Raw genomic sequence first — 66,728 nt, forward strand, 5'->3', positions numbered from 1 at the left:
GGTGTGGTGTGTGTATGTGTGTGTGATGTATTGCAGTGTGGTGTGGTGTGTGTATGTGTGTGTGATGTATTGCAGTGTGGGGTGTGTGTGTGTGGTATGTGTGTGTGATGTATGTGCAGTGTGGGGTGTGTGTGTGTGTAAGATGTATGTGATACATGTGGTGTGGTGTGTGTAGCACACAGTAGGTGGTCTGTAACTATTTCTTGAATGAACCAGTGCAGTTCTAAAGTCCTGGATAAGAGGAAAGAATGAGAACTGTATGCTGGGACTTTGAGGGAAAGAGAGGAACAAGAATAGGTTTCATGTACACATGCCAAAGACTCACTTCTGACTCTGTGGTCTCAGCCCCTCACAGCCTCCTATATGAGGAAAGAGTTTTGAGACCCAGCTCCAAAGCACCCCGAGATGGAAGGGCTTCTCTGTTCTCCCCTCTAACCAGAACAGAAGGCAGGGAGGTGTGGAGGGTGGTGTGGGATGCAAGGCGACCAGCCGGCTCAGCCAAGCTCTGATGCTCCTGCTTCCCTACCTCCCCGGTCTCAGCTGAGCATCTTCCTCAGCCTCTTTCCCATCAGTCCTTGCCTGTCCACTTGTCCACCTGGACTCTGGAGGAGGCCAGTACCCCTTGGCTATTCTTGCTGAAGAGTGGACAATTCCCTTTTTGCTTGGTCCAACTGAAACAAGGATGGAATTTTTCCAAAGGCTCTCTATTAGGAAAGTAACGGAAAAACAAAGCCAGAAATAAAAACTGCATAAACAAAGAAACAGATGGAACAGTGGGGGGTGAGGACGCTGGCCATGGGAGCGAGTGTGAGCTGAGTCCCGATGATAAGACATTCCCCAATACACAGACACACACACGTACACACATGTACACACACTCACAACATCTGTCCTTGGCTCTTGGATGGAATTTTCGACACTAAACTGTATATACAGAGCTTGTTTCAATCTGCCTCCTTATTTTAACTGAGCTTCCCAAGGTCACTGCCAATTCTAATTATTCCTCCTCCTCCTCCTCCTCCTCCTCCTCCTCCTCCTCCTCCTCCTCCTCCTCTTCTTCTTCCTCTTCTTCCTCCTCCTCCTCCTCTTGTTTTTTTTTCTTTTCAAGACAGGGTTTCTCTGTGAAGCCTTGCCTGTCCTGGAACTCAATCTATAGATCAGGCTGGCCTTGAACTCACAGAGATCTGCCTGTCTCTGCCTCCCAAGTGCTGGGACTAAGATGTGCACCACCCACCACCCCACCATTATCAATTCTTTTTCTGCTTGGCAAGGCCCAGAAGTTCAGAGTTCAGCAGACATTTGCAGAGTGATTGAGCAAGGGAGTAAGCTGTGCGTGTGTGTGTGTGTGTGTGTGTGTGTGTGTGTGTGTGTGTGTCAGGGCAGGGAGTGACTAGAGGAAATCAGTCTTTTCTCTCTGGTTACCCCATGGCCTCCATGGTGGACACTTCTGTTTCCTCTGATTCTATCTCACCCTGACCACTTCCACCCACAAATTAAAGTTTCTTATTGCAGAACTCAAACGTCTGTCCCTCAAAAATCAAGCCACACTGCTTCCAGGGCGTAAGGGCAGGCTCTGTGCTCCAAAGACGGAAGGTGCCAGAGATCACACCCAGTGAAAGAGAAATTGCACCCCAAAGGCTAGGACCTTGGAGATCAAGGGCAAAATGTAATATCTATGTTCCTTGAGCACTTTTGTCCTGCATGCTGAGTTAGTGACTACATTAAACAGGCTCAGGAAACGTTTTGTCCAATTAGTGGTCAGCCTGAGATTTACTTTCTAGGCATTCTGACTCCATTTGTGGACAAGAAACTGATGTCTGGGGCATGACATGGGTATGGAGGTGTAACCAGCTGCCATCCAATGTGACAGTGCTTATTAGGATAAGGAGAACCAGCCACTCTGAATTGGCACTGAGTGTTGGCACAGAGGATCTTACCTCTTGGTGTTCTTGGGATGAAGGGACCAAACAAAACAAATATAATATTTGTGGTCTGAGTAGATTGGGCTGCTCTGTCAGGGCTAGACAGTAAGGCTTTGGGCAGACCTGGCTCTCACAGTCAGGAGACATTCACCCTCTCACTGACTGTCCCTAACTTCAGTTCCATTATTTCTACAAAGGGAACCATGGCAGCACTGACCTCACTGTTTCCTGGTCATTGTCAGGAAAATAAATTATGGTGAGCATTGTGGCACATGAGCAGTGGGGTAAGCCCAACAGACAGGAGAAGAGAGTCCTCCACACAGGGCCCCAGGCCCATTCCCTCACACTCCCTCCTCAGTTACCCACTGTCTTCTTTTCCTTCTATTTCCTGAAGCAAGAGAGGACACTTTGCTTGAAAGAAGGTGGCCTGCTTCAGCCCTCAGCTTCATCACCTTATACCCTCGTCAGTGTAGGATAAGGAGATGTTGTTTTCAGGTTTGACCTGCAGTTAAGATGGCTTCCTTAGAGGCCACACTAGTCACCACAGAAGTGTCTGAGGTAGAAAAAAAAAGTCTCATTTCCCTTTGTCATCTGAAACTTGGATTTTAGAGTTCTTTGTTGGGCTCTTGTAAGGTTCCTTTCTCAACTCTAGGTCCTTGTCTTGATCCAGCTGTTCCAATCTTTCTGGCTTCTTTACCTCACCATCTTCTAAATTTTTGTTTTGTTTTGTTTTTCTGTTTTGTTTTTTGAGACAGGGTTTCTCTGTGTAGCCCTGGCTGTCCTGGAACTCACTCTGTAGACCAGGCTGGCCTCGAACTCAAAAATCCACCTGCCTCTGCCTCCGAGTGCTGGGATTAAAGGCGTGCACCACCACTGCTTGTCCCTCACCATCTTCTAGACCAGTTGTTCTCAAGCTTCCTAATGCTGCAACCCTTTAATACAGTTCCTCATGTTGTGGTGACCCCCAACCATAAAATTATCTTCCTTGCTACTTCACAACTGTAAAGTTCTTAGTGTTGTGAACGATAATGCAAATCTCTGATAGGCAGGATATGTGATGTGAGACTTCCATGAAACGGTCGCCCAGGGGTTACAACCCACAGGATGAGAACCACCGGTCTAGGCCCATCTTTGGCCTAAGTATTGAACAAAGTTCTTGACCATTTGTCCTCCAGATCCCCGACCTTGGTGACCTCTGCCTCAGTGGTCACCTCTATGCAGGTGACTTCCATAGCCCATGCTCACGGCAGAGTTCCAGTCCTGTCTCATCTACTCAAGGAGCTCCTCCTGCAGCCTGACCATACCACCTCAGCCTCACCACACAACATGGTGATGTTATAGCTTTTTTTTTTCCCAAGCAAATTCCTTCCTTCCCCATCTAACTTTCATTACTTCACAACACCTCCACTCCTGAAGTCCTTCCTCCCTTACCCTGGCGAGAAACCAGCTACCGAATCCTAAATGCTCCTACTCCTCCATCCCCACCTCCTTACCTGCCACACCCTCTCCCTGATAGCTCCTATCTCTTCCTTCCAGCTGCCACCTCACACCCATGCACGTACACACCCTGTTCAATCAAAGGAGTCTACCCAGGGTACAATTTGAATGAGATTATTTCTCTCCTCAAAAACTTTAAATTTCTCCATATTGTTTATAGCAATATTTCTCAAACTTTCTTGGTGGTAAAAATACAGACTCCCACTCCCCACCCCCGTCCTCATGAATCAGAATCTTTGAGCAGGGCCCGATGTTCTGTATTTTTAACACACATCCAGGTGACTTTTAGTATCAAAAGTTTTTCTTTCTTTCTTTCTTCTTTTTTTTTTTTAACGGAACGCTAGCATTTAGGATAACAGTCTGGCATTCGAGGATCTCTGTACCCAATTCCAGGATCGACCTCACATTCTCCTCTGTATTTTGGATGCTGCTAAGCCAGACCTCTCCTATGTTTCAAGACCCAACTAAAAGGCCACCTCCTCCATGACGATCTTCCTGATTCTTCCAGCTAAGAATCATCTCTCTCATGTTGGAACTGATGTCACCCTTTAGTCTAACTGTGTGTGATCAGCAGTCATCAGAGCCTAGCTCACAGAGCGCTGTTGGCCCCTTTCCCTCCCCCTTTATCCTCTATGCTCTTTCATGTTACCATTGCAGCCACTAGAACCAAATAGACTAGGTCCGAATCCCAGATTCCCCCACTTGTGCCTCAGTTTCCCTATCTGTAAAACAGTTGGTATGAGGACTAAATTAACATGCATTGTCTTTAGTTTTGGAGTCTGGGGAATCCAATGTCAAGGTACCAACAGATGCCACATCTAGTGAGAACCTGTTCCTGGTTTGCACATAGCTACGGTGACGCCACCCCTCCATATGGCAATGAGCAGAGGGAGAGGAAACAGGCGATCCACATCTCTTCTCATAAGAACACTAAACTGGCTACTCTCTTTCTGCCATCTTCCCTCGCCGTCACCATGGTGCGAATGAATGTTCTGGCGGATGCTCTCAAGAGCATCAACAACGCCGAAAAGCGAGGCAAACGCCAGGTCCTCATCAGGCCGTGTTCTAAAGTCATCGTTCGGTTCTTAACTGTGATGATGAAGCATGGTTACATTGGTGAATTCGAGATTATTGATGATCACAGAGCTGGGACGATCGTGGTGAACCTCACAGGCAGGTTGAACAAGTGTGGCGTTATAAGCCCTAGATTTGATGTTCAACTCAAAGACCTAGAAAAATGGCAGAACAATCTGCTCCCATCACGCCAGTTTGGTTTCATTGTGCTGACAACTTCTGCTGGCATCATGGACCATGAAGAGGCAAGACGAAAACATACTGGAGGGAAAATCCTGGGATTCTTTTTTTAAATGTAAAGCATAAATAAAAAGCCTTCGTGGACTGTGAAAAAAAAAAAAAAAGAACACTAAACTGCCTCTGAATAACACATGCCTGTAATCCTAGTATTCCAGCAGTCAAGGGGATAGTCCTGCAAGTTAGACAAACCTACACAGGGAGACTCCAGTTTCACAGAAAACAGTAGTAAGCTCATTATGTTGTGCCCCCATTGTGTGATTGTCTCCTGGAGATTCCCTACCTCCTAATGCTCTCACACTGGAAGCTGAGATGTTAGCCTATGACAAAGTGAGGTTCAGTGTATTAATTCCTTTTTCTTTTGCTCCGACAAAATGCTGGGCAGAAGCAACTTACTTTGGCTCACTGTAGGAAGGGATGGTCCATCATGGTGGGGAAAGCCTAGCAGGAGTGAGAGACAGCTGCTCACATTGAGTTCCCAGTCAGAAAGCAGAGGGGTGTGAATTCTGGTGCTCCGCTCACATTCCCCACCCCTGACCCCATGCCGGTGTAATGGTGCTGCCCGAATTTACAGTGAGTCTTCCCGCTCCATGAACTCACTCACAGGCATGCCCAGAAGCTTGTCTCCTAGGCGACTCTAGGTCCTACCAAATCGACAGTCACACACTTGGCATGCAGTACACAGCTAGAACTCATTCATCATTAGCTGTGATACACAAGAGACCTTGACAATATTCTGGCTCAACTCTGCCTGTCCATTGGATAGCTTTGGGAAATCCAGAAACCTGGGCCTGATCTCAAACCAATGATCCTTGGGGTAAGGTCCAGGCCTGGCACATAAACATGAAGCTAGGATGAGAATCGTTCACTTAACCAGTCAGTGGAAATAGAGAACTTATTCAATTATTCTTGGTAAGTCCGGTAAGTTTCTGTATTGAAACCCTTCCTTCTCTCAAAACCCATCCAGCACAACGTCTAGCATGAAGCCAGTCTCTGCTCTAGTGCTTGTGAGATGGGGACATCTCCCGAGTGGACCTGTGTGATCCATGTGCAGAGTGTGTGATGCCACGGGGCTGGAGAAGTTGTAGGAAGATTAAGGAAATGGAGAAATCGCAAAGGCTCAGCACCCACTCTGGGGAAGTAGAGTCAAAGGCTGGGGTGGTGGGATTTGGAGACCAAAAGGAGCACAAGTGTGGGAACCGTGGCTTTGGGTTATGGTGGTCTTTCCAGTACTTGCCCAGAATGAGGCATGCAGTAAGATCTCAACAAGCACAGGCTGAATGTCTCAGTGACTCCGTAGCATCAGAAGGAGTGCACACTGTTGATTATGCCACATTCCTATAGGGAAGAGATCCTGGACTTTAAGAGAAATTGAGGCAAAGAAGAAGCCAACCTCCCTAGAATTCTGAAAGTGCATTACATTGGAGGGAGGCCACGGCTCGGTGTGCCAATGTTTACAGGGTGCCCTGTCCTAGTTGGGCACGCAGAATGCCAAAGAGACACGCAGACAAACAGAACTCTATGCTGGGTGAAGAAGAAGGGCATGGTAAGAGAAGAAGGAGGCAGGCAGGAAGGAGGAGGCTAGGGGCCAGGCCAGGCTGTCTCTTGATAGGGAGAAGGGGAGGGTGGGGAGCTCTGGGCCAGTGGCTGGGTCAGATCTTCAGCCAAAGTAAACCTACCTCAGGGGGCTGGAGGACCATTCCTTCCCCACACAGATGGAATCAAAGGCAAACAGGAACCCTGCAGGGCCCAGCTGTGACCCCTGCCCCCAAACTCAGCAAGGTCCATTAACCCTCTCCTCCTCATATTTCCACGGTCCAAAAGATCTCTGGAACATGCTTTCACCTAACATGCTTTCACAATCCAAACGATCTCTGGAAACAGCCTCACCTGTTGTATGCTCTCTGAATACCAGCAACAGATGCCAGCTTCCCCAGTACAAAGGATACCAGACGCTGCCCACCTCCCAGTAGCTCTGTGTAAAATATAGAGGTCATCTTTGCTAACTAGAAAACAAACAGGCCTTTCCTTGTTTCTATGCCAAAAGCTAAAGGGTCCAGACTCATTTCCTATAATCACCCAAATTGAAGTAGACACACCTGTACCTTACTAACAGACTGGGCAGGAGAAATTGCCCCTCGTCTCCTCTCAGCCCAGAGCAACAGCAGACTACTGCTCCCCTGAGCTGGGCATGAGTAAGAGGAAGTAGCCCAGAGTTTGGGGAGCACCAGAAGTGAAAGGAGACCTCACAGGCTTTCTGGCACCCCTTGTCACTAGGGAGACAAATTAGGTGACAGCCTGTCCAAGGTCATACAAGTGGCTGGAGGGCCCACTGGGACCGGACTTTTAGGCAAGTGTCCACTGCACTAGTCCATGACCCTGACTCCGAGAAAGACAGGTGCACCACCGAGCCTGAGACAGCAGACATGGAAATCTTTTCTTTTTAAATATCCTTAACACCTCCACGCATGTGTTCCGGTAGAAACCCAATGCAGACCTTTCTGGATCCAGGGAAGCAAGGAAAGCAAAAAGATTATGGGTCAGAGGCAGGAAGACCAGGAGGCTGCTTCTCAGTGCCTTTATCTTTCTCTTTTCAGAATTCTATACAATGTTTTTTGAATAATCAAAAAAGGACAAGAAACCCAGCTGGTGGAAAGATTAAAGATGGCAGGTGGCAGGAGAGTCCGAGGAAAAGATCTTTTAGAAACTACACCAAGTACACCGAACAGAGAGACCGCGAAGAAGATAGAGGAAGAGATGAGAAGAAAATACACATAGGCCCTGTATTCAGTGGGGAAAACTGAGGTAGTAGCGGGCCTAGGACAGCTACATCTGTGACTTGGACCCCAGTATTCCCACCACCAGGCCCCTACAGTCTGAGGGAATGGAGTGGAGAGCTAGGAAGAAAGGGAACACCAATTAAGGCCACCCTGGGCCTTCTAGACTCCCAACTAATTGTTCACCCCATGATGGTCTTTCTTTGAAAGAAAACAGATGTCACCCACACCCCAGAAGGCTCCAGAAGTCTGTCAGCCTAGACAAGATCACATTAGAAAGGAAGATGAGAGGTGCGGGGACTGGGAGAGACAGGACAGCCCAGGGGGCTGGCAGCAGGAGATGCAGGCAGAAGGGACAGGACAGGAGCAGAGGAGTGGGGTGAGGGGGTGGGGGCGGAGGGAGGGACAGGGGAGTGATGGGGCCTCTCCCATCTCTTCCTTCCCACCCTCTGTTCCTCCCACTCTCTCTTTCATGATCTTGAAACAACCTTCAAGTCTGGGCTGGAGGCCCCAGGAGGCCAGTCACTTAGGAAACAAAACTGTTTCGTTTATGAGTCCATCTGCAGCTGAGCGCCCACCCTCCCCCTTACACACTCTCCCATGGACTCTCACGTACACCCACAGTAATGCACAGCTTTCCCTGTAGCACACGTGAATGCTCGCACACGGACACGTGCACACCACATACTCCTATGCAGACAACTAATTTGTAAAAGATGGAGCACACATCCAAGCAAGCACTGGCCTGTCCCCATCAATCTAAAGGGGAGGGGGGACAGGCTCTCTCATCTTGTCTGCGTTGGCTTCACAAACTTGCTATGTAGCTTAGGGTGGACTTAACATTCTGATCCTCCTGTCTCTACCTCCCAGGGACTGGGATTATAAGCATGTTCTACAACTCTCACATTAGGGGTATTTGGGATAGAACCCAGGAACTGAGCCACTTGCCCAGACAGAAGCTCCTTTGGAATTAGTACTTGGTACATTCCTACCCATGGGATCCCAGACACGAGTGTCCCCTTTGGTCATAACTAGCACTCCACCTCCACACTAATACATGTTCCTATCACTCTCAGCTTCCTACGCTGTATACACAGCCTTACTTCCCAGATCTCTGCCAGCCGAAAATGGCTCAGGCCTTTTCCATCTTGTCCCTTGTGACCTCTTTCTACTCTTGAGTTTTCTCTAAAGACCACTGCAGCCTTCCCACCTCCTGCTCTCAGGTCTTTCTGTTTTCCTCCTTTGTTCCTTTCTTAACTCAAATGACCCCCAGTTAGCCAACCTGGGTACCAGAGATTACAGGGCCAGAAGTCTACCTCCACTGTGATCTGGGGCCTGAGATAGATGCCCATACTTCCATGAAGGGAGTAGTCAGGGAGGTGTGGGTGGGTGAAAAGCTGTAGGTTTTCTGCCGACTGTCGCCTGTTGCCACTCAAGTATACCAGCAGAGCACAGTGTCCTTGGGGCTGTGGTCACCCAAATGCAGGACATGGCAGGGAGCCCTAGCAGGCTTTGCAAGCAGAGGAAGGGCACAATCCTTTCCGTTACTGAGCCTGGCTACAGACAGCAGAACCAGGGCGTGGGAAGGTCTGGACGATACTGGAAGGTGCCAGCAGGGGTGGGAGGAGGGGGGATGGACACAGGAGCTCAGAGCCTTGTGGTTTTCTTCAGTCAAACCTTATATCTTGAAGAGGCTAAGGAGATGACTCAGGAACTCTAGCCCAGGCCGATAGATGCCATTTATACCCCAAGGGACCATCTATTAACCCCTAAACCCCACAGATCCAGTAGCCTTTGGGTAAATTTTCTAGAGCCTTCTTCCCTGGCTTTACGTCTTCAGCTGCTCTCTGTGTCCTTGACATGATTTTCCAGTCTCATCTACTCCAGACCCAAGTCAGAGCCTGGAATGGACCATGGACCATGAGAAACTCCAAGCGTGCTTATTTAGCCCATCCTTCCTGCCTGGGCCCAGGAGGAAGCAGTAGGGCAGGTAGGAGCTGACCCTCTGCTGCCTGTAATGGAAAAGTCTCAGCTGCAGAGCCGGAGGTGGCCAGCTATTTAGGGAATTCAGATGTGAGCCCTGTGCTCTGAGAGTAGATTTCCTGGACAAGAGGTCCATAATCCCTCTACAGGGAGCTCCCTCCAGGGCCAGAGGGGGCTCAACCCAGCCAGCCCAGCCAACGGGTACCTTAGGCCTCCTGCCAAAGCCCCATTCCCTCCCTCCTTCCCAGTCAGGGTTCTCAGACCTGCCCCTGCTCAGCGGGTGTCCACTCACTCCATCTCTGTGCCTAGAGAAATGGGGACACTGCAGGAGAAACTTGTCCTCTAACTGTCCCTGATAGGTGGGGGCAGAAAATTTTCTTCTCTCTATCCCCAACGTCTATTCTTCAGCTCTTCATCAAATGAACTATGCCAGCGCCCTGAGAGCAGCTGCTGTCATGAGTTATCTGCTCTGTTCAGGTTTCTATTGAGAATAACATTGAAAATACCTTCCCAGCTGGAAGTGAAACCCCCTTTCTCTCCCCAGGTCCAGCTTCATTATACAGTTCTCTCAAAGGGGAGTCTGCCTGTCCCATTCCTCCCAGAAGGAACCGAGAAAGTCTTTGTTCTTTCTAGTCCAAGGCCTTGGTATCTGAAGTGATAATGACTTCCGTACTCTCCTTAGAAATGCCACACCTTCCAGATTTGACTTCTCAGACCGTTCACCAACCTCAGACTCAGACTCATCCAGAGCAGTATGGGGAGGCACACACAGAATGGCAGAGATGCTACCAAATGCCTGCTGTCCCCAGACCAGGCCTCCTTCCTGTGTCTTTCATATCTTCTGTCCTTCACCTCCCCAACTGCTTCTACGTGCCGAGATTCTTGCTTGCCTTGAACATGGGGCTGCAGGTGTGTCCACCCTTTAAAAATTGTGTCACAATGTTGTCATTGATAACATTCACGTCATCTACAAACCCACACTGGACAACTATGCAATCACAGTATCAAAAGAAAAAAACCCAAAAAACAAAAAAACCAACCAACCGAACAAACAAACAAACAAACAAACAAAAAACACCCTCACACTGGGCGGTGGTGGTGCACTCCTTTAATCCCAGCAGAGGCAGGCAAATCTCTGAATTTTGAGGATAGCCTGATCTGTAGAGTGAGCTCCAGGACAGCCAAGGGTACACAGAGAAAACCTGTATCAAAAAACGAACAAAATTGCTATAAAGTTACAAAGTATCTCAATATTTGAAGTAAGTTTAGGATGTGTTGTGCCAAATTCATACGTGGTGGTGGAGTGGGGTGTGCAGGCCGAGGGCAACAAGTTGGACATTCCTGGCTCAGCATCTCCAGGCTTTGGTCCCTGCAAGGAGCTTCAAATGCAAGAGTCATCTGTATTCTAGTTCTAATTCTTTCTTGGTCACATCGTCCTTGCAGCCTCTACAGCTGACAGAGCGGGCTGTTGCTTTCTCTGGGAACTTGGATGTGAGCTTGGGGAGATTCTGTCTTATCCACTAAGATGAATCCGTATAGCCTTGCTTCCTCACCTGAAAATATAGGCAGTTAGTCCTAGGACCCTGAGCAGGAGGCTATTGAGGGGCCACTTCTCCTTTTGCCTCCTCCCCCTCCCCATTCTGTTCCCCTTGCTTCTCTCTTGTTTGTAGCTGCCATGGGATGGGGAAATACTGAGAGGAGCTGAGGGGGGTGGGGGGGGGACACACCAGGGACAAAACAGGACCATCAGCTGGGCCAGTTGCTAAAGGGGCGGGAGGGGAGGGAGGAGTCCTCAGGGATCCAGTTTCAACAAACGTTTCTTTCCCCAGAAGGGGAAGGCGGGAGTGAGGGGGAGAGGGACCTATTTAAAGCTACCCTGTTGCTCAGACTGTCTCTGTCTGTCTGCCAGGGTCTCCAGCTGCCCCAGACAGGCGGTGTGGTCTTGGGATCCTCCTGGTGACCTTTCCAGCCTAGGTCCCCTCAGCCACTCTGCCCCAAGATGGGTCGTGGGGTGAGTATACCTCCAAGATCAGGGGCCACTCTCTGGAGGGTGGAGTAGAAATGGGATGTGGAGAGAGGGTGAGAGACTGACTGACTGCGTGGGATGGTTTGAACTTGGAACTGGTCTCCCAACTGCACATGCATGTGGATTCATTCCACAGTGCTTATGAGCCTAAGGACTGCCAGGTTCTGCGGTCACCCTGCTCTCTGCCTCTCCCACAACTAGCCCAGAAACCACCCAAGTGCCTTTCTAAATCTCCCCACTCTCCCCAGATCCCTCCTTTCTCTCCACAGTCCCTAGCTTCCCAGCTGAAGAGATCTTTGGCACTGTTAGTTTTCTGCGTCCTTGTTACCCACTCAAAATATCTATTCCTCTGAGGTCCTTAGCCCAAGAGCACAAGGGCCAGCCTGGGGCTGCAAAGAAGCTATGGAGCACCCCAGTCCCAGAGTCACCTAGCAGTTTGTTACACCAGTTCTCAGAGCTCTGCATGCCAGAGTCAGCTGGGACAGAGAGAGAGCAAAGATGTATCCCCAGCTCTCACCCCAGCACCCCTCTGGATGTCCCCAGCAACACTGCTGTGGGCTCCAGGCCATAGGCTTTGGGGACATTTCCAACGGCTGCTGAGAACTGGCCCTGCCCATGGCATTCTGAAGCAATGGATTTACCAATGAAAAGATTAACAGCCATGTCTGGGCGAGCAAGGACAAGGCTTCCAATTCTTGGAAATGAAATTCCCATATGAAGAAAAGGGACCCAATCCCTTTCCATACTGTGCTTGGCAGGTTTCCTTTTGTGGAATACTGGTGAAAGAGGGCATGGAGGGAAAGGGCTTGACAGCCATTGCAAAATGTGAGGAAGACTGTGCCACAGGGTGCTGTGGGCCAGCTTCTGGGTCCAAGGAGGAGTCAGACAAGGACATGTTATTGCACTAAGTTGAACAGCTGGAAAAACTCTGATCCTGGACACCAGGGGTCCAGAGCTAGGGTGGGAACTGGACAGAAGAGAATTGTGCCTATGTGCAAACATACATCTGTGTGTGTGTGTGTGTGTGTGTGTGTGTGTGCGTGCGCGCACGAGTGTACATGTGTCCACAGCCTTACAATAGCATGTTCCCAGGATAGTGCTGCAGGCATTCAGGGGTGAGCCTGCACTGTGTTTCAGCAGGTGAATTTTCAAATGAAGAGCCTTTGAGCCTACAGGGCCATGGGGTGGGAGATAAGACAAGGGCTGTGAGCCCACCCTTAGGAACTATCGATGAGCAATGGATTTCCCTGAGGAAGAGTTGTAGTCAAAAGAAGGCACACTATCCTGGGACCCTCAGCAGTATCTTTCCTGCCCCCATAGAAAGGGTAGATCCAGCTGAGGGGCAGAACCTCTGAAAGGCCAGGACCAACCAGGTCAGGCAAGCCCTACCTCCATCTAAGTAGAAAGAGCAGACACCCCTCCACCCTACTCTACCTTAGAGTAAGGTAGACTCAGCTCACAGAGTTCTTTCTACTCGGAAAATAATTTGACCTTGACTTCCCCATTCAGAACTTTTCCCCTAGCACCTTTGCTGGATCCATAACCTGTGGCACCACCCCTAACCTAGTGGCTATGTGTGACTTTGTTGGTCTGGTCTGTTTGGTGAAAAGCTGGGTTAAGTCTGGGAGCCCTGCAGAAAACAATCTCACTCCCCTCACTCAACTCCATGGTCTGCTTCACCTCCATTCCAGCCCACGGCTATGTGGCTGTGAAGGGCAGCGTGGGAGCTGGGGGAAGGAATCACACTGGTGGGAGGGAGCCAAGCCTCCTCCAGAGGCTGAGGTGGGGGTGGGGGGAGCACTGGCTGCTTTCCAACTACCCCCACTTTGTCCCAGTCTCTGGCTTTCTGAAAAAGAACTCTCTGTTCTCCTACAACATTGAAGAACCAAAGAGAGGGACTTGTGCTAGGGGAGGGGAGACCGGAGGGGGAGAGAGGGGTCCCCACTTCCTCTTTCTTTCTTTCCTGGGCAGCTACTGGCCCCAAATCTCTGCAGGCTCCTGGCCATGGAGCCTGAGATCCTTGCCAGGACAGGAGGAGGGGGAAGGCAGAGAATCCCAAGCTTTGCACTTAGGGGAGAACAGGGTGGGAGCTGGGAAAAGAGAGCGCCACATGGAGTTATTTAGCTCAGCCACAATTCAATAGATCAGCATGTAAAAGCCAGCACATTTCTCAGAGACATGTATTTGCTTGTTTGAGACAGGATCTCACTATGTAGTCCAGGCTGGACTCAAACTTCCAATTTTCCTGCCTCCACCTCCTGAATTATGGGAATACAGATGTGCACATCACCAGTCCCAGCTCTATAAGTGAGCATTTGGTTCTAATTTTCATGTCTGTTATTTGATGTCAGATGTGCAGAGGTCTTCCTGGACTCTGCAGCTCAGCCTCTAGCCTGAGCCTCCCACCCCTCAAGCCCCCAAGGACCACACTGAAGTCTGTCCAGATGCTTTCTCGAATTCAGTCCCTTTGTGGCTTTCTATTCTCTGCTCAGCCTCACCAAGAGTGCTAGAGGACGGAACATTTCAATACACCCAACTTAATGAAGCCGCCTGCATCACCCGGGGAGAGGAGAGGTAGAAATACTCAACTCCTTTGGATGAGCATTTTAGTTTCCCCAAGATGCTTGGCCTTCAGAAGCTCAAGACCAGATTGCATTCATGGGTATTTCAGATAGAGATGAAAGCATAACAGGTCGGTTTCCTTTTCTAAATGGAGCATGTCTGAGCAACACGGTCTCCGAGAGCACATCTCTGTCTAGGTCACTGCATCCTGAAACAAGTGTCCACCTTGTGGTGTATGCCCAAGCCCAGCACTGCTCCTGATTTCACTGGTGCTAAGCTTACTGTTCCTTATGATCTCAACAGCTGCCATACCCCGCAGATTGCTGACTCCGATAGGTGAAAATACGTTATTCTGAGTACTGAGGACTCAGAGGACCACAGCCACATGCTGGTGAAATGGCAGATCCATACCGATCTGCATTTGCCTGAATCCATAGAACATACGCTCACTACAAGAGTGTCAACCCTGGCCATTGGGATGAAACAATGTACTGCTCTAACGATGTGGGGTGCTGATGTGGAGGGAGGCTGTCCATGGGTAGAAGATTCGTGAGAACTTCCTCTACTTTCCACTCACCTTTGCGGTCAGCCAAAAAGCTGCTAAAAAAAAAATAAAAAACCCTGGCTAAAAGCAAAAACACCCCCAATTACATAGTCTTGAAAAACAAAATAAACAAGCAGCCTCCCCTTCCACTGATTCTCCTTTATATCAGGTATTCTTTCATTCTTTATGGAAAATACAGATCATAATCACAGCATCAAAAACTCCTATCTGGGCAGTGGTGGCGCATGGCTTTAATCCCAGCACTTGGGAGGCAGAGGCAGGCAGATTTCTGAGTTCGAGCCCAGCCTGGTCTACAGAGTGAATTCCAGGACAGCCAGAGATATATAGAGAAACCCTGTCTCGAAACAACAACAAAAACAAAAACAACAACAAAAAAAACTAACTTCTAAAAGCTCAGTGTAGCCTTTAGAGTTCATGGAAGAGGCATAGAGACCAGGTATAAACTTAGCTACTTGTTATATCCTGAGGGTGGTAGAGAGACATGGAGGGATATGACAATATTTTGCACACTATCAAGAACCCCAGGCCTTTCCTACTCCCCACTTAGCCCCTTGCTCCAAGGCCGCCTCCATTTGAATGAAGAATCCTCACCATCTCCCCAAAGAAGCTCCTATGCAACCCTGAAAACCTGCAGTGGCCCTGAAGAGAAGGGCAAACGGGGTCCTTAAAAGATCAGTATTAAAAACATCGCGCTGACCTGGACAGATGGCCCAGGACTGACCCTGACTTACATGACTTCAGATCTATATTTACTATCATATATACTTCTTGACAAAGGGAACTCAGTTATGCTTTGGAGTTTCCTATGTCCAGTCCCAGGCAAGCCTGCCCTGCAGGCTGGGCTCCCATTTTATAGACATAATTGAACCCATCGCTCCTAGATTCTCTCAGCCCATCATCTGTACCCGTTCCATTCACACCACCGAGCCTGCTCTTGCCTCCTGGGACTTTTACTCTATCCAGTGCTTCTCTCTAAATTAGGCAGACATTCCTACAGGATAGCCTGCCCATTGACACAATTCCTGCCCGCTCCCAGAGTCCCCTCAGATAACATAGAATAATCTTTTTCAAAATGTGCCCTGCTTCTAACGGCAGGACATCCTCGATGGCTCCATCCAGTCTCCGTGATGATCTGTGCCCTCCCTTCCTTTTTCAGGCAGGGCGCGAGTACTCGCCTGCCGCCACCACTGCGGAGAATGGGGGTGGCAAGAAGAAACAGAAAGAGAAGGAGCTGGATGAGCTGAAGAAGGAGGTTGCCATGGTAAGGACCACAGCGCTTTCAGCAGGGCTACGGAGCAGCAGCTCTGCTTGGGTAGTCACACACCAGCACCCATGAGCACCCAAAGGAGCGTTGTACCCAGGCCCGTGTCCCCACTTAACCCTGTCCCCCGAAGTGTGCCTCCTTTCCCAAAGCGTCTCCATGTCCCCTTCTCCAGGATGACCACAAGCTGTCCTTGGATGAACTGGGCCGAAAATACCAAGTGGACCTGTCTAAGGTGAGTGCCGGTGTGAGGGAGGCAGGAAGGAGAGCCCCAAAACTAGAACACAATGCCCTTTGCAAGTGAGGGGAGCAGCCCAGAGACTTACCTACCATTATGGGATTAGTTGGTGGCAAGGCCAGAAGTCAACTTTTGGACCCCTCCTTCCCCCTCTTTTCCTGTGTATCTGGAATCTAGAACTCCTTAGAACCCAAGGCCCAGACCCTGGCAAGGCTCTGTGGTCCTCCTCAAGCGTCTGCTCTCAGAGATGACAGGCATGGACCAGCAAGGTGACTCATCCCTGTTGTTATAGCACTTGCTGGCTCCTGCAGCATCAGTAGCTCTGTAATAAGATGCAGTGCAGACACTTCTTTAATCCTCACCAGAGCTGTGTCAGGCATTGCCAGCCTGTTTATTAAAGCAAGGAGAATCAGAAAGGGAGAATGACTTGCCGGATCTGTACCCAGGCCTGTGCTCCCCACTTAGCCCTGTGCCCCCAAGTGTGCTCAGCTTTCTTTCCCAAAACGTCTCATTTCCCCTTCCCCAGGATGGCCCCAGATGAGCTGGGTTATATAAATAAATACAGGCCACATCAAATTGCCGAACTCATCATTAAAAATTATTTTAAATTGTTCCTCAAAGCTAGGTGCTCTGGCACACCTCTATTACTCCAGCTACTTAGGAGACTAAGGCAGGGAAGATTGTAAGTTCAAGGCTGGGGCAGACAACTTAGAGTCCCTGTCTCAAGATCAAATCGAAGAGGCCTATGGATGTTGTTCAGTGGTAGAGTGCCATGTAGCTCCTGTGATGCCCTAAATTCAATCCTTACTTTAAAAAGAAAATCTTCCAAGTGCTATGGTGGTCTACTGTAGTCTCCGGTACTTAGGAGGCTAAAACAGAAAGAATATTTGAGCCCAGGGGCTCAAGACCATGGTAGACAAACTATTGAAATCTTGACTCAAACAAATAAAAACATTGTTGAAGCTAGCTACAAGTCCAAGGCCAGCTTGGGCTATAAAGTAACTTCCAAGCTAGAACAATACCCAGTCTCAAACAAACAAAAAAAAATTCTATGCTCAATATCCCTGAATTACTCCTTTCTGTCTCTCTGCTTAAACTGCTATGTTCCCACTCTTTAACCTCGCTTTATTTTCTATGACACTTTCTCCCCTCTCTGGCATCATTGTAAATTTACTAGTGTGGTTTCCTCTTTAGACTGTGGGTGGCTACTTTGTTGATCTTGTCTGTCTCTAGATCCTTCCCAGTGCAGGGCATGCAGTCAGAGCTCAAGGTTCACACATAAAGTAGGTGAACTCAGGACATGAAGATCAGTAACACGTGGTTTCTGCTCCAAGTCAGTAGCAAAAATTTCAAAAATAAAAACAGTACAAACAGAATTCCAGTGCGATATAGTAAGCACCACTCTAGAATCAAGCATGGGGAACTACCTGGATTCAGAAAGAGGCCTTTGATCTAGGCTGGCAAGATCAAAGAGTAGCAAGCCTGGCTAGGCTTTCTTTGGAAAGTGATGGGTGATTGCCAAAACTGCATGACAGTCAGGTCAAAACTGTGAGCTTTCCCTGGAGCCCTGGAGAAAGGAAGGAGCTGCAGGAAGAAAGAAGGGTGGTCAGACAAGGAATCTTTCCGGTGTGCTTATGCATGCTGTCCCAACAAAAACATCTTTCAGCCCAAGAATAACCAAGGTGGAGCCACAGTGAGAGTCCATTTTAGCCTTCAAGGCCCAAGGCTCATTATAGATACCAGTTTCTCTGTGTGGTCCCTTGTGATGCTCCCACCCCTTCCAACCAAAGGAGATTTTTCTCCTTCCAGCTGAACATGATTCTCCAAGATGCCAAGAGATGTGGTGAGGTTCAGATTTGTTCCCTATGCCCACCCCCATACCTTTCCTCACTCCCCAGGGCCTCACCAACCAGCGAGCTCAAGATATTCTGGCTAGAGATGGACCCAATGCCCTCACTCCACCCCCCACAACTCCTGAGTGGGTCAAGTTCTGTCGTCAGCTTTTTGGGGGCTTCTCTATCCTGCTGTGGATTGGGGCACTCCTCTGCTTCTTAGCCTACGGCATCCTGGCCGCCATGGAGGAGGAACCATCCAACGATAATGTAAGCGTGCTCCTGACCCCTGGACCAGCTCACGGCCCTGCCCTCCAACTCACAACCCCAAAAACGGTGATGGGAGGGCTCAGGAAACAAGATCACAGACCTAGTTAGTTCTTCAGGCTGAAGAAAAGTGAGGCTTCTGTACATACCTGTGAAGCGCCCTCCAACACATGTGTGTCAGCAATGAGTGAGACAGTCCGTCTGTACTCCTTCCACTAATAAGCTGGTCTGTATCCCTGGGTCATCACTCCTAGAAAAGCAGGAGCCATGGGAACTCCCTTCTTTGCCTTTTCATGCTAGGAGTGTGGATTAGGAGACTGGGGGAGGTTGTTGAGAAAGCCTTCTCACTACAGTTCTCGAACTTGAACTCAGACGGAGGATGAGGATCCCACACAGAGTGACTGGGTGCTCATCACAAGTGTCACCCACTCCTCAAGGTGACAAATGGCAAGTCCCTCAAACTCTTTCTTCTTACCAGTTATATCTAGGTATCGTGCTAGCAGCTGTGGTCATCGTCACTGGCTGCTTCTCCTACTACCAGGAAGCTAAGAGCTCCAAGATCATGGACTCCTTCAAGAACATGGTGCCTCAGGTAGACAGAAAGGGACCGGCTCCACCCATGTTGGGGCATGAGAACTCTGAGATGGCCCACCTCTTTTTGTCTTGTGGTCTGAGTTGGAAGAAAATACCCTTGTCGGCTCTCCACGCCAGAACACAGTTTTGCCTCTAATGGTGTGGGTTTTTTTCTCAGAGAGCAAAGGTAGAAATGAACAATTCATGATGGGCTCTTGGCCTTTCCACAGCAAGCTCTGGTCATCCGAGAGGGAGAGAAGATGCAGATCAATGCAGAGGAGGTAGTGGTGGGAGACCTGGTGGAAGTGAAGGGTGGAGACCGCGTCCCTGCTGACCTCCGCATCATCTCTTCCCACGGTTGCAAGGTGAGGAGGTCACTGGGAGTGAGTGGTTGAGTCTGTACAGTTAAGAGAGGCCCCGCTTGAAAGTTTAAAAGTTAAAAAAACCCACACCCAATTGTGAACATCAAGGTCTCCCCTGTACCTCCTAGCTATACCTCCTTCCACCATATGATGGCTACATGCTTCCTCTGTGTATCTATGTGTTAGGAATGCTCTATGCCCTGGGATTTCTTTGACCTAGCCACTTCATAGTCATTGTGTATTGCATACCATTTCCGTGATAGAAGCCTTTACATACACTATCTAATTTCACTCTGAAAGATTCCAGGCCAGCCTGGGCTACAGAGATCCCTGGCCTAATAAATAAAAGTTTAAGAAAAGAAATTTGAAGAAGCTGGGTGTGGTGGGTCACACCTATATAAATCTTAACCCTCCACAGGTGGGGGGGAAGGGTAGAAGCAGGAAGATGGAGAGTCCAAGGTCCACCCAGCCTGGCTACACAGAGAGGGTGTCTGGAAAGAGATGACGTAATTAGGAAGGCCCCTATCTGTCGCAGCCTGATAACCCTGGGAGGTAGCATTTCATAGACAGCCTTGGCCTTGCTGGAGTCTCTGGAGTTGTGCAATGCAATGACCCTGCTCACATTTCCACTTTACAGGCAAACAACAAAGGCCTTGCGGGTTAAGTAAATAACCCAAAGACATAAAAACGTCAGGTAGCCTCAGTCATCCAAACCAAACCTAGGGCGATAGCTGAGTAACGCCATAAGTATGTGATGAGGGCAAGCGTAATTTTGTCCCTCTTGTCATGAAGACTGACGGTGTTTGAATCTGCCTCAGGAGACAGCTGTGTGCACACAGAGCTGCTGCTACCAATTTAATGATCACACCCCTTTCTCCTCAGGTGGATAACTCATCCCTAACAGGGGAGTCAGAGCCCCAGACCCGTTCCCCTGAGTTCACCCATGAGAACCCCTTGGAGACCCGCAATATCTGTTTCTTCTCTACCAACTGCGTGGAAGGTGAGAAGCTAGCCTCCTAAGAAAGCTCCTTATCCCAGCACAGTGCAGGGAAGGGGCTGACTCTTGAAACTATATTTATTCGGCTAAAGCTGGACATATAAAGGGCATTTGAGGGGACAGGGCCCTGAACGTTGCAGTAGTCCTCATCTCTGGAGAGCAGGGCGTTGGCCAAGGGCAGACTGAGTCTGCTGGAAGTCACCTCTCTACAGGAAGCTCTCAGTTCTGTTGATCCCCAGACTGAAAGCCTTCCACAAAACACTCAGATGGTGAGGCAAGATGCCCCCTCCCCCAACTGTTAGGAATACGGGAGTCAAGTGAGGTCTTCTAGTCGGTGGTTCTAGACCAGCCAGTGAGCTGAGTCAGGACTGACTCTGGGAAGGAATCCAGGGGCAAGAGATGGTAGGAGAGAGAGGTGCCTGGACCACAGACCTCTCAAAGGTGATAACGAACACCCTCTTGCATCCCAGCTCCATGTCTTTTCTTCCCTGGGTCTCCTTCTCCTCAATACATTGGTTCTTTGGGCTTGTTTCCTTCCTTCAGAGAATTGGAATTACAATAAAAAATCACTACACATTAAATTTCCTAAATGTTTAATGTACTGGGAATCTGATTTGTCATAGCTTTCCCATAACTGAATGCATTTGAAAGGTCAGATAAGGTATCCTTACTGCTTATGCAGCGACTAGCTCTGAAGAGAGGAAAAGACTGCAAGTCCTATTTGTTGCAAGCCTGCTCTGTGACAGGCGATTGTCACAGCCCATTTGACTACTGACTCCTAGGTAGGGGTCCAAATGGCATGTGAACCAGATTTGACTGACTTGAACATGCATGCTCTTCCCAGGATTTCACGATTCCTTCCCAAAGACCCCTGTAATGTCACATATTTTAGATAATCACAAGATTATTTTATAGTTTATAAATATATAGAATAAATATACAGATATAATATGTAAAATAAAAATTATTTTATTCTACAGTGAGAAGATTTTGTTTTAATTTTTAAAAAATCTCTCCTAATGTGTGTGTGTGTGTGTGTGTGTGTGTGTAAGTGAGCACACTCATGCCACAGTGCACATGTGGAGGACCTGCAGAACTTGGTTCTCTCTGTCCACCATGTGGGTTCTAGGGATCCAACTCAGGTTATCAAGTTTGGCAAGTAGGAGCCCTTACACACTGAGCCATCTTGCTGGCCCAAGAAAATCTTAAGACTAAACCAACCAAGAAACAAAAACCATTAAGTGTTTTACTTCTGTTTCTAATGTGCTTTTGAGATATCTAGTGCAAGGTTGATTTGCTGAAGTGTGGTGGTGAGCCATGTTTACTTCATTTATTGAATCTCTTCAATTTGAACTTCAGTAGTACTTGCAAGATGTCTTCTCAGACCCAAATATAAAAGAAAATACTTTGCCATTTTATTGAATCTAAGATCGGTGGTCTATGCAGGGAGGGAAGCCCTGTTTACTAAAGGTGGCCACCAAGGTCCAAGTCTTCGGCTTATTTCCTTTGTGATGTTTCATATCCTTAGAAAACAATGAGACGTCAGTCATTGCCAGCCCAGGACACTCACTCTCTGTTCTTTCTTTCATGGCAGGCACTGCCAGGGGCATTGTGATTGCCACAGGTGACCGGACAGTGATGGGTCGCATAGCCACTCTTGCCTCTGGCCTAGAGGTGGGACAGACACCCATAGCTATGGAGATTGAACATTTCATCCAGCTGATCACAGGGGTGGCTGTGTTCCTGGGGGTCTCCTTCTTCGTTCTGTCCCTTATCCTGGGCTACAGCTGGCTGGAAGCAGTCATCTTTCTCATCGGCATCATCGTAGCCAATGTTCCCGAAGGGCTTTTGGCCACCGTTACTGTGAGTGAATGATGCTGAATTTCCACCATTGCCACCGTCCTTCTCCCTGTTTGATACAGACAGTTGCTTATTGCTTTTGGGCAATGTTCTTGCCTTCAGGTCCCTGAAGTCACATAGTAGACGCCATACACAGAAATTGCTCAGGGCATGCCTCTGAGTTTGTGGTTGAAAATTTTGGTGTTGAGCTGTATCTGAGCATTTGATTTCTCTTTTAGGGCTTGTTGAGGTTATGTTTCTCACCATCTGTGTGCTAGTCTCCCGATACAGTCTGGACTCTTGTCCTATAAAGACTTTTCAAAGGTTACCAGTGACTAACCTGCAAATCCACTGACATTTCTAGCTCTCATCCTTAACTCTGCTGCTGAAATAAATACTTCTGTCCACCCTCCTGCCCTCTGTCCTTCATCAGTCACTGTGATGTGTCACCATCCTGGTTCTCCTGGCCTCACAGTAGCTCAGCCGCTGTCAAGCTCCAGCCTCTGCCTTCTTCCTTGCCACTCTGAGAGGAACCTATTTTTTTCCACAGTTTCTATTGTCCCTTTTGTGGTTGTCACATCTTTGTACCTGCTCTGGAGTCAGACATCTTCAATTTTCTCCCGGGCATTGTCACAGATACCCCTCAGAACCTATTTAACAAGCCTAAAGTTGAACTGTTGCCATTTCCTGCTAGGTCCCACCCAGTCTTTTGTGAGTGGGATTAATGGAAAAGGATTAGAGCTTCAGAATGGTGAAGGATCATTGACATCAGTCACTCTAGACTTGGCCCTTTTCATTCTCCTCTCTGTCTGACAGGTGTGCCTGACGCTGACAGCCAAGCGCATGGCTCGCAAGAACTGCCTGGTGAAGAACCTGGAGGCAGTGGAGACTCTGGGCTCCACATCTACCATCTGCTCAGACAAGACGGGCACCCTCACCCAGAACCGCATGACAGTGGCTCACATGTGGTTTGACAACCAGATCCATGAGGCTGACACCACTGAAGATCAGTCTGGTGAGTGGGTGCTCCGGAAAGGGTGAAGGGAAGTGGATCCTGCTGAGGGCCCTGCAGAAGAGGGAGACCAGGGTGTGAAATGCTCTAATGGAGAGCCAAGCTTCCCCCTCCTTTCTTCCCAGGGGCCACTTTTGACAAACGGTCCCCCACGTGGACAGCACTGTCTCGGATTGCTGGTCTCTGCAATCGTGCTGTCTTCAAGGCTGGGCAGGAGAACATCTCAGTGTCTAAGGTAGGGGACCAGCCAGTGGGTGCAGACACAGATGTATTAGGGGGATGTTTCCAAAGTCCCCTTGCAGATACCCAGCTTTCCCTCTCACATCCTGTAGCTGCCTTGGTGACATCAACTGATGCTATGTCTCCGTCATCCTCCACTCCCTCCCCTCCCGCATTGTGACACTGAATTCTCATTTCTCCTGGCAGCGGGACACAGCTGGAGACGCCTCTGAGTCAGCTCTGCTCAAGTGCATTGAGTTGTCCTGTGGCTCAGTGAGAAAGATGAGGGACAGGAACCCTAAGGTGGCAGAAATTCCCTTCAACTCCACCAACAAATATCAGGTCTGGCTGGACTGCTGGGACAGAGAGAGAGAAAAGGGGACCAAAATGGGGAGAGTGGGTGAACAGAGACTCAGTAGAGGAAAGTGAGTCAAAGGAGATTCAACAGAAAGAAGGGATGGGGTACATTTGAGGAACAAATGATGCCTCTCTTTCTACTGGAAACCTTACTACACACAGCTCATCACTCTCTTCTGATAGACCCCCATCCGCTGGCAACAATCCCCCAACACTGCCATCTGAATAACTAAATCTCCGTAATTCCCTCACTGCATCCGTCAGCCTTTAGGCACCTGTTCATGCCAAGAAGAGCCTCAGCTCTGTTCTGCGTATACCATGGAGGGAAAATCCCTTGGTCACTGGGGACTAGGGGATGCTAATGAAAACCATCCGACCCCTACTAGCACAATGCCTATCCCAACTGATCTTAATGACTATTTGTTGAATAAAGTCACCGTTCTATGGACGTGACTCCATAGAACTCCACGGATTTTAAGACTCGTATTATAAACAAGGACCCTCCACACATAGTTTGTCCTTTGTTGACAATCTTTGATGGATAAGAGTTGTTATGTTATTAAGGAAGGCTTCCCTCTAAGCAGTTGCTATCAGACCCTGTGCTAAGCAACAGAGCCACCAAGATTATACGGCTCCCTCTGTAGCCCCCTTTCTCTTCTCCAGCTTTCCATCCACGAGAGGGAAGACAGCCCCCAGAGCCATGTGCTAGTGATGAAGGGCGCCCCAGAGCGCATCCTGGACCGATGCTCCACCATCCTGGTACAGGGCAAGGAGATCCCTCTTGACAAGGAGATGCAAGATGCCTTTCAAAACGCCTACATGGAGCTGGGGGGACTCGGGGAGCGAGTCCTGGGTGAGGAGGCAGAAAGAGGAGCAGGGGCTGAGAAGGTGGCTCCCAGGCTTTGGCAGTGTCTCTAGCTACCTGGAGGCAACCCGGCAGCTGCACTGCTGCTCTCACTCCTCCCTCTGCTCCTCCTCAGGCTTCTGTCAGCTGAACCTGCCTTCTGGAAAGTTTCCTCGGGGTTTCAAATTTGACACGGATGAGCTAAACTTTCCCACAGAGAAGCTCTGCTTTGTGGGGCTTATGTCTATGATTGATCCCCCCAGAGCAGCTGTTCCAGATGCTGTGGGCAAGTGCCGGAGTGCGGGCATCAAGGTACTGTCCTCCTTCCTACACCCCCCACACTTGTATCCTTGTATGCCTGGTGCCAGAGGTCAAGGGACCGCAGCAGCTGCTGTCCTGAGGAGACACAGGCTCCTGGTGGCCTCCTTCCCACTGACCCAGAGGAGTTATCCTTCTGCAGGGAATGGCACATGCCTGACAAGAGCACTCACCTCTGTCTTTAGCTCGTGCCTATCATCCAGCCCAGTTCACTGCCCCCTCTGCATGTGCCCCCACTTCCTGTTTCATTCGAAACACCAGTCGGCATTCCTAACATGGATACTTGGTTATCTGACTGCCCCACTGCTGCTCAGTCTAACCATTTGGAGCAGGACTAGTAAGCTCTTGTCTACCCAGTGAGTTCCTCTTATCTCTCCATATTCTCCTCTCTCACCCACAACTCCCCCCCTCCACACACACTGAATTCTTGTCCAAGTGCAGTCGGTCATTTCTCACTGACTACTCTCTTTTATTTGTTTGGTTTGTTCTTCATCTAGAAAATATTTATTGCTTACCAACATACATCAGGTACTCAGTCCCTGACATCCTCTTTTTTCTAGTCACCAATTCTGGTGTCATCAGTTCCACAATTTTTTTTTTTAACAATGAAACTCAGCCTGTCCCCTGAGAGCCAAGTCTTTGTATCCCACCAAGGATACAAAGATGAGTAGAAACTGAGCTACATCTCACTCTCTCTGGATTAGGAGCAGTGGGCAGATGCTTCTAAACACATCACAGAACAGTCACAAGGGTTTTGTATTTATTGGTCAGATGCCCTAATAATAAGTTATTTTAACTTATTATATGCATCAGACACTACAAGCACTATGCATGGCTTCCTTCTGAGTAAGCACCAGCATCTCCCTGTTACAGAGAGAGAAACTGAGGCACAGAGTACCAAGCCCAAGACCATATAGCAAGTAAGATAGAATTTGAAACCAGGCAGTCTGTTTCTTAACCATCATACCAGAAGACTTGGTGCTGTGAATGTGTGTGAGTTTTGACCAAAATAAGAACCCAGTATGGAAAATAGGCATTATTACTCACACACTCCCCACTGAAAAACAAACACGGAGAAACTCAGAGTAGATAGCTTCTCCAAAATAGAAGTGCTGTAAGAGTTGATTTGGGAATAGGAAGCCCAATTGGCCTGTCTGGGAGCCATGTTCCTTCTGCCCAGTCAGGTGCCTCTTGGCATGATGAGAAATGGCACAGCGGCTGGGCAAGGGCTCTGTGGAAAACCAACTGGGAACTGTTAATTCTGCCTTGGAGAACTAGACAGGGTTTAGCAGAGGGGATGATATTTGACCTGGGCCTTGAAGGCTGATGATGATTCAGTAGGCTCTAACGGAAGGGGAGCCACAGCAAGAACAGTATGTACCCAGATGTGCCCACACTATCAGGAGGTGTGCAAGTCAGCAGGGGAGAGATAGGGGGACGACTGGGAATTAGGACTGAGACATTGGGTCAGGGCCAGTTGGAAGGATTTCCTTTAAATGCCAGACTTGTGTGCCACAGAAGACTGCAGATGTCACAGAGATAGCTTTAAGGCTACCTAATGGAGGATAGACTCGATTTGGGCAAGAGCTGAAATCAGGGAAGCAGGGTGACAGATTAAGATAACACAATAGCACAATAGCCCAGGCCAGGGTGAGGATCTAAGCACGATAGTGACACAGGGAATGGAGACACGTAGTTGCATTTGAGAAGCATTTTGAGAACTTGGTGAGCAAGCTGGGCATGAGGTACAAAGATATGGGAGAGAACAGGACAGAATGGACAGAGTAGACGCTGTCTAAGAGAAGGAGCAGAGCTTGGGGGGGAGTGCTGGGAGGACTGATGGGATTTCAGCTTCTATCTTAAGTTTGAAGCATTTATAGGGGGGTATGAACATCTAGAGACAGTTGGAATGTAGTTTAGAGTTCAAGAAAGAAGGTCAGGACTAGAGATTTAAATCTCATTAGCATATGAGTATAAACTAAAGGTTTATTAGACTACTTTATTTCATTGTTCAGAAAGCAAACAGGAGCCAAGGGAAAGGTACAGAATGAGACCCTGGGTTCACCAACATTTCTGAGGAAGTGGAGAAAGAGAAAGGAGGGAGACAGGGTGGTAGGACACAGCTAACATTTATTGTCTACATAAAGCCAGCCTGGGATGATGTGAACCACCCCCTCCATTGTGCTAAAACAAAAAAATGGACTTGTCCAAGTTCCAACAGCTGGTAAATGTTCCTGTCCAAAGCCAGGACTTGCTCCATTCTGCCACCCTGAGGAAGCTTGAACGAGCACTCAACGGTGTAGAGATACAACTGAGGCAGAGATGAAGGAGGTGCAGAAACCAACAGACTGAAGGATCTCAATACCTTAGAGAGTCAAGAACAATGAGGTTTGAAGAGACGCTTGTTTCTCAGTAGGAAGGTACTTTGGGGGAAGGTTCAGGTTAATAAAATAGCGGTGGGAGAGAAGGCAATGCAGCCTGAAGAGGTGTGTCTTGTTTCAGATCTGTGGGACTTCTTCTCCAAGCCCACATATGCTAATCTGCCCTCTCCCAGTTGGCTCATTTTATGCTGATAGCCTCTTTCCAGGAGTACACCCTTCTCATCCCATTCCTTGTATTGTGCAACAGTAAAAAAAAAAAAAAAAACAAAAAACCATTAATTACCCTTGCCTTGCCTAAGCCTTGCCTCCCCCATACCATGCAGGACAGTTGGAAGTAGATGAGCATGTGGCCCTGATCTTCCCACTGCGCTGCTGCAGTGGCCACTGGAGGTACTTGGGAAACCAAACCTTTGTTCTGGATTCCTGTGACCCTGAAGAAATCACGAGTGCTCACAAAGCTTTGGTCTTCTTAACTGTATTCAGGGGAGCTGCTAACAGCTGGTGAGGTGGCTCAGCCGTTAAAAGCGTTAAGAGCACTCACCGACAGCTTTTTCAGAGGACCCAAAGGCAACTCTCAGTTGGCCCTCTTCTGGCCTCCAAGGGCACCAGGCACAGATGTAGTAGACAGACATACATACAGACAAAACACCCATACACGTAAAATAATAGAAGGAAGAGGAGGAGGGAAGCTGTTAAAAGAAGTACCTGTCCAGCTCTGTCTCATTTTCACGTATCCAAACTCCTAAAGCAATCTCCCAGACAACTCAGGCATGATAATGTCTGTACATAATCCCAGCACTTGACAGACATAGGCAAGAGCAGTCAGGCAGACAGACAGACAGACAGATTGAGTTGGAGAAGAAACACAAACTCTCTTCCGCCGAGGGACCCTCATTAACCTGCCAATCTGTCATAGATGTTTTTTGGCTGTTTAAACACGCTCTCTCTGAACCTTGAACCCAGTTTGTTCTGTCCTTTGTCCTTACTGTCACACACACACACACACACACACACACACACACCTAGTAGTTTAACTTTACATGATTTGGAGAAAGGAACAGGGGCGGGGGGTGAAGCAACACTGCTTTCTCTTTCTGCCTTCTGTCTCCTATCAGGTGATCATGGTGACTGGGGATCACCCTATCACAGCCAAGGCCATTGCCAAAGGTGTGGGCATTATATCAGAGGGTAACGAGACCGTGGAGGACATTGCAGCCAGGCTCAACATTCCTGTGAGTCAAGTCAATCCCAGGTGAGGCCATTACAAAGATCTCACTGCTGGCCAGCACATCCTCTCCCAGAGAGCCCCTGACTGTGACTTGGGAATATCTGGACAGCATCTCTAGGACCCTTAGACTAAGGTTTTTCCTTTGATAGCCCAATGGCTAGTTCCTCAGACAAGCTTGTGTTTGGGCTGTGCCACTGATGAGCTGTGTCACCTTGGAAACGTCTTGCAGCCCAGAACTTTCATTTTCTCAGTTATGAAATTAAGATGCTGTCCACACTGCAGGGTTGCTATAGGGATAGGATCTGCCTAGCAAACAGCACTTATGCTTGCACAGGTAGGATGTAATATTGTCTCCTCTGAGAGAAATAGCAGGACTTGGCTTCACAGAAGGGAGCATAGAAGCAATAGTGGAATTCCACCTCCCAGAGGAACTAAGGCACTCAGTGGCCAGGGAGGGACAGCAGGACCAGCATGAGCATAGATGGTCAGCTGTCTCTGCCCTTACCCTCCAGAGAAGCCAAGGCATGTGTAGTGCATGGCTCAGACCTGAAGGACATGACGTCAGAGCAGCTGGATGAGATCCTCAGGGACCACACGGAGATTGTGTTTGCCCGGACCTCCCCTCAGCAGAAGCTCATCATTGTGGAGGGGTGTCAGAGGCAGGTGAGCAAGAGGCAGAGACAGGGCAAAATCAAGAGCCAGACAGGCAAGGACTCTGTTCTCAAACACCTTTGGTGTCTCCCTCGCCTTCCAGGGAGCCATAGTAGCAGTGACTGGTGACGGAGTGAATGACTCCCCCGCGCTGAAGAAAGCTGACATCGGCATTGCCATGGGCATCTCCGGCTCTGATGTCTCTAAGCAGGCGGCTGACATGATCCTTCTTGACGACAACTTTGCCTCCATTGTGACAGGCGTGGAGGAGGGTGAGGAGGCTGTGTGAGCTGCGTGGCATGCAGGATGTCTGAAGCCAGACCTTCTGCTTCCTCTGACTTTCACTCTAAGATCATGCTGCTTCAGCTTTAAACCTTCCTCTTAGAAAAATGAGCAGCCTGTCACAGCTCAGGGACCAGGGCGGGGAGGGTCCCTCTGTTCTCCCTGACACCCTCAGAACCTCTTCACAGGCCGCCTGATCTTTGACAACTTGAAGAAGTCCATCGCGTACACTCTGACCAGCAACATTCCTGAGATCACCCCCTTCCTGCTGTTCATCATTGCCAACATCCCCCTTCCCCTGGGCACTGTGACCATCCTCTGCATCGACCTGGGCACAGACATGGTGAGGCCAGAGGGCGGAGTCAAGGCAGACCAGGCAGTCCCACAGAATAGGGGTGGGGTGAGCAGCAGACGAACGAGCTGCACCCAGGCACCTGACTAGATCCTGACTAGTAGACGGCAGATCAGCACAGGCCTGGAGGAAAATAGGAAGTTTCTCTCCACCACATTGTAGTACTGGGAATTGAACCCAAGACTCACTCGTGCTAGGCAAGCAGCCCCCCCCCAAGCTATATCCCTAGTGATAACAGAGTCTTATATGCCAATGTGCTGAATTCTGTTAGTGCTTCATTGAACAGTGTCACAGACCTCTTCAGATACCTTCTCCTCCCTTTGTCCTGTGTGTACAGGTTCCTGCGATCTCGTTAGCATACGAAGCGGCTGAGAGCGACATCATGAAGAGGCAACCACGGAACTCCCAGACAGACAAGCTAGTGAACGAGAGGCTAATCAGCATGGCTTACGGACAGATTGGTGCGCCCAGCCAGGGCTTGGGAGGGTATCCCCCAAAGGCTGCTTCTAGTTCCCGAGAGAGATGAATGACGTTTCAGGAAAGAGTCCAGCTGTCCGAGAGCCAGAGACTTCCATCTCTGTCCCCAAGGGATGGCTCTTTCCAGTCCCCTTCTCTACTCAGGTCCCACCCTTTGTTTACAACTACCTTCAGGCATGATCCAGGCTCTGGGTGGCTTCTTCACCTACTTTGTGATACTGGCAGAGAACGGTTTCCTTCCATCACGGCTGCTAGGGATCCGCCTTGACTGGGATGATCGGACTACCAATGACCTGGAGGACAGCTATGGACAAGAGTGGGTGAGTGGGGCTGTATAAGCGTGCCACAGACAAGAAGGGGCAGGGCTGAGGCCCTGGCAGGAATTGGCAAGGAGCAGCCAAGGGGCTGAAGATGGAGTAAGTGCCAGGTTTAACAACTGCTTAAAGCATGCTGTTTGCTGGACCATCTCTTCCTCTCTCATGTCCAGACCTACGAGCAGCGGAAGGTGGTGGAGTTCACATGCCACACGGCCTTCTTTGCCAGCATTGTGGTTGTGCAGTGGGCTGACCTCATCATCTGCAAGACCCGTCGCAACTCAGTGTTCCAGCAGGGGATGAAGTGAGCACCTACCACTACTACTACCGGTCCCTATCAGGCAGAGTTCTCTACACATGATCACCAACCCACATAGGCCAGGAGTCTAACACTAGCGCACCTTAGCTCCCAGGACTCAGGTTTGCTGAGGAAGTATCTGGTTGTAATAACACACCTATCCATAGCCATGCTTAAAACAGACCAAAAATGAGGACGGCATGGCAAGACTCTTTCTACTGAGTTGTAACATTGCTCTGAAAGTTACATTGTTATCGTTTCCTATCTTCATGTTCATCTTCCTTGTTTTCTTCTCACCCTCCTTCCTCTTCCATTCCCTAGCTAAACGGCACCTAGCCACATCCTCTCCCCAGTTCTAAATCCAGGGTCAGGTTTCCTGTGCTCCACACCAACCTTGGCAGGTAGCCGAGTTTATAGCATAGGTCATATGTGCTGCATCTGCCCAGGGGCCTACTCAGGCCTTCTACAGTGTGGCACCATATGCCATGCAGTGAATCAAGTGTCTCATTCTAGTCTCACAACGGCTCCTCCAGGTGGGTACCATTGTACATTGTGTTGGCAAGAAGTTCCCCATGGTTAAATGGTTAGGCCACTCAGCTGCTCCGGGCGCTCTGGGTTGATCTCTCCACCCCACATTGTAGTAGCTTACCTCACAGATAGGGATAACTAAAGTACTAAAGGGGACCAGGCTCTTTTTTTTTTCCTACCATAAACAAAGGCTACTATTCTCCAAGAGTTTTGTCCCAGGAAATCTAAGAAATTAGGTACAGTCCTATACGAGACACTTAGAAGGAAGTATGTGGGTGACCCAGGAAGGTAGAGACAGAGCCAAACTGATTAAGTCAGTCCATGGAAAGGCAAATTAAGAACAAAACAACATGACTCTGGCTAAGCACAGGAAGAAACACTGATACCCACAAACCACCTCGCCAGAGGGAGTCTCAGAGTGCCCAAGTCTTACCTTCTGTCTCTAGACTGTTAATAGTCCTTAGAGACACTCTCAGCAACATTTCAAACAGAGATATGAAACCAAGCTCTTATTTGCGAGAAACTGCCAGTTTTTCTAGTGGGTCATCCTTAGGCAAGCCTCAAGAAGACAGTGATGGCATGTTAATCCAGTTTTGCTTGGAACCCATGAATGTTTATAATAAATTTTAATGTATTCATCACTAGCAAGTATAAATAGGGAGACAAAAATCAATTAAAACGTGGGCTGTGTGGAAGAGGAGCAATGAGACATTCCTATGTCCTCTTCAGACATCGCCTCATGCTTTTTGTAACCAAAGGAAACTTGTCTTCTTTTCTCCTTATTATATGTAAAGGACAAGCATACAAAATTAAGCACTCATCAACCACCCAAAGTCTGGCAGTGGTGAAGCTAGCCATAGGCTTGACAGATATGACTCTAGAAACTTCCCTCATCACTTTGCTCTGTTCTGCTTTTAAATTCTAATGCAGAGAATATATGTCAACCATTTCCTGTGTGGTAACACAGAAGCAAACATCCTCTTCATTCAGTGTCTGTGATAAGCAACCACCCAGGTCGAAGGAGATGCTAAGAAACAGAAGGCATCCATGAGCTCTGTCCAGAGGTGCTTTTAAAGACATCTTGCTGGGAAGATGGCCTAGTGTGCAATAACAATATTATATGTTGCCTGTGGGCAAGCCCCTGTTGACTACTACATCTCTGGCACAGAGTTACATAAGAAATAACTATTTAATGAGCTAATAAACAGAACAAGCAGAAGAAAGCGTTTGTTTCCTTTGGTTACATAAAGCATGAGAAGAGGTTTGTAAAGGACCTGGATGAAGAACCCTTGCCCACATTTCTTCCCGATCCTTTCCCTTCTGCCCCCAGGGTGTCCCTGGAGCTCTCCCTCTGATATCCGCCCACAAAGCGACCTGCCTTCTTTCCTTTGCCTTTCTAGGAACAAGATCCTGATTTTTGGGCTGCTAGAAGAGACGGCTTTGGCTGCCTTCCTGTCTTACTGCCCGGGTATGGGGGTGGCTCTCCGAATGTACCCACTCAAGTGAGTGTCTCTCTAGCATTGAGGGAATGATTGCAGCAGAGAAATCTTGGGCCTCTTCTAGGACCCAAGATTAACTCTACCTTTGCGACATGTGCCACCCTCTGGAGCTCCTGACACCTCCTTCTGTTGCTTCCAGGGTCACGTGGTGGTTCTGTGCCTTTCCCTACAGTCTCCTCATCTTCATCTATGATGAAGTCCGAAAGCTCATCCTGCGGCGGTACCCCGGGGGTAAGCATGTCCACTCTGCAGAAAGGTCTGTCTGACCTAAGGTCCCAGGCCCTGAGTATTCCCACCCCAACCTCTTTCTGTAAGATCCTATATCCCACTTAGCTTAAGGTTCTTTAAGGCCTCAACTTTCCTCTAGATCAGTGGTTCTCAACTTTCCTGATGCTGTGACCCTTTAATACAGTTCCTCATGTTGTGGTGACCCCCAACCATAACTGTTATTTTGTTACTGTTATGAATCATCATATAGATATTTAATATGCAGGATATCTGATAGTCAACCCCTGTGAGACAGTAGCCCTTGAGAGGCCTTTGGGCCTGGCCTAGTACTTGTCTTGACTTCAAGAGATGGAGTTTTCTTTTGACCTTTGAACTGGCCATTTGACCCCCAAAGAGGTCATGACCCACAAGTTAAGAACTACTGCTTTAGAATCCCAGGTTTTAACTCTCAGGTTAGAAAGGCCCGTCAAGGCCATCTAGTCATCTACACACTTGCTGATAAAAAGATGTACAAAAGTGATTTATTTATTTAGGATCATAAGGTAAGGAAACCTGAACACAGGGCTCCTGGTTCCCAGGCATCAACCAAGATCTGGTTTATTTTCCCTAGACATGTCTTTGATCATTTGCTAGGTTCAAATGGATGGCCTACAAACCACACACGGTCCATGAACAGTGTTTGGTATACAGTGGCCCAATATTTTATGTGTGTGTGGTTTTCTAATGGGCCCAATATCTAAAGCTTTGTCGTTTTCGCATCAAATCTGAAATCTGATTTCTAAAACAAATATTAAGGCTGTCAGTCTTTGTAGTACCAGTGGGACCACTCCCTCCTTAGCTGCTGGCTACCTGGGGAGACCAGAAGGCATTTTCAGCATCTACTGAATGAAATGCAAGTCCCCCCTGAAGATAGACTTGTCCCCTCTTTTCCAGTTAACAACATGAGCCCACTCCAGCAGGCTAGGGGCTGTCCTTTTCCTCTGTTCTATTCCCCTGGCTTCTTTTCCTCCTTACCCTCAGCTATTCAAGCTCTGGTCAGCCCTAAGCTGTTGAGGCCCTGGGTGGGGTTGACCTTTTGCCTCCTTTTATGCTCCTGCTGCAACCTTTATCCCATCTCTCTAACAGGCTGGGTGGAGAAGGAGACATACTACTGAGCTCGGTGACAGAGGAAGACCGAGGGAGAAGAGCAGAGCGCTCCGGAGGGGCTGCTGGGGGTTGTGGTGAAGGGAAGGGCTGGGGACACAGTAGGAGGTAACTACATGAACTAAGATGGCAGGCTTGGGTAAATAAACTTGAGGAGACTGCTCCAGCTGCTCCATAGGTCCCGCTGTGAACCCTAAGACAGTACATGTTGGGGTTGCCTCTTCAGATCCTTCCTATCCCAGTCTCTCAGTCTGTAAACTAGAGGTCGCCCCAGCCCTCCCTGTGTCCCAGCCCTTCACCTCACCTGTATTATTCAGATAGATCAACACACAAAGGTCAATCCTATCTAACTCTGGAGGAAAGCCTCTCAGATCACCAAGTGTGTGTGCCCCGGCTTCATTCCTCTTCCCATTCTGGCTTCCCTTCCTACCTGAGTCTTTCCTGCTCCTCCCCCTCACACCTTGAAAAACAAAATTCTCTTTCTGTGAGTGCAAGAGCCTGGGACCAGGAAAGGAAGCCAGTTGGACAGATTAGATCTGTGTCCCAGCCAAGGCCAGTCAGGAACCAGCGGAGAGCTGGGCTTGTGAAGAGAGGTCAGGGTGGCTGAAGGGGAAAGCAAAGAAAGAAAGAGTGACTACAAGTTTGTCATCTTCAGCCTCCAGGTAGGTGGGGAAGGCTCTGGCTCTGTGTCCTGCCTTTAGAGACTAGCACACCAGCAGGCCAAGTTCCAACCTCATCAGATTAGCAGTAAGGGCAAGTCCAGGGGCAGTGTGCCACCCAGTGCGCCACTGATCCTTGGGTAGTGGTCCTTCCTGTCTGCAAGGCTCAGGTGTCACAGAAGGTCCAGCTATCTCAACCACACACTCTTGGGAACACCCCTCTCTTTAGAACAGTAAGTTCTCTGGGGCCTTATGCTGTTCTGAGAGCCCCATTAGCTGCTGCTTCTACCCTTGCTCTCTCTTTCCTTTCTGCTTCCTGCTGAACCAACGTCATTTCCAGTATTGCCTAGTTAGTCCTGGAAAAGGATCTCTTGGCTATTGTCAGGAATCAGTGTAGAAAAGTTCCCAGGACATCCCTGCCTTTCAAAAACATGCAGAATCGGAGTAGCTCATGACACTGTCAGAAACTTCAGACACTAGAGAAATTCTTAAGAAACCTACGCATCTTTGCCCTCTTGGATGGCATGGCCGCTGTACCTGGGCAAGTGCCCACTTTCTTTGAGACAGGAAGCTGGCTTCAGGTTCCCATAGGATAGTTTTCTTTCCTTATTTCCTTCTCACCTAACATTTTTGCTCTTCAGACAGCTGCCCATTCCCTAAGCCTGGCCTAGAAAGCAGAGCCTAGATGTGCCTAGATGAATGAACCAAGTAAGTGAGAAACAGCAAGGAAACTGGAAGCCTTGAGGTGGGAGTGTGAAGGTCAAGACAAGCATTAGGCCGGGCCCAAGGGCCTCCCAAGGGCTGCTGTCTCATCACGGTGGAGTTTTGCTTTACCATAATACCTTGAAATTTGTCAGTCATGTGTGACCTTCAGTTGGAAGTCTAAATGAGACACCATATTTATTTGGGCCTGATTAATTTGAGATCATTGATTTTGAACAAAAGTTTACCTTTGCACAATCAATAAAGTCATCTGTTCGGTAAATTAAGAGCATAAACAATATTGCTAGGAGCGGCATATCAGTCTCCAAAAATGCTTTTGGAGCCCTTTAGAGTCTCCCTCTAGAATCAGCAAGTGCATAGGCTAATTATTATCAGTCCTGATATATTTTTTAAAGGAACATCTACAAGATCCTTACTGGCGACCTTCTGTGAGACATTAGTTTGAGGTACTACACAAGTACTTGAAAAACAATAAAGTTTCATTTCTTTATGAAAAATTAAAAGAGAAGTTACTCCCATGGTTGGTTTCTACAGTTCATATTGGCCTTCCTCTCAAACTGTGGTGCTGGGTGTGTGCATGGAAGGACTTGGCTTGTCAAGAAAACAGAAAGAAGGGGCAAATGTCCAGAGTAGCAGGGAAATAATCCTGCCACAGACCGTGCTCTGAAGGGGAAGAAGTTAGGTTTATATTCCCTTGTCCCCATAGCCAGTCCCGCCAGGGAGCCATAAGAGTTTGTCCAGGACAGTGAAGAGTGGCTATGGGCCCAGGAAAGGCAAGGACATTTCAATTTTTTCTGTTTCAGACCAAATCAGTCCACTCTCAATCTTAGGGGTATGGAATGGGGCCACTACAGCCAAGTCAGTGCTGACCAATAGTGTATACTGTACACAGAGCCATCCTTAGGAAATGGAGTAAAATGCATACAGCCTTGAAATCTACCTGAGTCGGTGTCAGAAACCTTCTTGCAGAGTGTGTATGTGATGGGCATAAGCAGAGACACTGTGCACTGAGTCAGGAACAACTGGATGATACACATCCCTGTAGGGTCGATGGATGGCAGGCAGGGAGACATTGGATGACACGCATCCCTGTAGGGCTGATGGATGGCAGACAGGGAGACATTGGCTCCTACAATCCACACCTGAATTTCAGAGTAACCATGAGAAGTCTGCTCCAGCCCAAGCTGTGTACTGACCCTTTTATTATAACTTTCACTGTAGTCATGGTGATGGTACTTGTCCTAGAGGTTGTTGGGGTGACTGCAGTTCACTTAGTTCCTTTAAAAATATCAGTTTTCTTTGTAATGGTTAAGAATTAAATCAGATTAAAGTTTGCTTTGACCTCACCTCAGGGCCTTGGGTCTTGATGGATACTCTACCAAGAATACTTTTCTTTTCCCTGCCTGGCTTCCCTGCCTCATGCAGACATTAGCTTAGACATTACATCTCCTGGGAAGCACCCTCATGGCTGCCCTCAAGATGCTAGCATTCCTGGCATCTATTTTCTATTCAATTTGGTTTTATTCATAAGCATTAACTCTTGATCAGTGAGGGAGTTTCAACCCACTCTGTTCCTGACCTAGGCTGGTTCACCCCGCCTTAGGCAACCTGGTGGTCCCCTGTTCCCAGAAGGTCATCATATTGATGCTGAACTTAATGTGGACACCTGATTGGCATAGTGCACTACAGTCCAGAACTCCTGCACTCAAGTGATCCTCCAGTCTCAGCCTCCCTAATAGCTGGGACTACAGGCATGTGCCACTAAGCCAGGCCATAAACACTAACTCAAATTTAGATTATGAAAAATAGATAGATGAAAGGATGGGTGGTTGGATGGATGGATAGATGGATGATAGATGGATAGACAGATGGACAGGAGGATGGATGGATGGATGAATGGATGATGGATGGATAGACAGATAGACAGGAGGATGGATGGATGCATGGATGCATGGATGCATGGATATAATATGCTAAGTTACATGCACATATCAATGGCTGGAGAGATGGCTCACTGGTTAAGGGAACTGAATGTTCTTTCCGAGAGAAACGGGGTTCACTTCAATTCCCAGCATTCATGTGGTGACTCACAGCTTTCTATAACTCCAGTCCCAGGTGATCCAACACATTTTTTGTCTCTGTGAGCACAGCATGCACATGGCACATGGACAAGCATGCAGGCAAAATACCCATTGTCTTAGTCACTGTTCTGCTGCTGTGAAGAGACACCATGACTAAGGCATCTTTTTCAAAAGGAAGCTTTTAACTGGGGCTTGCTTACAGTTTCAAAAGGGTAGTCCATTGTCCTCATGGCAGGGGGGCGTGGCAGCACAGAAGCAGGCATGGTGCTGGAGAAGTAACAGGGCTACACCTGCAGAGAGAGATTGAGCAACACCAAAGCCTATCCCCAGCCTCCACCAACAAGGTCATACCTCCTAATCCTCAAAATAGTCCATCGTGGGGAACCAAGCATGCAAATACGTGAGCCTATAGGGGCCTTTCTCACTGAGACCACCACACCCATACACACAAGATTCATAAATAGGAAAAAAATATGGAGAGACACAACTGCCTGCTAGAGGATCTGGGCCAATGTGTAAGAGATTCTGCTGGATGCGATGCTAGAAGGTAAGTCCAGGCTTCCACCCTTCTACACAGCTTGACTCCTTTACCAAAAGAACTGGAAATAGAATTCACCAAAAAAGATGACAAGCTAAAGGATCAAAATGCTAAGAACACATCCAAGATGGTAGAAAGTCAGTAGATCAGTATCAATAACAAAGGGAAATGTTGAACAAAACAATTGTTTTTTTTTGAAACAAGATTTCTCTGTGTGGCTCTGGCATGCCTGAAACTAGAGATGTTGACCACACCAGCCTCAAACTCAGATCTACCTGCCTCTGCCTGCAGAGTGCTGGGATTGAATGTGTGAACCCAGTCAGATGAGTCTTTAAAAACATCCTTTGAGCTGGGTAGGCCTAATGCCATATGTCAGTAATCTCTTCCTGAGAGGCAGGAGGAGTGTGAGTTTAAGACCATTCTGAACCACAAAGTAATACTGCATCTCAGCATCAAGTGGGCTGAAGAGATGGCTCAGCAGTTAAGAACACTTGCTGCTCTTATACAGGGTTCGTCTTCGCTTCCTAGTGCTCACATCCAGAGACTCACATATACCTGTAATTTCCAATCAAGGAATTGCTGACGCCCTCTTCTGGCCCCTGATGGCACCTGCACACATGCAATGTATATACCTACACTTGGGCACATACATACCTATAATATAAAATCATCTTTAAAAACAAAAGCAAAAACAAAAAACTTAGTTTCAAGATTCAAGATTTTTTTTCTTGAATTCTTCAAAGAATATTCTTATATTATTTAAACCCTACTAGAATATAGAAAGAAAACATTTTGAATTGCCTAACTTATTTTATAAGAGACAAGTATCATTTTAATACAATTTCATAATCTTATAATAACTACATGGGAATTCAAGGAAGTACATAAGAAGAAAACTGTGAGGAACAACTCACCTGGACTAAAAACATATGACTAATTAGTCATTTCAAAGGGCAATGAGAAGGCTGTCCATAAAACTCAGCATCCACTCCTGCCTCAAATAGCAAGGAAAAAACATACTGGGAAATGGAATTGTGTTCAGAACAGAGAAGACGGGAAGAAGTCCAAAACACTAATAACAGCACCCATATCAAACTTGATGTCAGCCTTTGAAACTCTAAGTAAGGAATTAACAATTTAAAAAAAAATGGAACGGTGGCTGGAGAGATATGCTGGGGAGATGTGCTGGAGAGATATGCTGGGGAGATATGCTGGGGAGATGTGCTGGAGATATATGCTGAAGAGATGTGCTGGGGAGATATGATGGAGAGATATGCTGGGGAGATGTGCTGGAGAGATATGCTGGGGAGATATGCTGGGGAGATGTGCTGGAGATATATGCTGGGGAGATATGCTGGAGAGATATGCTGGAGAGATATGATGGAGAGATATGCTGGGGAGATATGCTAGAGAGATATGATGAAGAGATGGGCTGGGGAGATATGCTGGAGAGATATGCTGGAGAGATATGATGGAGAGATGTGCTGGGGAGATGTGCTGGAGAGATATGCTGGAGAGATATGCTAGAGAGATATGCTGAAGAGATGTGCTGGGGAGATATGATGGAGAGATATGCTGGAGAGATGTGCTGGGGAGATGTGCTGGACAGATATGACAGAGAGATGTGCTGGAGAGATATGATGGAGAGATGTGCTGGGGAGATGTGCTGGAGAGATATGCTGGAGAGATATGCTGGGGAGATGTGCTGGGGAGATGTGCTGGGGAGATGTGCTGGGGAGATATGCTGGAGAGATGTGCTGGGGAGATGTACTGTTAAAGTGCTTGCCACATAAGCATGACAGACCTGGGTTCAGAACTCCCTCAAGCACACATGTAAACAGCCAAGTATGGTTTCATGCATCTGTGATCCTAAAACAGGGAGGTGCACACAGGAAGAGCCTGTTGCTTGCTGGCCAGTGAGTCTTGCTAAATCAGGGAGTTGTGAGTTCAGTGAGAGATTCTTTTTCAAAAAATAAGATAGAAAGAGATTGAGAAAGGAAACCAACCTCTACCTGTGTGCACACACACATGTGCATTTAAATCTACCTACCCACACATGAACACACCCACACGCATGCGTGCACATTCATACACACACACACACACACACACACACACACTGTTTCAAAAATTAAACTAAGCATACTGGCCCACATCTGCAAATCTCAGCATTTGGGAAGCTGAAGCAGAAGAACCACACATCTGAAGTCAGCCTTGGCTCTGTAGTGAAACTATCTTTAAACACACACACAAAACAAAGAGGGATAAACAATAACACATTTTTTAAAAAGTATTGTTTTTTTGGAAAATCACAACTGTCTATAACACCAAGAAACACAATTTGTGGTGGTTTGAATTAGAATAGTCCCATATGCTTATTATATGTCTGCTTGCTTGGTCCCCAGTTGGTAAAACTGTTTGGGAAGCATTAGGAGGGCTGGTCTTGTTGGAGAGGTGTGTCACTCAGGATCTTGAGGTTTCAAACATCTATTCAGCCCTGCCCCCCTCTCTCTGCTTTATGGTTGTTGTCTCAACCTGCATACTGTCAGCACTGCTCCAGTGCCATGCTGGCCGGCCTGCTGCCATGCTCCCCACCGTGATGGTCATGGACTCTGGAATCGTAAGCCCCAATAAATTCTTCTCTCATACAGTGTCTCTTCACAGCATCAGAAAAGTAAGGAAGACCCAACCCAAACAAGAGAAGAGCAGAAGCATCAATAAGCCCTGGAAGCAGGATGCTCAAAGTCACAAAGTGCAAACTTCAGTCAAGTGCATCTTTCAATACAAGAGACTGAAGGCCAAGAACAAAGGACTTACCTTTGCGACAGAATTAAAACAAACCAGTCTTGAGCCTTAGTATGTACAGCGCATTGAATTAAAGCAAATTTGAAATAAGAATGACAAAAATAAAAATGGGTATATACGGAGAGCTGCTCCTGGCTGCTGTTCAGGAAGACCAATGGCACAAAGAGAAGCAAATTTCTCTAAAGGAGTCAATTCAATATCAATCAAATCCCTCACTGTGTTTTTATGAAATATAACACAGTTCGTGAAATTCAACTGTAATAGCAACCAGGAAGCATCTGAGGTTTTTTTTTTTCTAAAGAATTATTTATTTATTTTATGTAGGTGAGTACACTGTCTCTGTCTTCAGACACACCAGAAGAGGACATCGGATCCCATTACAGATGGCTGTGAGCCACCATGTGGTTGCTGGGAATTGAACTCAGGACCTCTGGAAGAGCAGTCAGTGCTCTTAACCACTGAGCCATCTCTCCAGCCCCAGCATCTGAGTTTTTAAAGAGTAAATTATTAAAGTCTGGAGCTTAGCCTATTTAACCAAACAGATTTGAAAACACTTCTGGCCTAAGTGACTTCATTATCAAAAAATCTTACAAAGATGAAATCTGAAAACTTACTGCTCATTTGACTTTGATTCGGGAACTTCTTGTGGACTGGCTGCTCTGAGCCAGGCCTGCTCCAAAGGCCCGGGATACTGCCAGCAAAGGTCTTGGGAAACAGGCAATTAGCACATCAACAGATAATGGGCAGGAGCATCTCAGAGGGTGAAAGTCCCAAAAGAGAACCGTAAACACCCTCGTTTTTTAAACCCTGTGATCTACAATGCTCTCCAGCTCGAAAGATCTGCTAAAGCAATGGTGACACAAATCTTGTGTGAGTAACCAATAACTGATCTGATGTAAGGCCCACTTCATGAGATGGGACCCATAACCTGCACTGCTTGGGTGACCAGGAGCCTAAGACTCAGACCAAAGAAGATTGATCTAAAAAATGAAGTGTGTGTGTGTGTGTAAGATGACTAATGATATTCTCCTATATTCATAGATCAGTGCGTTGTTCAGCCATCATCAGAGAAGCTTCCTCCTGCAGCCGATGGGAACAAATACAGAGACTCATAGCCAGACATTACACAGAGAGTGAGAGTCCTTGGAATACTAAGCCTTAAATGGGATGTGTCCATTAAATCCCTCCCCTCAGCGCTCAGGAACCCTGTGGAAGAAAAGGCAGGAAGGATGTAAAAGCCAGAGGCGATGAAGAACAAGAGAACAAGGCCTCTAAGTCAGTGTGAGCAAAGCTCCCGTGAGCTCACAGAGGCTGAGGCAGTGTGCATGGGGCCTGCCGGGGTCTGCACCAGGTCCTCTGCCTGGACCGTATGGCCTCAAGTTAGTGTTTTTATTGTAATCCTAAGTATGAGAATGAGTGCGTGTCTGACTTTTCTGCCTTCTCCTGGGCTGTTTACCCTCTGTTGGCTTTTCATGCCCAACTTCGATGTGATCGCTTTTGTTTTATCTTTTATATTTTATTATTTTTTTAAAGAATGAATAAATGAATGAAAATCTAGCCACTAGGGTAAAGGCTAACCACTGAACTACCATTTATACCTGCTGAGAGCAGGAAAAAGTCATTTTCTCCAGTGGAATGACACTAGGTATATCAACCACACCAGGGGATGGTCTCATGTCCAGGAGTGATTAACCAACAAATAATGGATTCCATAGGTATGTGTGTGTGTGTTTGTGTGTGTGTGTGAGTGTGTGTGTGTGTGAGTGTGTGTGTGTACTTTTATTTGGTTACAGTTTGTGGTTTTTGCTTTGTTTTCTTTTTGGGTGTTAATGTATTTTGCTTTCTAGCTTTTGGGGGTTTGTTCTTATATTGTGGAGGGTTTTTTGGGTTTTGTTTGTTTGTTTTTTTGTTTTGGTTTTTGGTTTTGGGTTTTTGTTTTTGTTTTTAGAAAGAACTTAAAGTTAGGTAGGTAGGAGTAGGAGAAGATCTGAAAGGACTTGGGAGAGAAGATAATAAAAATAGATTTAGAGTTGAATATGATCAAAAACAGTTTTTAAATTGTTTTATATAATAAAATATTAAAAGCCCCACAGAGACTGTGAGAAAACTTTTATAGTGTAAGTGGCAAGAAGTCTAACAACTCAATTTAAGGAAAAGAAAACAATGTAAAATTGAACAAACGATACTATAGTTCACAAAAAGAAAAATGCAACCCAGAAAACCCACCATTATATTGGAAAATACTCTCATAGACAATAAAGAAATGCAAATTAGCCCACCCCCTTCCTCCCCGGAAGCCAAGGTCACCCTGTGTGGACCGGAGACCTCGTTATCTTATTGCTCATCTCCAGGGCTATGCCCTTTTAATAGCAGTTGGCAGAATATCTTAAGATTTTAAGTGAGCTTACCATATGATTCAGCAAAGAAAATCAATTCTACGGAAATAGAGGCTCAGGCCACCTCTACCAGTTTGCCAATGTAACAGTGTTGTTCACAGTTAAGAAAACAAATGGAAGATAGCCTCCCAGTGTCTTAGCTGTGGGAGTGAGCACACAAGCATGAGCAATACAGACTGCCTACAGGCGAAGAGACCAGCCTCACACACCTGCTGAGCTAATGAAAGGAGGGCTGAGTGGTCACGTGAAGACTGAAAATGCAGCTGTCCTTGGATCTCTACTTCAATAAACATAGGAAAAACTGGGAAGCTGGGCAGCATATTAATACCAGTTGCGGGGAACTGCAGGAAAGGGGAAGGGACTTCTGGCTTTTATTTTATATATATAATTTTTTTATACAAGATCTCACTATGTAGCCCAGGCTGGTTGCAAACTCAAGGTTCTCTTGACTCATCTCCTGAGTGTTGGCTGAGATTATTATTTTAGTCTACATATAGCAGAGAAGTATGTGTGTTAGTGTGTGTGTGTGTGTGTGTGTGTGTGTGTGTGTGTGTGTGTGTGTAGGCCAGAGATTGATGCAGGAAATCTTCTATTGCCTTCCACCATATCTTTTGAGGCAAGGTCTCACTGAACAGGGCTCTTACTGGTTCAGCTAGGCTGGCTAGCCAGCCGGCCCCAGGCTCGTCTTGTGTCCCAGGCCTGTGAGTGTAGGTGTTTTACACAGGCAGCAGTTAACCTCGGTGCTGGCGTCTGAAAGAAGGTCCTTAGGTCTGCACGACAAGCTCTTTGCAGATGGAGCCACCTCCATAACCCCATCCATTTTATTCTTTCTTCTGAAGAAGGAAGACAAATTTCTGAAGGAAAGAGACTAATCTCTTTTTGTTTAGGTTTTGTTTGTCTGTTTGTTTTTTATTTTGGGGAGTTCTGCTGTTGCTTTTTGTTTTGTTTTTTGTTTTGTTTTTCTATTTGATCTCGCCTGTCCTGAAACTCACTCTCTAGACTGAGCTGGCCTTGAACTCAAGAGAACTGCCACCCCTGCCTCCCACGTGCTAGGATTAAAGGAATGTGTGGGCTCCCACCACTGCTGGGAGACCAACCTCTGCTCCATCTGGGAAGGGAAACAAGTGCGAAAGACTCCATCAGTACACTGACAGATGTTTTCAGGTACCAATACAGTCACAGCCACACCCATCCAGTCAAAATGCAATTAAACAAATACCCAATAACAGAGTGTGTGTGATCCCATAACTGAAAAAATATAGTTGACAGAAGAACATAGCTGTTTCAGATCCTTTTGAATAAAGCGTTAGAAAATAATTACCACAAGCCAGTAATAATTAGTGAGAATAAAAGGACCAAGAAATTAAAAGAGAGTGGGAGGGGCAGATAGGGGGTCAGACGGGAAAGGGGAGGGAATATTCAACATGATTAGCACATAAAAGTCAGGGCGCTTAGTAAGAGCCTAGAGCAGGTGAACTGAAGAGCTAACTGCATCATTTAATTTTGTACATTTATTTATTTATTTGTATATAGGTGCATGGTACGAAAGTGACAGCCAGAAGACAACCTGCAGAAGTCAGCTCTCTCCTACCCCGTGTGTGGGTCCTGGAGATCGAACTTAGGTCATCAAGCTTTTCAACCTTACCTACTGAGCTACCTTGCCAGCCAATACCTTGCACGGTAGGGACAACTGTATATCATATGGAACAGTTTTATTTTCACTGAGAAAAACTGCACATTTAGCTGCATGTGAAACCGCTATCAGAGAATCCAAACTACTCATTGACCAGACCACGCACTACCAGAAGTTATTCTCTGTGTGGAACAAGACTTCTTTAAGTGTTCCAGTTGTCACTCCTTCTTTCCTGAAATATCGTTACACAAATTTACATACTAATGAGATGGATGTGCTCATTTATTTTTATAAAAAGAATTAAACCTTGACTGAATATTTGATATCACACAGTAAAAGTTGATCAATGTTTTATTATCAATCACCAGTGCTTACAAAGTCATTTCTTGTCAATATGTAGTACAAAATAGCAGAATTATGTTTCAAAGATTGTTATAGCCAAGCGGTGGTGGTGCACACCTTTAATCCCAGCACTTGGGAGGCAGAGGAAGACGGATTTCTGAGTTCGAGGACAGCCTGGTCTACAGAGTGAGTTCCAGGACAGCCAGGGCTACACAGAGAAACCCTGTCTCGAAAAACCAAAAAACAAACAAACAAAAAAACAAAAAAACAAAAAAACAAAGATTGTTGTAAATGTTATCCTAATCCAAACCAAAATTCATTTAGTGATTTTTTTTATACAATTTTAATGAAACTCAACCCATCGAACATTCCTGCACAATGCAATCCAAAATTATCATACTTCCACACCAAGAAATCATGGGATGAGAATGTTAGGGGTCATTTTCTGTCACATTTCTGTGGGAACAGAAAAGTAGTTTGTACAGTGAAAACACGGAGTGGGGAGGGACGGCTCAACAATAAAGGAACCCAAGCCTGAGGGCCTGAGCTCTCAAACCCCAGGACCCGAGGGATAAAAGAGAGAATGACTCTCACAAGTTTTCCTCTGACCTCCACACATGCACCGTGTCATGTGCATGCATGCAACACACACACTACAAAATTGAGCTATAGTATTTCTGCAGCATTGTTGCACCCATACAACAGTGCTGAGTGTGCATGGCGTGCGTTTGGAACCAAGGCTATGGAGAAGCTGCATAACATACCACAAGTGACCCCAGCAGAAAACCCTCAGGTCACCATACACTTGATTTCAGACTAACCTCTTGTTCTTTTACAATATAAAGAAACTTTTGTTTTTTTGTTTTTCGAGCCAGGGTTTCTCTGTGTAGCCCTGGCTGTCCTGGAACTCACTCTGTAGACCAGGCTAGCCTCGAACTCTCGAACTCAGAAATCCACCTGCCTCTGCCTCCCAAGTGCTGGGATTAAAGGCGTGCACCACCACCGCCCGGCATAAAAAAACTTTTTATTGTTGACAACTTTTTGCCTGTGCATGCACACACACACACACATTTAGTTGCACAACCATTTATAGGGTAGCCACATACACTTTGAGACAGTAGGATGCAGAGCACCTCACTTTAATTCTGGCTATTGCTACCTTACAAGGTAGAAGGCATTATTCTAAACAGAATAGGAAAGTACAGAAAGGGCAGTGAACTTGTTCAAAGTCACACAGATGTTAGATGAGGACTCAGTATTCAGACGCAGAGTTTACCTCCAGAAGTAAAAAATAAATAAATAAATAAATAAATAAATTCAGTACTGGTCAATAGCTGAGCCTCAGTAGAACTGGAAATGTCAGCTCACAGTGCTAACCCCAGTACTCAGGGCGGGGATGCAGAGACAAGAGAACCAGCACATGTTACAGACCATCCTAGCACAGAGAAGATTCTAAAGCTGAGGGCTACACAGCTAGGCTACATACACACACTACTGTTTTGTTTTGATTTGATTTGATTTGATTTGATTTGTTCCAGCCACCTAACTGGAGTATTCCTAGTCTCAGAACTCACAAGACCGAGCATACAAAGACTTTGTCCTAACTTTGCTGTCTGATCTAGATTCTCTCTGTGACTGAACCTGCCCCAGTCATCCTCACCCAGACAGAGGTCTGCGTGTTCTTGATTAGATCTTTCATGATCCCATTATGATGCCAGGCCTAGGCTGTTGCCATAGCAACCACGGGACCTAGGGTTGGGAGCACCAGGCCTGCCCAGAAGCTCACTCTGACCTCGGCTCCCACTGCACTTCCCACCTGCTGAGCCCTGCATCTTCATCATTTAGGCACCCGGGTACACCCCACACCAATCTCTGCCCTTTACCTCACCCTCACTTTCAGAGTCTAGACTCACTCAGCTTGGCGCTTCCTTCTCCAGCCTTGCCACTCAGACTTGTTCCCTTCCTCACCTTTCCTTCCCCACGCTTACAGACTTCTTTCTACCTTCCCAGCCTTTAGCTGGCCTTTGCTCTTTCAACTACACTGGCCTCACCCGTCAACTCCTCAACTCCTCAACCCCTCCCCCAATCACTCCCACACCCCCTTAACCCTCTTTTGCTTTCTTTCCACCAGTTGAGCCGAGCCAGCTATATCTAGAAATCACATTATGGAGCCTGGAAAAGAAAAAGAGACAGAGGCCCCTAGTGAGTACACTCAGAGCCCAAGACCCAGCACTAAGCCTTCAACTACGAATAGACAGCCGAAAATGAAAAGAAGAAAAAAAGATTTAGAGGAGCTGAAGAAGGAAGCGGTTATGGTGAGGATGCCCAAATCAAATTGCCCTTGAAAGACCCGTCAGCCTTCTGCTGCTGGCCTCCACATCCTACCTGGAGGACAAAAACACACTGCCAGGACTACCCTTCTCACCCCCTCCTTCCTCTCTGCACATGGCCTGAAGTCACCGTCTCACCTTGATAACACTTCTGTCCCCTCAGGATGATCACAAGCTAACGTTGGATGAGCTGAGTGCCAAGTACTCCGTGGACTTGACCAAGGTAAGAGCTGCTTGAAGCAGAGGCCCTCAGTGACTTGAAGCCACTAGGACAGTGTAGTCACTGAAAGTGACCCCACCCCCACCTCCAAATCCAACATTTTACCTCTCACCCTCAGCCCCGCAAAACCTCTACGTAATTCTACTTGGAAAAAATGGCCACAGTAACTACCCAAGAAAGCTGTGCCGGTGTGGATGATTGGGAATATGCCTTTTGTTTTGTCCTCTAGACCTGTTTTTACTCTTAAGATTTATCAAGGACTCCAAAGAGCTTTTGCTTAGGTAAAAAATAACGTTACTGGTATTTGCCATAGTAAAATTTAAATTGGCAAATTTTGAAAGTATTTCCTGGTTTGTTTATAAATAGATTAGTCTCTGAGAGTGTGGCTCAGTGGTAGAGCATCCTCTGCCTGAGTTTGATCCTCAGTCATGAAAGAAAGAAGAGAAGGAAAAATGGTTTATTATAAACTAACAGCAATAATTTCTTAACCAAGTATCTACACTTTTCAAAAACAATTCGTGTCATCTTACATTTTACAAATCTCTTTAATACCTAACTTTCTTTCTTTTATATGTTTGTTTTCTCGAGACAAGACCTTACTATGTAGCTCTGATTAGCCTGGAACCCACTACTATGTAGACCAAGCTGGCCTTGAACTCATAGAAATCCACCTGCCTCTGCTGGAATTAAAGGTGTGTGACACTATGCTCAGCATTTAATGTGTAGCTTTCTAATAGAAAAATCTGAAGTCTCATACCTTTTGTTATTAAATCTATCATGGGATATATCATGATGTCTTTGGAAAACTTGAAGAGTGAGCTTTCTATTACTGTGACAAAATATCTGAATCTGTGGTGTTTGAACAAGAAGGGTCCCCACAGATTTATGTTTGAATATTTTGTCCACCAAGTAAGTAGTGGACCTTCTGGGGAAGAATTGGGGGGTATGGCCTTGTTGGAGGAGGTATGTTATTGGGGCTCTAAAGTTTTAAAAGTCCAGCCATGCCAAGTAAGCACCCTCTCTGCCTTGTGCCTATGAATCAGGATGTATGCTCTCAGCTACAACCTACTTGCTGCCATAGTCTGTGTCCTGATGGTCATGGCTCTAACCATCTGGGACTGTGAGCCCCAATAAACACTTGGTGGTGTAGGTTGCCTTGGCCATGGTGTCTCTTCACAGCAATAGGAAAAAGTAACTTAAGACAGAGACAAACGATGTAAAGGAGGAATTCCGACTCAGAGCTTTAGGGTTCGGGCCATGGTCTCGTGCCTCCACTGCTCACACTTCACCTGTGGGGAGGAAGAGAGCCATGTGATGGAACGAAGCTGCTTACTTCATGGTCAATAGGAAGATGGGGGAAGAATCCCAACATACTTTTCAAGGACACCTCCCAGTCCTCTATTCCCTTCCCTGAACTGTCTCCTGAAAGCACCTTCACAACACCACCATCAGCTCGGAATCAGGTAATTTGGGGAATATCTAAGTGTCAAACCGTAACATTTACCATACATATTTTTTTGACACAGAGCCTTACTATGCAGATCAGGTTGTCTTGAAACTTGGTGGCCAATCATCCATCCTCAAGAATGAGTAAAGAAGACAATGATTTAGTATTGTTATTAAAAGCTTTAGACGCTTGAGAGAATAGTGAAGTCCCCTTGGATCTTTTTGAAGAGAGGCTAAGGGAATGGCTGATAGGCTTTGGTAGATTCTATTATCACATAACGTTAAGGGGAAAAAAATCACAGAATTGTGTGCATAAGGCTAGAATAAAGTCTGTGCACGAGTGTCTTTAGTTTGATTTCCCTAGTTTCCAAACTGGAAAGCCAAAGCGTGAATGCCAAGCTGTTACCAGCAGCATGGATCACAGCCCCAGTTAGCTTAGTATACTATATCATCTCCATATGTTTGCTTCCCAGCTTGAGCTCCCTAAGAATAAGGAACATTCTGGAATTTCATTTGTTCAATTGATTGATTGATTGATTGATTGTGAACACCTAAGTTTATGTGTGGAGGTGTGATTGTGCCACAGTATGCACATAGAGGTCAGAGGACAACTTGTGGAATTCAGTTCTCTCTACCATGTGAGTCTAAGAATTGATTTAGGTTGTCACGCCTTGCAGCAATCAAACTTCCCAACCTGCCATCCCAGAGTCCCTTCGGGTGGAGACCATTCCTATTAATGATGGTATTCTCAGCTCCTATCACATGACCAAGCTCCAGGATAAAATATCTAAGTTCAAGGTTTGTAAACCAACCCATACACAAATGAGCAAACAAACAAAAAGCTCTATATAAGTAAGCATGCTAAATAAAACCCTTTCTGTAGGAGGAGCTAATGTGGGAGGAGTTAGGAGAGGAAGAGGAGGAGTAAGGAGAAAAGGAGGAAAAGGAAGAGGAGGAGCTAGGAGAGAGAGGGGGGAGATGGAGGCGGATGTTCATGTGTCTGTAGCAGTCAAAGGTAGTTGGTATATCTAGGTTGGGTATTGTTATACTTCTGATTGTATGGGTATCTTGTTACTGATCATTACCAAATATATAAGGCTTTGATTAATCTTTAAGCATTAGAATCTCATCTTTCTACTGGGCCCTCATGGATCGAGGGGATGGTCTGGGCAATGCCCAGCCTTGCGGAGACAGCATGGAAGACTGGCAGAGCCATCTACAACACAAATTCTAAAATCCTACCTTATCAGAAAGAATCTTCAGAAGGATGTTCCAAGGCTGCTTTAGGGTAGTCCTATCCTGAGGCTGTAACCAGTAGGTCCTCTTGCTGTAACTGGTTCCTCTTCACAGCTTCCTCTCCATCCTTATTTCTTCTCCACACAGGGTCTTAGCTCTGGAGATGCCCAGGAAATTCTGTTTCTCAATGGACCGAATACACTAACCCCTCCTCCAACCACTCCAGAGTGGGTCAAATTCTGTAAACAAATGTTTGGTGGCTTCTCCCTCCTGCTGTGGACTGGCGCCTGTCTCTGTTTCCTGGCCTATGGCATACATGTACATTATGACAAAGAAAACGGCAACAAAGATAATGTGAGCTCCCTCCCCAAAACTTCCAAATCCTTCTGACTCAAATCACCAACAGTTCAGAAGTTTCTGGGGAAACTCTTGGTCTATCTCGGTCTCCTGCAAACTCTATCTTAGAAAGTTTCTGCTTCAACTCTCTAAGAGGCATTATTCTACCAGTCTACTCACCAAGTGGCCATCACAGTGTTTTGCAATCCTCCCCCAACTTTGGAAAATGTATTTATTTACTTTATGTATATAAGTACACTGTAGCTCATCTTCAGACTGTAGTTGTCTTCAGACATACAGGAAGAGGGCATCAGATCCCAGTATAGATGGTTATGATCCAACATGTGATTGCTAGGAATTGAACTCGGGACCTCTGGAAGAGCAATCAGTGCTCTTAACTGCTGAACCATCTCTCCACCTGCAGTCCCCCCAGCCCTGCCCTTCTTACTCAGAATGCCAACCTCTTCATCTCTTACTTTCCCTGGCTCGTTATCTGCCTCCTGCCTGTAGAGGGAGAGGAAGGTTCAATTCTCTGGGAGTTTTCTGACCACTCAACACAATAGCTTAGGTCTTCATAACCAGGAAGCCAAGTGTGCCAACACTTCCCAAATCCTCCTCAGCCCTCAGTCCCATGACTTCCTCCAGTCAGAAGAAGGTTGTTCCCTTGGCAATCTGTCTGAGGATATGGGGGGAGGGAGGGGAAGGATGTGCTAATAACACTTTCTTTCTCTACCTTCAGCTGTACCTGGGTATTGTACTATCTGCTGTGGTCTTCATTACTGGATGCTTCTCATATTACCAGGAGGCCAAGAGCTCCAAGATCATGGAGTCTTTTAAGAACATGGTGCCTCAGGTACATAGGACTTGTATGTGGGGGGAGCTACTTAGAGGAAGTACAGAATGTGACCAGTTATATAATCGCTCAGTCCCCTGGAGACTGTTGCACACAGTGAAGGTGCTGAATGAAGCTGGTGATGAGGGAGCCTGGAAATTACCAGAAGAAACGTAATAAAGCTCTGATGGTAATAGCCACAAATTGTCTAGTCGGAAAGTGACAGTAAAATGAAGAATAACCCTCCACAACTTAAATAAGGACATCTACTGAAAACAAAGCCACTGGGAAGGCTGACATTAAAGTCAATGAATCTGTGGAAATGTTCCAGTTTTTAAAAAGCTAAAAGGATACAGCAATATGAATATTCTGGTAAAGATATAGGTCCTGGGCCTGATGCTATGTTGGGAGACAAAGTCTTAAAGAAACATATTGGGTCATGTGCCAAAAGCTGAAGTGTACACAGTAAATGTGAGTATTGCATCAAAATGAAACCACTTGAAACTTATCACTATGTTGTCATAGAAAAGAATAATCTAGGGGCCAAGAGATGGAGGCACACTTAACGGCACTTGCTGCTTATGTTGGCTATTTTTATGTCAACCCAACACATGCTAGAGTCACTTGGGAAGAAGGAATTCAGTTGAGAAAATGACCCTACCAGATTGGCACGTGGGCAAGCCTGTGGTACATTTCCTTGATTGATGATTAATGTGGGAGGCTCCAAATCACTGTGGACAGTGCCACCCCTCAGCTGGTGGTCCTGGGTGCTGTAAGAAAGCGGCTGAGCAAGCCCATGGAGAGCAAGCCAGTAGGTAGCACTTCTCCGTGGCCTCTGCATCAGCTCCTGCCTTGAGTTCCTGAGTTCCTTGGATAATGGACTGTGATGAGGAAAGTTTCAGTGACATGAACCCTTTCCTCCCAACGGTGACTTTGATCATGGTGTTTATCCAAGCAATAGAAACCCTAATAATTTGTTCTTGCAGAGGTCCTGAGTTCTGTTACCACACCCTAATGGTAGCTTACAACCACCTGAAACTCCAGCTTCAAGGGATTCTCACCTTCCTTCTCTTCTGGCCTCACAGGCATCAGGCATAAATATGGTGCATATCTATATATGTGTGTATGTACATACATATATATGTATGTGTGTACATGCATATATGTGTCTGTGTAGATATGCATATATATATATATATATATACATAAAATAAATCTTTTTAAGAACAAAGATTATGTAATTTTTTGCAAAAGCACACAAAAGTTTTTAGGTGTTTAGGATAAATTCTTGTGATGCATATAACAGGAGACAGGAGACGATCAAGCAACTGAGGTGAAAAGCCAGTGGGTGAAGACAGGAGAAAGTTTTATAGGTGTGCTTGTCACTATTATTACTGAAAGTTTTCTGAAATGTAAATTTTATTTTCAAATTGAATGTTTTTAAAGGTATCTGGAAATAGTACGACAGCAGATTGGAGTTCCTAAATACAGGCCTAGAAGCTTTTTAAAAAATTCTCCCAAATCATGCAACAATATTATCCTGTGCTACCCTTGTAGCCTAAGAGTTTCTTCTCCCTTTCTTATTCTTTCTTTGAATAAGAGTTTTGACTAGGATCTTGGAGTTTATCAGGTGGCACTGATTGCCTAATATACCACCCAAACATGGCTTTTGTCACAGTTCCGTGTTGGTGCTGCTGCTCTGGTCTAAGCTGGCTTCAGCTTGCTCTAGGGAGAAACAGAAGATAACCTTATTCACTCCTCAGTTGAAAGGATTGGGACGCTTGGAGCTCTGGCTTGTTCATGGGAACAGAGGGATTCCCAGGAACAGCAGGGCAAACCTTAACATGGACAATCTTTTTTTCACTAATTTATTTATTTACTTTATATCCAGATCCAAAGTTTCCCATCCCTCCTCCTCTTCTGGTTCTTCTCCTCCTTTCCTCCCCCACTCCTCCTCTTTTGCTCTTCAGAAAAGGGGAGGCCTCCCTTGGGTATCAAACAGCCTTGGCATATCAAGTTGCAGTAAGACTAGGTGCATCTTCTCCAGTTGAGGTTAGATGAGGCAGCCACTTAAGGGAAAAGGTCCCAAAGGCAGGCAACAGAGTCAGAGACAGCCTCTGCTCCCACTGTTGAGAGCCCCACAGGAAGACCACAACCATAACATATTTGTGGAAAGCCTAGGCCAGATTCTTGCAGGATTCCTGGTTGTCAGTTCTGGCCCCAATCGGCCCAGGTTAGTTGATTCTGTGGGTTTCTTGTGGTGTCCTGACCCCTCTGTCTCCTACAATTCTTCTTCCCCTTTTTCATTGGGATCCTGCAAGCTCCACCTAATGTTTGCCTGTGGGTCTCTGCATCTGTACATGAAATAATTTTTTAAGCCTTTATTTTTACCACATTTGCTAAAATCTTCTGGGCCAAAAATAAAAAGAGATTACATGGTGAATTCTACATTTAGGGACAAAGAGATAGATCCCACGTCTTGATGGAAAGGCCATCAACGTCACATTGCAAAGGTTCTGCAGATAGCAATAGTAGAGACAACACAGAAGGACAGAGGTGGAGAGGGTTGGAACAGGACAGGAAGTAAGAGGATGTATAACAACCCTACATTATCTTCCTACAGCAAGCTCTGGTAATTCGAGATGGAGAGAAAATGCAAATCCATGTAAAAGATGTGGTTTTGGGAGACCTAGTAGAAGTGAAGGGTGGAGACCAAATCCCTGCTGATATCAGGGTTATCTCTGCACAAGGATGTAAGGTGAGGAGATTCGGAAAGCTATAGGAGGCAGCCTATGGCAATGTCTGGCTCTAAGGCACAGCGAAGACCTGGGTTTAGTCTTATTATGATCTTATTATTCAGAACCTTGAGACAGAGATGAGAGAGGTTTGGGGGAAAGAAGATGAGGTGCTGGGAGTAGAATTGCTTATCTCTATCTCTGCATGTTAATGACATGATGGTTCTGACAGACAAGGTGGTGCTGCCTTCATTCATGAATCCATCCTTTGTCCGACGACTGCCTTTTAACTTGTCCTTCCCATCCCAGGTAGACAACTCCTCCTTGACTGGGGAGTCAGAACCCCAGTCTCGCTGCCCTGATTGCACCCATGAGAACCCTCTGGAGACACGGAATATCATCTTCTTCTCCACCAACTGTGTAGAAGGTGAATATTGAATCATATGCAGACTCAAAAAAGGAGGTGGAAACACATGGCTGTTAAAACCTTCTGTTTTCTAAAGGTTTTAGAGTAGGAAGACAGTATCCAGATTGGCTTCTCTGTCACTCAGGTGCTTAATGACTTCTGGCAAAAAAAAAAAAAAAAGTCAAAGCCATCATTTCCAAATTTGTATACTGTTAATACTAAAACCTGCTACCCATCAATTGCTTATGGACTAAGTGACATCAGTATAAAATGCTTAGCACAAGGTATAGTACACTGTCAGCATCCTGTAGTTGTTGACAGTGGTTTGAGCTGGTGGAGGAGCTGGTTCATGTGTTGAAAATAGCACAGAATGGAGGAACATTATCCATCTCTGCCAGGTCACTCTCCTAACTCCTTTTACCTTCCAGAGGAAGATACCAACACCACAAGCTTGACTTATCAGAGGTGTCCCTCAAATTCTACCATTCAAACACTGGCTTTGTCCCCAGAATGAAAGGAAGGGACTCCTGAGACAGGACTTAACAGCGTTTATGTCCCTCTCCCCTTTGCCCTTTGCCCTTTGCCCTTTGCCCTTTGCCCTTTGCCCTTTAGGAAACCTAAACATACTCCAGATCTACTTTCAAATCATTATTAATGCTTAAGAATAGATGTCTCACTGTCTAAAGATAGGTGCTTTCTGTGGAATGTATAAATGCATATAACTGTAGTGTCAAGCACTATAAACATTTTTTCTGACTCCCACAATGTCACACTAAACTCTATAAAGTTCATAGAAATTACATGCTCACCATAGTTTAGAGTGGGATCCAACAGAGAGGAGGGAGATTAGAGATTCTAATGGAAGCCTGTCTCCAAAGCCCATGCGCTTACCTCTGCTTCTCACACCGCTCTACAGGGAGAGTGCTAATCACCTCTCCTCATTAAATCACTTTACTTGAAAATGTCTTAATAATAACAGTAATGTTCAATATACATTAAGGAAGAACACAGCCAGAAAGAAAATATATCATTTGACTTGTACACAATATATAAAACACATAATTATTGAATGTACAGAAAAATGCAAACTATCAAGATTCCTCTGAAAATGCTGTATTTTGGCTGTTATGCTTTAGGAGAACATTTACTCAGGCTTATCTTTCTGGAGTAGGTTTTCATCAGCTACGTGTGTGCTGCTGACAAGTGAGTTAGGCAAGAGTGGGTGAAAGCACTCTGGCTGAGCAACACGGGTCTATCTTGGAGAAAAGGGATTGAGTTAGGCAAGAGTGGGTGAAGGAAGGCACTCCAGCTGAGCAACGCGGGTCTATCTTGGAGAAAAGGGATTGAGTAGGAGACAAACAAAATCCAAATGTAGCCAAAGGGTAGAACTAGCTAGATTAGGCTAAGGAATTTTGTTTGTTGAAACATATCAGGTCTCACTATGTAGCTCTGACTGTCCTAGAACTTGCTATGTAGGCTAGGCTGACCTTGAACTCAGAGAGATCCTCATGTGTGCTGAAGTTAAAGAAGTGTCCTACCATGCCCACTAAACTATGTAAGTTTTGTATAGCTTGCTGAGTAATAGCATTTGCCTTAGACCAGTTTCCCCTTTAACCTTCACCCTAGCCCAGTTTACAAAGTAGTAACATAAATACAACTTTATCCTTCCCTCCCAGCTGTCGTTGCTATGGACCTTGATAGGCAATGGCACAAATCCCTCTCTTTTGTGTTCCCATGCTTCTAGGGAGCCTGATCTCGCTCTGATGATCCATGCAAGGTGTATGGGGGAACAGTCTGTCCTAAGATACAGGATATTTGCCCTTATCAATTTTCTTCCGGTTTGATGCTAACCATCTCTAGACACACAGGGAGCATTTATTACATTTAAGCTTTTCTAGTTAGATATTTGCATAAGATAGATTTAAATAACACTGTAGCCACCTACACCCACCTTATCAAAAATAAAAAATCCTTCAGTATCTTTCAGTCATTTTATTATTTTCATAAAGGTTCAGAGAATCCCTGGGTTAACCAATTCAAAGGTTGTCTGTAGGATGTTTTACATTTTGACCCTTTCTAGAGTCTGCTTCCCTGTAATACTGGCCCATCCACCTAAGAACTCTATTGTTAGATTCTTTTTAAAATAGTTTGTGTGTGTGTGTGTGTGTGTGTGTGTGTCTGTCTGTCTGTCTGTCTGTCTGTGTCTGCATATATGTCCCACATATACTCAGGAGCCCAAGGAGGTCAGTAGAGGTGAGCCCTCAAACTGCATTTAGAGACGGCCGTGAGCTACCATGTAGGTTCTGAGAACCAAGTCCAAGTTGTCTGCAAGAGCAGGAGATGCTCTTAATCACTGAACTATCTATCCAGCTCCATGTTCCTTGACTGTTGCTAAAGGCAATTCTAGAACTGGGGACAGCCAGCTGCTCTGTGCCCATGTGTTTGTGGGATCTGCTCCTATGATTCACATGTCTAATTTTATACTGCTTCTTTAGATAATCTTTTATTCACCTGAATGCCAGAATAAAGTTGAGTGTTTACCATACATCCAACCTTGTTCTAGACTTCTTTTTTTTGGAGACATTTGATTTCACAGCTTTGTGGGTTCTTTGTTTCCCCTCCTCCTCCTCCTCCTCCTCCTCCTCCTCTCAAATACTGGATTTCTAGGTGTAACTCACAGCATCTGCGCTGTGCTTCATTCCATGTTAAATACAAGGAAGTCATAGTCTTAGGAAGCATGGTACTTTGTCTCAGGGTAAAGAACTATTTGTTCAAAAACTTGATGGTTCAGCCCTGTGCCCTTCTGCTTCTGAAATAAAAGTTCTTTCCATGGGTTTTTTCCCCTGGAAATTCTATAACTTGAATGGTAGGAATGACAGGCACTATGGGAAAGCAAAAAGAACGGTTTTAAACAACCTTGTTTTAAAGTTGTGGGTAAAGGCAACCACAGTGTCCTTCTACATAGGGAGCAAAACTGGTGGAGGAGGGAAAGGCCCTGGAAAAGCACAGGGGACAGGTGTTATGGCTTGTGCTACCCAGCAGAGGTCAGACTAGCTCTAGTCAGAAAAGCAAGGAGGGGGCTCCTCAGGCAGAGTTTCTCAAATACTGACCTGGAGGACTGGAGAGGTCTTTGTTGTGAGTGACAGGAGGGCTCAGTGAGCACTGTAGGATGCTTAGCAGCCTGGGACTTATACCTTGACTTTTCCTGTCTGCACGGAATCCCATGTCTTACTGCAGGGATTGCCCATTAGTTCCCCATAACTCAGTCAAATTTTGATACTAACTACCTCAAAATAGCATCAGATTAGGGTTCAATACCATGAGACTCTTCCTACATCAGTCTCTAGTCCAAGAAATAGGCTGTCATCCATATTTCTGACAGGGTGGCTGTGAACTGAAATACCTATGACTTTTTCCTTAAGGCTCACAGAAGTCAGGGAAGCACGTGGCCTCCATTTTGCACTTATTAATAGGAGACAAGTGAACAGGCAGATGGGAGACACGCACAGGGCAGGGATGTGGGCAGGGATTCGGGCAGGGATGTGGGCAGGGATGTGGGCAGGGATGTGGAGTTTCTACATCTTGAGTATGCTATCCTCCAGATACCTCCATGTGTTTGCCAGCCTGGAAGCTCTCCAAACGCAGTTGTCATTGGCTTTTTAACGGGTGTTTTATTACATAGACATGACTGATTATATCATTTGCTATTGGTAATCAACTCAACCTTCAGCCTCTCTCCCCATACTGGATGTTTGCTATAGAGTTGAAAGCCCATCCTATATTTGCATGGCTGGTTCCAAACTTCCTCATCCTGGGGCTACCCAAGAGCCCACCAAGAGTTGCCTCATTAAAGCAAAGGTTTCTCTTATCAACTAGGGATTCTATGGAATTTGGAAACTCTCTTTCCGATATTCCTATCACACCAGAAACTATAAAGTGTCAGGAACCAATCGTGATAACAAAAGATTCTCCTAGCAATACAACCAATGGATTTTAGAAGTTCTATGTCAGTAACTGGGGTGGTGATACCAACCCAGGCATTTCTTACGCTACCACAGTATGGAGTCATAGCTTCTTCCTTCATTCACAGGAACAGCCCGGGGTATTGTGATTGCTACAGGGGACTACACAGTCATGGGCCGCATTGCTTCCCTGACATCAGGCTTGCAAATGGGCAAGACCCCCATTGCCATTGAAATCCAACACTTCATTCATTTGATCACAGCTGTCGCAGTCTTCCTCGGCATCTCGTTTTTTTTTCTCGCACTTATCTTGGGCTATACCTGGCTGGATGCTGTCATTTTCCTTATTGGCATCATTGTGGCCAATGTGCCAGAAGGGCTGCTGGCCACTGTCACTGTGAGTAAACAAGGTGGGAGGGGTGACCTCTGGGCAGACAAATGACCCCAGGGAAAAGAAGTCCCTACCATCACTTTTGCTGTTAATGAACTTCTGAAGTGAGGGGTATCCCTGAGGTACGTACAGGCATCAGAAGCAATTTAGTTCCCACCAGCACTACCCTGCCTTCCTCTGCCTGTGCCTCTGTGACTACTCTTTCCCCTCGGTGAAAGAGGACGCAAGATGCAACAGAGAAAGGCTGTTAAACTCCGCCAAATCACTTAAGATCTTCAGGCCTCATGTATTTGTTAGTTTCTAGAGAAAGATTAATTTAGGATTACAGGATTCTACTGGAAAGGACTTCAAGGCCATTTAAAATCAACCTTTGAGCCAACACTGAATGTCCTCTATAAAAATCCATGAAAGATAATTGTGGTTTGTTTCTGAGGATGGCGGACACAGCGCCTTTGTCTCAGCATGTCTTGCTCTTAGCTCACTTTAGTTAAACTGAGCAGAAATATGATTCCCTGTTCCATCCTGGTTCTCCCAGCCAAGATAAGTTTGGTTCTTTGCTTCCTAATGGCCTAAGCCCCACCCACCCCCGATGGCACTCAGTATGTCCCCTCAGATTCTCCAAGCAATCCCTTTTCCCTTAACCATTCTTCCTATGACTTGGTCTCAGCTCTGTCTTGCTAATAACTTGTTTGGGTGTGCTCTAGTTTTTCAATAGCCTTCTTAAAATAGAAATAAGGATAACACTGGGCGGTGGTGGCACATGCCTTTAATCCCAGCACTTGGGAGGCAGAGGCAGGCGATTTCTGAGTTCGAGGCCAGCCTGGTCTACAGAGTGAGTTCCAGGACAGCCAGGGCTACACAGAGAAACCCTGTCTCGAAAAAAAACCAAAAACAACAAAAAAATAAGGATAACATTTAGAGTATGTTAGGACTAGTTTTAAAATGCTAGGAACTAGCAATGTAATATAAATAAATTATAAATCCATAATTGGAATACTGTACATAATGTATCCAAAGCACAATAGTTTGTTAATTTTTAAAAACAACCTTACCTTCAATTTATGATTTTAAAAAATGTTCTGGTTTAAATATCTCAAGGGCTTTTTAGTACTGTGACATCCTTTCCCAATGTCAACACCATTCCCTCCTGCCCAAACTTTTCTGAAACTATTGGCAAGATGCCCTGTCCATACATAGCACTGTATACTATAATAAAGCATGACCCATCGATGTGGTCCTTGAAGAGAGTGGATCTGAAAGACAGGAAGTGATCTAGGGTGGCCAAGAGGCTCCTGACTGGAAGATCTAAAGGTATCCAGGGGAAGGAGCCTGTGCTCTGTGACAGACATAGGAGGAAGGTACTGAACTCTTACCATAAATCCGTTCCTCAGTATCCCTTACGCAGATCACAGGTGGGATTTCTAAAGACCAGGTTAGAATAAAAGGGAAATAAAAATAATCAAATTTCCAAAGCAAAGTAACGTGGTCAGTCCTCCCCTCAATCCATTCTTTCTCTTTTCGGTGAACTTAGGTGTGCCTCACGCTGACAGCCAAGCGCATGGCTCGCAAGAACTGCCTGGTGAAGAACCTGGAGGCGGTGGAGACACTGGGCTCCACATCTACCATCTGCTCAGACAAGACAGGCACCCTCACCCAGAACCGCATGACAGTGGCTCATTTGTGGTTTGATAAGACTGTGTATGAGGCTGACACCAGTGAGGAACAAACCACGGGTAACTAGTGGTCTTGGTAGCCAAGAGCAGAAGGACTTGGGGTGGGAAGGTTAGGAGAACCGTGACACCAGACAGACAGGAGAGATGACATCAGACAGACAGGAGAGATGACGCCAGACAAACAGGAGAGATGGCGTCAGACAGACAGGAGAGAGCTGGATCGTGGAAAGAAGGGAGGAAGGGTTTTATGAAATATCAAGCCAGGCAGTGGTGGCACCTGCCTAGTCTCAAAAGACCAAAAAGAAAAAAGAAAAAAAGAAAGAGAAGAAAACCGATAGTGTCTCTGTGCAGTGTTTGGGTGTGAAGGAGAAAGTGAATAACCCTTGTTTCGTTTATCTGACCTTCAACTCCTTCTGTAGCTGAGAATGGTCATGACCTCCTCGTTCCCTGACTGACCTCCCCCTCAAAGTTGAATCTCTTGTTTTAAACTCTGTGTGTTTACAGCTCTCCCCCTTCTTCTTCCCTAGGGAAAACATTTCCCAAGTCCTCGGACACCTGGTTTTACTTGGCTCGAATTGCTGGCCTCTGTAACCGGGCAGACTTTAAGCCTCATCAAGAATCGATTCCCATAGCTAAGGTATCAAGCTGAAGTGGAAAGAGGGTGATTCAGTGACTACCATCACATGACCCCTTCCAGAAAAGTCTGCTTCTCAGTGGTTTTCTACACACACCCATCCCTCCCCCATTCTGCCTCTCTGCTTGAGACCACAGGTAAATCCCATGCCCAGATGGTATACTCCTGGGACTTACTGTACTGTCCCTTCCTTGCAGCGGACAACAACAGGGGATGCTTCTGAGTCAGCGCTCCTCAAATTCATTGAGCAGTCTTACAGCCCTGTGAGTGAAATGAGACAGAAAAACCCCAAGGTGGCAGAGATCCCCTTTAATTCTACCAACAAGTACCAGGTACGGAACTGACGAAGGTGGGGGAGGTCGGTGGGGAGCATGGAATCGCCAGTGGGGGGCGCTATACCTTTGCCTCCAGCTTTGGAGCAGGGCACTCGTTCGGGAGATCTGGCATCCCAACTAAGAGGAAAGCTCACCTTAAGGAAAGTGACAAACGCCGAGGAGAGAGAATTAGGTGATAAAGGGAGAGGGTCCAAGCAGAATGCTCACCCATGTTGCCTGTGAAGAGAACATGTCATAAAATGCTAAGATAGGCAGCGGCAGCTGAGGCTGCCTGCTGGGAGTCACACACAGCTATTAGTCTAAACCAATGTCTGCTATGAAATTCGCCACTGTAGACACTAGCCTGCAAGGTACTGTTTCCTTCACCATCAATTGTCCCGGTTCCCCCATGAAGTCTCTAGTGTAGCCATCATGAGACAGTTAGGGGTCACAATACATGTGTCATATTTTTCTCTTTTTGTTTGTCATTGTTTTGTTCTGTTTTTTTCGAGACAGGTGTAGCCCCAGCTGTCCTGGAACTCACTTCCAAGCTTAGATTTTTCATTTTCAAAAGCATTGATTCATTATCCAGGGAGGGTCAGGTAGGAGAGGGAGAGGGTGACTGATGGTCAGGGATACAAACAATGAAATCCAGAGAAGCTACACATGGTGGTTCATATAACAGCAGCCGGGAGAGGGCTGACGCCTCAGGGTTACTCTGAATTTCAGGTAAATTTGACCTATAGTATGAGAGACCCTGTCTTTAAAGGAGGAGGAGGAAGAGGAAAAAGAAGAAAATGAAAAGGAGGAAGATGGAGAGGAGGAGAAAAAGGTAGAGAAGGAGAAGAGGAGAGGGAGAAGAGGAGAGGAAGAAGAAGACAGGAAGAAGAAGAAGGAGGTGGAGGAGGAGGAAGGAGGAGTTAGAGGAGGAAGAAGGAGGAGGAGGAAGGAAGAGGAGGAGGAGGAGGAGGAGGAAGGAGGAGGAGGAAGGAGGAGGAGGAAGGAGGAGGAGGAAGGAGGAGGAGGAAGAGGAAGCCATTCCTCCTCCAATTCTGTGTATTTCCATGAAGACCAGACATTTGAGTGTGTGAAACACGGTTACGAAATAAGACTCCTAAGTCAGTTTTGCCTTCTGTCTTCAGGCATAAACAAAACAACAGTCTGTGGAACACTGAGGGATCCGTGGATCCACACTTCCTGGCTACCCTGCCTGAGTCGCTGTGATAAAACAGCTTCCACAGCTGCATATCAGCTGCAAACTTTATTCCTCCTTTTTTCTGACACTTGGTGGCCTCACTAACCAGACAGGAATTTTTTGGCTTGGCAGACTGTGAGTAAGGCTTTTGGATGAATTAGGTACCTCTCCCTCCATGTGGTTAAAAATAAAAGTCAAACATATTCATGACATTGTTGGAATGTCTAACAAGTAACCGTATTCCCCCCAAATTACCATATGAGTGCTTCTGAGTTACTGAATATCATTCAAGTGGCAGAACTGGTCTCTGTGGTTCATGGTGTGTGACAAGCCAGCCCCACTGGCCTCAGCTCCAGCAGACGCTAGCTCTGACAGGCTTTGAGCGAACTACTATAATTAGCTTGCTCTAAGGGCAGAGAATCCAGTCTTTGAAAGGAATGTGTCTTACTTAGCCTGTTAGTCTCTTACTATCTCTGAAATAGACTGTAGTCTGAACATTTCTGATTTCTCTTTTTCTTTTCATCCTCTTTATATCGTGTGTGTGTGTGTGTGTGTGTGTGTGTGTGTGTGTGTGTGTATTTTTTGCAGGGGTTTGGGGGATAGGGTCTCACTATGCAGCCCTGTATGTCCTGGAACTAACTCAGTAAACCAGGCTAGCCTCAAACATAGAGACCACTTGCCTTTGCTTCTTGAGTGCTGGGATTAAAGGCAGGCACCACCACAACCACTCACTCTGTTCTTTATGTAATCTTAACAACAACAATAAAAATTTTTTGGACAGGTATGGTGGTGTATGCCTTTAATCCCAATATTCAGGAGGCAGAGCCATGAGGTTCTCTGTAAATTTGAGGCCAGCCTGGTCTACAGAATAAGTTCCAAGCCAGATAAGGCTTCATAGTGAGACCCAGCCAAACAAACAAACAAACAAAACAACAACAAAAAACCCACCTATTTCTTTTTCCTTTCTTCTTTTCTTTTTGAGACAGTGCCTCTCTACATAGCCTGGAACTCACTATGTACACCAGGATGGCTTTGAACTCACAGAGATCCACTTGTAGAATTAAAATCATGTGGTACCAGGCCAAGCCAAAACCCTTCTTTTGGGGGAGGGGCATGTCATGGAATCCATGCAGCAGCCAGAGGACAACCTGTGAGACTGGTCTACTCTTTCCACTGTCAGTACAGTGACCAAATTCTGGTCTTCAGGTATTGCCTCAAGCCCCTTTATTTGCTGAGCCATCTTGTAATCTTTTGCATTTTTAAGATTTATTTATTTATTTTATGCACATTAGTACGCTGTCTCTGTCTTCAGACACACCAGAAAGAGGGCATTTTATCCCATTACAGATGATTGTGAGCCACCATGTGGTTGCTGAGAATTGAACTCAGGACCTCTGGAAGAGCAGACAGTGTTCTTAAGTGCCATCTCTCCAGCCCCCATCTGTAATCTTATATCAAGATTTTTATTCCTTGTGACCAAGTTAGTAGAGTAAGGAGCTCTTGTACTCACCTGAGACTTTTTTATTCATTCAACAAATATTCACTGGTCACTGAGAATATGAGCTTTGTTAACCTTACAGCTTCCTCCTTAAACAATGATTTTTTTTCTTTTTAAGGACTTAAGCATAGTTTGAATATAACTGGTCATTCTTTAACAAATCAGCTGTAACCACATTTTACGAACCAGTGGCTCACCCACTCAACATCCAGGAAATGCCGTCTAGTCTCCTCTGTGTTACCACAGTTCCTTTCAGTTTGCTGATTCTGTCTCCAACAGGGGCCATAGCAGGCAGTTCCTATAAGGCAAAAGAGGAACTCTACGGGGTGCCTTTTCAGAGATCCAAGGGAAGGCAAACCCAAGCCACCAGACTGCTCCCTCTGCTTGCTCCAGGTTCTTTTCATGAACTTGCCTCGCCTTCCATCATCAGACATCCAACCGTAGACAATCTCTCAGTGACATCTCCTGCCTGTACAAGAATGCTATAGGGCTAAATTATTTAAAATTTGTGCTTCAGTTTCAAAGCTTGGGTTTTGTTTTGGCGCATGCCTTTAATCCCAGCACTTGGGAGGCAGAAGCAGGTGGATTTTTGAGTTCAAGGCCAGCCTGGTCTACAGAGTGAGTTCCAGGACAACCCGGGCTATACAGAGAAACCCTGTCTCAAACAAAAACAAAAACAGAAACAGTAAAGGGGGCTGGAGAGACAATTCAGTGTTAAGAACACTGGCTGCTTTACCAGAGGACCTGGGTTCAATTCCCAGCACTCAAATGACAGCTCACAAGTGTCTGCAAGCCAAGTAATCTGATAGCCTCACACAGACACACGAAGGCAAAACACCAATGCACATAATAAAAGTCAATAAGGCATTTTTAAAAAAAAAGTAGACAAGATCTTTTTACTCTCTATAGAATACTCTATAGGAACTAAGGTTTTGCAGGATCACGTGGACTTGGCTAACAAAGCAGATAAGACATGGATACTGGCTCTAGAACACTGGACCTCAAGTTCATATGACCCATCTAATCAGCAAGGAGTCAGGATGAAAGAGTACCTGCTGTACCCTCAGAGAACTTCTGAGAGGTTAACAGATTCCTGTGCAAACGAAGGGGCTGGGTCCAGCCTTGAGTCTGCACTGGCCAGGTGGAGGGTGGGAGGTGAGTATGAAACCATTTGCGGTCTCTTAACCTTCAAAACCTTCCTCAGGATCTTTTCCCCCTCCCTCCCATCTGGTTCTATTGCTACATCTCCTCTCCCTAGATGTCCATCCACCTTTTGGAAGAAAACCCCGAAGCCCACGTGCTGCTGATGAAAGGTGCTCCAGAGAGGATCCTGGACTTTTGCTCCAGCTTCCTGCTGAATGGGCAGGAGTACCCTATGGACGAGGAAATGAGAGCAGACTTCCAGAATGCCTACTTAGAGCTGGGAGGTCTGGGCGAGCGTGTGCTGGGTGAGGAGCCGGGGGGAGGGCTTTGAAAGAGCGCTGTCAGAATGGCTATTTGTGGGGTAAAAAGTTCAGTGTGTTGGGGGACACATTGGGTGGCACTGGACCCTTTGTCTCTCTGCAGGATTCTGCTTCTTGACAAGGTGTTGGGGTTGTGTTGGGGGACACATTGGGTGACAGCTGGACCTTTTGTGTCTCTGCAGGGTTCTGCTTCTTGAACTTGCCTAGCAATTTCTCTAAGGGATTCCAATTTAATACCGATGAATTAAATTTTCCCATGGAAAATCTGTGTTTTGCGGGTCTCATCTCTATGATTGACCCTCCTCGGACTGCTGTGCCCGATGCTGTGGGCAAGTGTCGAAGCGCAGGGATTAAGGTAATTCCTGCCCTTGTCACAGGTTGAAAGAACCAGAACACCGAGTCTAGAGTAGGCACCCAATACTCCTGATCTAATTGACTGCTGCTTCCTTGAGCTTCTGTGCCCACTCTTTGTAGATGTCACACAGGAAGTTTCTTCCAGATGTCTATCTTGAATTGAGTGTTAAAATCACCAGGGAAGCTTGAACAGTCAGTTGTCTAAACTATGCTCCAGACCTCAGGATGACTCTTAGGTATCAGTACCTCAAAAGTTTCTGGAAATTCTATGAGTATACAAGTTTGAAACCACTGTCAAGCAGTGCTTCAACCAGTGTGTGAATGTCCTTTCTGTTTCTGTCTCTCTATCGCTGTCTCCCTCTCCTCTCCTCTCCTCTCCTCTC

At 46.4% G+C, this 66,728-nt stretch overlaps 2 protein-coding genes and 1 pseudogene across 5 annotated transcripts in view; all 3 read left to right on the forward strand.

Annotated features, from left to right (window-relative positions):
- The first annotated feature begins 4,367 nt into the window (after positions 1–4,367).
- On the forward strand, positions 4,368–4,837 carry LOC114637533 (annotated as a pseudogene). Its single transcript, XR_003713764.1, has one exon. The product of XR_003713764.1 is annotated as a 40S ribosomal protein S15a pseudogene (transcript).
- Positions 4,838–11,474: 6,637 nt separating this feature from the next.
- On the forward strand, positions 11,475–36,464 carry LOC114637506 (sodium/potassium-transporting ATPase subunit alpha-2). Of its 3 annotated transcripts, XM_028785703.1 has the most exons (23): positions 11,475–11,501; positions 15,800–15,904; positions 16,080–16,139; positions 18,041–18,244; positions 18,720–18,833; positions 19,045–19,179; positions 20,059–20,176; positions 21,768–22,036; positions 22,829–23,027; positions 23,150–23,259; positions 23,451–23,585; positions 24,264–24,453; positions 24,581–24,756; positions 28,259–28,395; positions 28,884–29,034; positions 29,126–29,294; positions 29,493–29,647; positions 29,994–30,117; positions 30,308–30,453; positions 30,621–30,751; positions 32,674–32,775; positions 32,912–33,003; positions 34,126–36,464. In XM_028785703.1, the coding sequence occupies exons 1-23, from the start codon at positions 11,490–11,492 to the stop codon at positions 34,152–34,154; spliced, it is 3,063 nt and encodes a 1,020-aa protein (XP_028641536.1). In that variant the 5' UTR covers positions 11,475–11,489; the 3' UTR covers positions 34,155–36,464. The 3 variants fall into 3 exon arrangements, with proteins under 3 accessions (XP_028641536.1, XP_028641534.1, XP_028641535.1); XM_028785701.1 differs by lacking the exons at positions 11,475–11,501; positions 15,800–15,904; positions 16,080–16,139; ... (8 more) ...; positions 24,264–24,453; positions 24,581–24,756 and adding an exon at positions 27,492–27,533; XM_028785702.1 differs by lacking the exons at positions 11,475–11,501; positions 15,800–15,904; positions 16,080–16,139; ... (9 more) ...; positions 24,581–24,756; positions 28,884–29,034 and having other exon boundaries at positions 28,342–28,395.
- A 10,644-nt stretch (positions 36,465–47,108) lies between these two features.
- Positions 47,109–66,728, forward strand: part of LOC114637507 (sodium/potassium-transporting ATPase subunit alpha-4) — a 36,885-nt gene continuing 17,265 nt past the window's right edge. Inside the window, exons 1-13 of the mRNA XM_028785704.1 lie at positions 47,109–47,165; positions 47,452–47,635; positions 47,814–47,873; positions 50,700–50,906; positions 51,628–51,741; positions 54,344–54,478; positions 54,765–54,882; positions 58,952–59,220; positions 60,746–60,947; positions 61,415–61,524; positions 61,719–61,853; positions 65,787–65,976; positions 66,174–66,346. Coding sequence (XP_028641537.1) covers positions 47,486–47,635; positions 47,814–47,873; positions 50,700–50,906; positions 51,628–51,741; positions 54,344–54,478; positions 54,765–54,882; positions 58,952–59,220; positions 60,746–60,947; positions 61,415–61,524; positions 61,719–61,853; positions 65,787–65,976; positions 66,174–66,346 — 1,863 coding nt within the window. The 5' untranslated portion in view covers positions 47,109–47,165; positions 47,452–47,485. The remainder of the gene's footprint in view (positions 47,166–47,451; positions 47,636–47,813; positions 47,874–50,699; positions 50,907–51,627; positions 51,742–54,343; positions 54,479–54,764; positions 54,883–58,951; positions 59,221–60,745; positions 60,948–61,414; positions 61,525–61,718; positions 61,854–65,786; positions 65,977–66,173; positions 66,347–66,728) is intronic.

Source organism: Grammomys surdaster, unplaced genomic scaffold (assembly GCF_004785775.1).
Source record: "Grammomys surdaster isolate TR1022 unplaced genomic scaffold, NIH_TR_1.0 125341, whole genome shotgun sequence".
Lineage (NCBI taxonomy): Eukaryota > Metazoa > Chordata > Mammalia > Rodentia > Muridae > Grammomys > Grammomys surdaster.

Bases quoted from the DNA above. Each gene is read 5' to 3' on its own strand.
- LOC114637506 (XM_028785703.1), top strand. The intron at 28,396-28,883 runs GTGAGGCCATTA...CTTACCCTCCAG, and splicing joins GTGAGTCAAGTCAATCCCAG to AGAAGCCAAGGCATGTGTAG. The intron at 29,295-29,492 runs GTGAGGAGGCTG...ACCTCTTCACAG, and splicing joins TGTGACAGGCGTGGAGGAGG to GCCGCCTGATCTTTGACAAC.